Here is a 72,089-nt window from a genome sequence, read left to right as displayed (position 1 = left end):
CTGTCACTAACGAGAGCTTTTTAGACGGACATATCGGTGTGTTTATATATATATATATATATATATATATGTATATATTTATGTACAAGGGAGACCTATCGGTGTATATATATATGTACAAGGAGACTCCTTCTGTGTATTGATATATGTACAAAGGAGAGACCTATCGGTGTATTGATATATGTACAAAGGAGAGAACTATCGTGTATTATTTATGTATTTATTTACATACGGTATACACCATTTTACATTTGATATAGGTATTATGAAAATACAAGAGGCTTGATAAAAACAACTTACATAAATAGTTTACATGCATACATGCTAAAGCAAACAAAAGCAAAAACAAGCAAAACAAGTGCCAAATAACATCAACATCGTGAATAAAAAGAAAAATTACAACAGCAAGTGCAATATAAAACAAGTGCAACATGCAGGTGGATCCGTACAAAAACTTAATTAAAGTAGCGTATAAATTATAGAGTTACTTACTATACTACTAAGAAATACATATACATATGAGCAAATACAATACGAAAGAAAAAATAAAGTTTAGCGTAGCCTATTTTCATTGATATATAAAACATCTCAAGAAACCTTTTCAATTTAGCAAAATATAAAACATGCTACAATACATGCAAATTTAGATGCCATTATAATATATGAACAGAAGTGTTAAGAAAATAGCAAGCAATATATAACATTCACAAGAAACCATTTCTTTTTAGCGAAATATAAAATATGCGACAATACATGCAGGGTTTGATGCCATTAAATATAAACAAAAGTGTTAAAAAAAAGCAGCAAGCAAAATATAACATTCAGTGTCAGAGTTTCAAATGTGGCCAGAAAGATATTTCGTGACCTCCCTCTTGAATGATGTGTCGGACATGCTGAACAAATCAATATGCGCAGGAAGACCATTTCCCAACCTGTGAATTCTCGGTATTGTACTGTTGAACGCATAGTTCGTAGCGAGGAATTCCCTCTCGAAAAGCTGCACAGATCTTGAAGATGGTCGAGGACAACGAAGATTGATCCTCTCTAGAAGTCTCGGGGAATCAGGAGACGACGGCAAAATCTTCTTCAAGAACATTAGGTCAGCAATTTGGCGTCTGGTGCTCACGGGTAGGAGCCCAAAGTGGCGTTGCAGATCTTCAACAGGAACCCCATCGTAGGCAAATCCAAGTCTCAACCCAATCAGCCTGATGAATCTTATCTGAATTCTTTCAACGAGTTCCACGTGATCAAAAAGGTAGGGAAACCATACCGGCGAACAGTATTCCAATATTGGTCGAACCAACTGGACGTACAGGGCCCGAAGTGTCCATGGTGAAAACCCATCTCGAGAAGTCCTAAATATAAGATCGAGGGCAATAGTGGCCTTCCTAGTAACTGCAGACAGATGCTGTTCAGGGCTCAGTGACGAGGACAAGATAACTCCCAAATCCTTAACTGTGCTTGAGCGATTCAGTATGGTTCCTTCCATCTCGTAGTTGAAGACTATGACCCTAGCTGAGCGATGGATGAGACCACAGAGCACTTTGAGAAATTTATATCCATGTCATCCAACACACCCCAGGAGACGACACTTTCCAAGTCGGATTGCAAAGAGGCGCAGTCCTGAAGTGAGGATACTTCCCTATATACCTTGGCGTCATCCGCGAACATTAACAGGCTAGACGATGTGACGACATTCTGAAGGTCATGAATGAAGATAGAAAAAAGGGCAGGTCCCAGCAGAGAACCCTGAGGCACCCCAGACACTGCCTCAAATGCAAAAGATGTCCCACCGGCATGACGCATGACGAGGAGACGATTCGTCAGGTAACTCTCGAACCACATCAAGAGATATATGTACAAGGAAGAGAGACCTATCGGTGTATTGATATATGTACAAGGAAGAGGCCTATCGGTGTATTGATATATGTACAAAGGAGAGACCTATCGGTGTATTGATATATGTACAAGGGAGAGACCTATCGGTGTATTGATATATGTACAAAGGAGATACCTATTGGTGTATTGATATATGTACAAAGGAGAGACCTGTTGGTGTATTCATATATGTACAAAGGGGAGACATTGCTGTTTGTTGATATTTTTACAAGTTAGATACATAACGGTGTGTTGATATTTCCAACAAGGTAGAGACATAACTGTGTGTTAATATTTGTACAGGGTAGATACATAACTATGTGTTGATATATGTACAAAAGGAGACATACCGGTGTGTTGATATATAAGTACAAAGGGAGATACAGCGGTCTGTTGATATTACAAGAAGAAACTTATGTGTAATGTGATGTTAACTACCAAATATGGAAGTTCAGTGTAGTCCATTCGTGGAAGTAGGATTACTTGGAAGCAGTTATGATGAAAAATTAAATGTAATAAGATTTATATTCGTTCAGACAGATATATGTTTTAAATTAGTGATCTTACTTAACGCTTAGTTCTTATTACCTCTGTTTTAAATCTTCGAAACCTCGTGCAACAACAGTTATAATTATCAAAAGTAAGGATTATTACGCTAATAATTTACAATAGTAACCAAAAGTTAAAGGTTGGAATGTGTAATAGTTTTTAAAAATCTCTTTTTAAACTCAACTATCGTTTTCAAGATTAAAAAACTATATTTTATGTGTTTAACTGATGTACAAATACTTCGATACATTCTACGTGCTCGTAGAATTGTTTTATATTTTATAATTAAATTTACATCTAAAGACCACATTAGTTTATTCCATTCATTTTTACATACTACTAATTCCTACATGATTTAAACCTTACACTTGCCTTATTTGAAAATTATTGAAAACCACTGCGATTACTTATTTTTATCGTAAGCCGCCGGTGTATAAGAATAATAACACAAACTTCAAAACTAAAAGTTCACAATTAAACTCCTGTCTAATGAAAAGCTTTTCATTATAGCTCAACTGCTGTTTAAACATCTGCTCCGACGACTTCATAACTCACTAATCAGCTTATTGTAATTGTACATGAAACTTCAGTGATTACAATTAAAGACTAGCTTAAACTCATTCGAGATAGTTTTTATTGTTGTAAATAAAACAATTGTTACGATTTATTAAAAATAGTCATAATAATTCAATTCGTAAGTTTATGACGTAATAATTAAAAATAATCTATAGTTACTGTAGTAATTCAATTGGCTATTAATTTAAGATGTTATTACTAAATGTGTTCCTTACATGAATACTCTTTGTTAAAACAATCGGATATATGTCGGTTGTTAGCAAAGCTCGACATAATAGTACCGCAGTAGGATCTAGGCTGAATTTAACCTGGCTGGGTGACAAACTCTGAGTTAAGTTGTACAGTAACTTTAAAACCGTGTTGAATAACTTTGTAATTATTCAGGCCCAACAATTCTACTCCTATGTTAGTTTTTTAATCACCTCAGCCGAAATGGTTTTGAAAACCTGTGAGAATGTGAGAGGACATAACAATTTGTGTTAAATTACAATGACTTAGAGATTTGTGTGATTTTTAGTTAGTTTAGTTAGTGCCTAATTTGACAGAGCCCTGACGTTTAAGACAAAAATCGTATTTCACCAGCACCTAAGAAGGTAAATGTACGAGTATCTATATAAATGTGTTCACATAAAACTGGTCGCCGGAAAAGAATATAATAGTTATATCACCATCCTTCAATAAGATAAAAGAGAATGAAAGTGCCATTTCCACCCATGGTTCATATAGTTACATTTTAATATAGTAGATTTCATTTTTATTCAAGTGTTCCACAGTTGTTGGGCCATGGTATAAAAGAACTATCATTTGATAGTTATAACCCATTCGGTAAGTCGTTCATTTCGACCTCTGCATAAATTAAAGTCCTTTAATAATTTAAATTCCTAAGACAAATTTCTGTGTGGATTTTATTAAAAACTAGGATTAATTATAATACTTAGTTAAAAAATACAAATTACTTCTCAGCTCCTTGATTGCGATTGCTTTTCGTGAGTTGGCTCTTTAAAGACATAATATACATTAGAGTAAGCATGTAAGATGATGTGGCGATCGCACATTATCTGGTTTGTAAATCTTAGTCATCACTCATTTTTTTTATGTGCCAACTGGCAATTTTTCGCAATATGTCCATATTAGACACTATTTATTTCACCCAAATTGAAATCTTGTCTGAGATATGGGCTGTTGATATGTAGTTCGCCGAGTCGGACATTGTTAAAAAAGGGTTTCGTACTACAAAAGAATGTAGTTCGTGTTCTTGCACGACGGAACGCGAGACGTTACTGTTGACCTACTCACAAGGAACTAAATATAGGTACTACAATACCATCAATTTACATAATTATCTGAAGTAATATTTTTTTCTAAATTTAATAGTACAAATATTCTTGATGAACAGGGTCCTACACGAGCACAACAGGCAATTTAGACTTGACCCGCGACTGATGCCATATATGTCGGCACAGGCTGCCGGTCTTCCACACAATGTGGGCGCTATATGCTTTTGGAAGCTACTACAGGACCTTAAAATGGTTCAAGAAAAGGAAGGTTTCAAACATTAACTGGAAGAGCATCTGATTTTTGGCTGTTTCTGCTCTAAGGAAGAGTTGTTTGCTAGCTGAACCTAGTATAGCCGCGTTTGTTTGTTGGTTGTGTTTTTAAATATATGTTATAAAATGTTATTGCTTATGTATAAATTGATGATTTTTCTTAGTTAAATTATATTAATTATGTTATTTGATATGTTAAATTTGTATTTCATTTTGTTATTTTATTAAAGTGTTTTTTTATAACTGCAATTGGTTTTAGCATTGTATGTACATTGACAACCGCAATACAAAGTTTATTGTTGTCTACAACTACAAAATAAAATGAAAATAATAATTCATAACGAGATTTAAATAAATAAATTGGTCTGTAGTAGAGTTGATACTGGTACATACGACGCACAGATACACACCAAAACACACAACAACCTGTTCTCATTGCACTACACCAAACACTGTCCTTAGCGTAGAGATATTAATCATTGCCTTATGTAATCGACTATTAAAGGAGATTAAACCTCCTATAAATGCTGTACTTGGCGCAAACTAATCTTAATCGCTGCCTGGAGGACCTATTTGTGAATATCACACACATCCATCCTTCTTGAATTGGTAAGTTTTCACTTTTAGACTGTGTCGTTAACGTATGTAGTTTTGCTTCCTTTTATTCGTTTGGAGTACGAAACTCCTCGGGTGGTGAAACACCTTTCGCTGAGGTAGCATGTAAAGATTGAGATCTATTGCTCATATCATTAAGCTACAAGTGTTATGTTAAAATTTCATACGGTTGTACTCAGTTTGTTTACACCTTTATTTGCTCTACAATTTTCTCGTGATCGTCATGTTTACATATAATGGCAATGTAAAGGTGTTCGCCAACGATCTGCCAAACCCCATGGAGGGACACATGCACTATTATCGAACTCAGTTTTTCTTATATAGACATGAACCTGTATGTACAAATCTATAGGTTAATTCAATGTCAAGATATCGTGGAGAAAGACGGACAGAGAGAGATGAATGATTTATTTTCAGCCTCTCACTAAGGCTCTGCCAATTAATTCAGTATCCAAATGCATAATAGCAACAGTGGTATTAAAATGACATATTAATTGTCTGTAATAATTAAAAAAAGTAAATTAGCTGACCTCTTAAAGTCAGTTCGAGCGAAGTTTTAATAGAAGCGCTGCCGTTAGCTACTGTATATTTAAGGGTAAACCTAAATGAAACTTATGTAAACCTGAAAAAAAACTAAAAGGATAACAATGTTTAGTCTAAAAGGTTAAATGCTATTAAACTGAAGTAATATTAATTGTCTTTAATTCTTCCATTGGCTAGACGAAAAATAGTTTCAACATCTAGTATTAAAAGGGAGAATTCTCCATCTGGAGACGTCGTAGTTTAAATTTACAACGACGGAACAGAATAATAAATAACATAACAAATATCACACACGAATATTTAACACGACACAACATAACGGCCAGCAGAAGATAGCACAAGTGACACTAGGTGACTCCCCTCGTACAGTACCGTTATGCAAATCCGTTCTACATGGAATTTGCACAAATAAACAATTGCATAAATTTTAAATTATATTCGAAATAGAATCTCCGTAGGGGAAATTTTTGTAAAATAATTATTTATACAGGAAACCTTTATTTAAAAACAATTTGGATAACACAAATTTGAAGCTTAACACAATTATCAACAAAGATTATAAGATATTATTACAAATTTAAGCAAGATTTTGTTCAAGTAGAGTTCATTTTAATGTTATATAAAGGTTGTTCGCAAAAGAAACTTAATATTCAACAATCAGAATGAATTAGTACATCAAGATTTCTCAATGTTTGAAGTAAATAATTTGAAAAGAATATAGTATAATTACAGATTTAACTTTGAATACGTGCAAACTGTAACAGGAAGGTGAACACGTGGCACAAAGAGTTTTTCTTCAGTTTTAATTAGTTCTAATTTAGCTTCGCTTATAAGACAGAATCATTTGATTTTATTTGAATTCAATTTACAAGGTTTAATTTTATTTAAATTTAATAGGATAGTAAATCTTAGTTCAATTATTAATTTTCAAGGTCTTCAAGAAGAGTCAAAAAGTGTTTAATTTTATTGAAATGTTTTTTTTTTAAGAACACACGTATTGTTTGGACTTTTTGACGAAGATACGTGTTGATATTAACTTACATGTTATAGAACCTTTATAGAACCTTACATGTTTGTAAATACTTGTAAATATTTTTTCATGTCACTGCCAATAAGTAACATATACAAGAGTAGCTGCTTTACATTGGTTAGTTATACTCAATACTTTATATTGAGTATAAGAGTTTTTGGGTGGGTTTCCAGGTGGTTGGGATCTTTACGTATTTATTTGGACTGTAAGTTTGATGAGGTAAAAAATTTTCCTACTCTATTTACAGAATTTCTACTGTTTGAAATGTTTCATGAAAGTATATGTTTATATTAACTCCCCTTATACTGATGGCGAGAGAAAAGAAGAGACCTGGATTCTGGCCTATCTGAAATTTGCAGGCGTTACTACTAGTATGTTGCCGCGCCCTGTTTAGTAATTCCATTATTGTTTTACTGTTCCATTGCTAGGATAAACAATTCGCAGGGTTGGCTGTGGGGCGAAGCGCCTGAAATTACCGGGCGGCAACACACTAGTACACAGCTGTGCGCCGGCACGGGCCAGGTCTCTTCTTTTCTCTCGCCAACAGTAGTACCATACATATTTGTAAATACATTTGTCTTCACTCCTAGTCTGACCGATGACGTATTTGTAGTCTCTGAAAATTACATGAAACACCGGTGTAACAAGTTTATACAAGTGTAGCTATTCAAAGAAATTCAAATATCAAATATTCAAATCATTCTACGCTAGCTAGCCCTTGTTTTGTACAACCTTTCGGAATCAACTCGTGAGTAGAATTAGGTTATTTAACTTTTTTGTATACTGGAATATAATAATTTGTTATTGGAGCACTCTTACCAAGAATACTCAGCCTATTGGGAATTTTGAAGGTTTATAACTGTATAGACTGAAAGTACGAGTGACGCCAACATTAACTTTTTATGGTGTAAATTAATATAAACTGCGTGCTCGGTTCGTTCATGTCCTGAATGTCCGTCCAATTAAGCACCACGGAGCAGCGCCAGGTGGTTGGGCTCAATTAACGTAAGTTACTTCTACAGTCCTTCAGGCAGTCAATTGTCCAATGCGTGCCGACTAGTGTGGCCAGAGACATGTACAGTTCATACCCTTCGGTTTCCATACTTCCATAAGGTGTTACGTAAAACTATGAAAATGTTTAATTTGATTGCATTTTACATGACGCTTTCCTCATACAATGGTTTTAACATCAAATCAATCGTCATTTACTACCATGAAATAAAACTGTTTTAATTTACAAGACCAGGACTAACAAGCCCTCCTACAACCCGTACAACCTGCACAAACCGATTCAACTCGAAGTAACTTTAAGTCATATGCTGAAATACAAATCAAAACAAACTTTAACATTTCCTTTTTAAATTGGTATAGGTAAATTATATCACACAAAGAATAGGTATTTAAAACTTTTAAAATTAAAAATATAATATTTTAAATTGAACATATACTTGAGAAAAGAAACTAAAAGTAAATATCTAACGCCAGAATGTCATTAGTTATATCGTGTTTGAACTCAACTTTCATAAAATAAAATGCAGATTTAAAAATTATAAATAATATTATCTTGACATAAAAATGATGAAATATACACTTAAATATACTATGCGAGTCATCGGCACAATGATGATCGGCACGGTTATCGGGCTGGGCGTGTAACGGTGTGTGCGTGTTCAAGTCCGAAGGGTTGCCTTGCAATTCTCTGGGTTGATATAGCAAATACACTATATATGGATGATGGTAAACCACAGTAATGATCTTTCCTTCCCAAGTTGTTGATTTTGAGAGAAAATTTCTGAACAAACATCTAAGAACTATGTACTGGATACACCGAATTGAGTGTTCATTGGGTAGACCTCAAATATTGAATATAAATGAATAACAGGACATTTTATTTTTATTTTACATTTCAACGGACATCTCCATTTTTACAGTTTTGAACAATAACCAAGCAATTAAAGTAAACAACCACAGTGACAAATAGAGCAATAACGATTAATAAACTATTTAAGTGACGAAACGGATATAAACTATGAATGACAATAACGTAATTAATTATTAGTGTACCGTGATTTGAACTATGGAAAACAACGAACAATAACAGCAATAAATTAGCACGAAACAATGGGAATAAAACCATGAATAAACAAGAATAGACAAGAATTAACAAGATACAATAAATAAATAACAGCAATGAGAGACGTACAGGTAAAGTGTAAGAACGAGTGTCTTCCCTCAATGTGCAGCTCCTAGGCAGATAACTCCTGCAGACCGGCGATCTTCCTCTTGAGCACTGGTATACTGTCCACAAAAAAGTCAACGATGTCGGCGACGCTATTACCAGAACTCTGAAGTCGGTACATCGTATCGTTTGCTGCGTAGTTGGTGCGATGTTAATAATAACACAGATAATAACAATTATTTAATATTAAAAAAGGAAATATTACGTTTTAAAACCCAGTATATGTCTGCATCCTCAGTTGAAAATATCTAAGGCCAACGAAATGTAGCGATAGACACGCAAAAACCATACTTTGTTTACGTGCAACTGCAGTGACAAATACGAGTTTAGCAAAATTCGGTGGTTTGCTAATTTTCATCCATGTAGTGCAAATAGAATTGATCACTGAGGGATAGAGTTAGCAGTTTTAGAGAAATATTATTTCAGTTTTTTACGCATAACACAAATATTCAAAATCCTGTTGTCTTTTAAGTTTCCGTATGAGGAAATCTTTAAGCACAGCACCCTATTTTTAGTACAATCGTCCTCAACAAACTGTTCTGTTTTATATATATATATATATATATATATATATATATATATATATATATATTATTTTGAGTAAATTACTGTACAAATAAAATGTTTTTTTTAAATTGGCACTATATTTCGGTAAAGATCGTATTCAGGTGAATAAATTGTATACAATATAAAAGAAAACAGTACAAACAAAAGTAAATATATATATATATATATATATATATATATATATATATATATATAAAACCAACCAATTCAATGCAAAGTTAGATGAAATGACAACTATAAACGTTGCAAAATGAAAGAGCAATGTCGATTGTTCCAGAGATAATTCATAACTTCGCTTTGTGAATGCTCAAAGACAGACTAATTTCATTCCAAAAGACTTTCTCCTTTACTAACTGTTGAGAATTTCTTCCAGTTCGGACACAAAACAACACAATCTAAGATGAATGATAACGCATAACTTCCGACATATTCACTTGTCCAAACTTGCACGAAATATCACAGACATTTATTTCTGGGCCTTTGTTTCTTAAATCAAATAGGAGTCCATTTCGTGGCATTTTACAAGATAACAACTTAACTTTCTTGTAACAAATGGTTTTTATTTTTGACTTTTAAGATTACGAAACGTCTAATTTATTTTAAAAATAGAATTTTTAATTTTACGATTACAATTTCACCTAAACACCAAATGTTGTATTTTTACATTAATTAAATTAGATCATTGAAAACAACCACTATCCATAAAATTCGTTCCCTACATAACGAGATAATGATACAAATAACAATTCTACTTCTTTTATAGGTAACCGCATTGTAATAACAAGTAAATACATTGCGTTTTATTTATTTTTTCAAATACACACAAACCATGACAATTTTCATCCATACGCACAACGTGAACAAAAAAGAAGATAGTAATAAAGAACTGTAATATCCTGGCAGAGTCTCACTGTTTCAAAGTGAACAATATTGTGTTCTATGTTCTTTAAACGAGCCTTGAGTAAATACGAGTATGAGTCGCTGGTCGACAAATGGTTCCCTTTGTAAAGCTGAGATCCCCCAGACACAACATCGCCTTCATCTAACAGTTTCCTCCAACTCGGAAACTGAATAGGGATGTAGAAACTCCGCTGTACGAACTGGAGTACAATTTATTGCAAACGTTTCCGAGTTTAATAGTACATTACATTCCTTTGCATCTAATTTTTGCCTAAGTATATACAAAGCTACATAACTATACAAGATTGGATAATAATCACTAGCACAAATATTCCATCTGATTCGATCTGTCAATATTCCAATGAAAATCGTTGCCACTGATTGGGTTATATTTGGCCACAAATTCCCAACTGCAATAGTTCCATCTGATTCGATCTGTCAATATTCCAAATGTCAATCGTTGCCACTGATTGGGTTATTTTTGGCCACAAATTCCCAACTGCAATAGTTCCATCCGATTCGATCTGTCAATATTCCAATGTCAATCATTGCCACTGATTGGGTTATTTTTGGCCACAAATTCCCAACTGCAACAGTTCCATCTGATTCGATCTGTCAATATTCCAATGTCAATCGTTGCCACTGATTGGGTTATATTTGGCCACAAATTCCCAACTGCAATAGTTCCATCTGATTGGTCCTGTCAATATTCCAATGTCAATCGTTGCCACTGATTGGGTTATATTTGGCCACAAATTCCCAACTCCAATAGTTCCATCTGATTGGTCCTGTCAATATTCCAATGTCAATCGTTGCCACTGATTGGGTTATTTTTGGCCACAAATTCCCAACTGCAATAGTTCCATCTGATTCGATCTGTCAATATTCCAATGTCAATCGTTGCCACTGATTGGGTTATTTTTGGCCACAAATTCCCAACTGCAATAGTTCCATCTGATTCGATCTGTCAATATTCCAATGTCAATCGTTGCCACTGATTGGGTTATTTTTGGCCACAAATTCCCAACTGCAATAGTTCCATCTGATTCGATCTGTCAATATTCCAATGTCAATCGTTGCCACTGATTGGGTTATTTTTGGCCACAAATTCCCAACTGCAATAGTTCCATCTGATTCGATCTGTCAATATTCCAATGTCAATCGTTGCCACTGATTGGGTTATTTTTGGCCACAAATTCCCAACTGCAATAGTTCCATCTGATTCGATCTGTCAATATTCCAATGTCAATCGTTGCCACTGATTGGGTTATTTTTGGCCACAAATTCCCAACTGCAATAGTTCCATCTGATTCGATCTGTCAATATTCCAATGTCAATCGTTGCCACTGATTGGGTTATTTTTGGCCACAAATTCCCAACTGCAACAGTTCCATCTGATTGGTCCTGTCAATATTTCATTCTCAAGCGTTTCATTGTTTACGTTATGTTTCGGTCACAATCGGCGAGTAGCATTAGTTCCAATTCATTATATTTGCCAATGTTCCATTTTAAAATGTTAACTATAATGAACGTGTTACAGTGGGAATTTTTAAGGTGGGAAAAACGTGTTGGCTAATATGAAAAATCATTGGAAACCTTAACATTACACTTGGTTTCATATTTCTACTGTATGCTATTTCCAATTATGAGTTATCACTCTCAATGTTACAAAAACTATAATTTACAACAATTGCAGTCTTGTGTAAATACATTGAACTTGCTATTAAATATTACTGACTCGGCAGGTTTGTACAACAGGATTACAAATAATCCTAAACATACCTATAACACACACCGCCCCTAACATTATTTTTAATTGTTGCTATCTGGTATGATATGGCGATTGTTTAACACAGCCCCAGGCGTCTATATTCCACAATAATATCTCTATTGTCAATCACGTGGACCTGAGGGTGTTAAAATAATATTCCTTAGCTATTCAAGTACTGCCAAATAAAAGCCTTAGGACTACTTAGAGCACATTTAAAATTTCTCATTCGATATGTATGTGTGCGGTCCTCAGCGTACACGCCTCCTATCATAAACTGTACACAACTATGTAAATGAATTAGGTGCTAGTGTTATTATGCACACCTAAAATTAGTGCTTACAACATTATAACTGGTGTATAACAGCAGTTGATCCAACTGAGTGTATTTCGTATTACAAAAGCAATTGTCATGGTATTTGACAGCTTTTACGCTTTTCATACCACAAACGACCTCATATAAGATAACTATGAAAACGTACTATTATTACACTAGCCACAAATAGTACTTTACATTAACGAGTATACCAACCAAATCCATTGCATTGTACCAAGTAGCAAACCCGACGCTTCACAATTAACTGAGAATGACAACAGTTTGTGGGATATTTTACAACCTCGCGTTGTGAATGTTCAATGGCAGCCTGTTTACAGTCTGAATAACTGTTGAGAATCTCCTTTGTTAGGAAACAAAACAATCCAATCTAAGATGAATGATAACACATAATTTCCTCCAAGTTCATTTCATTCAAGTTTCGTGATACATTCCAAAAGTTATTTAATGCGTTTTAATTCTTACATTATACTGGAGTAAGAATTAGGTGATTGTAAGTTGTTGTTAAACATTATTATTGCATGACGGCGAATTTTTAGCGCTGGTACTTAATAGTGGAGATTCTAAAAAAACTCGCGTTATACTATTAATATGTCTCATTTTACAGATAAATACTTATTTTTATTTAAGAACTACTTAATAATTATTTTGTTTTAGTTTTCTCAACATGCGATAAATTTGATTTTATTTCAAATTAAACTTATAAGATTAAGTATATTTTAGTTTGAATTCCTATAGCTTGGTAATAATTGCCAATTAAAACGAAACTTTCTGGTGTTTATCATTGCCATATGTTACAAAATATAAGTATGCAAAGCATTCACACACAATGTCTTAACTCCATATGTATAGCCTACTCGGTTTTTACCTTCACGGTTGACTTGAAATTGATTGATACCATTAAGTAACTAACAGTTACGCTTAATTATCTAGTTAGCTTCAGTTGTCTTAATCAGTACTGAATTGCTTTTACGCCCTCATTAAAAGTTCCATTAACGTTAAAGTAGGTCAATAACTACTTCACTGCTCAAAAGTAACTTATTTAGTTATATTAAATACTTCGCTGAAACATTGCATTTAAATGTTGTCTAAAAATGTTGTAAAAGTCACCAACGCAGATGTGTTTAAATTATAAGAGCCAAACTTGATTATTTAATTTTTCACCTATTCCTTAAGAACATTAAATCAACGAATATGATATGAGATTAAGAAAGGTGACCCCGGTAGTCTTATTACTATCTAAGGCCGACCGAAGTTTTAAAATGGCCATCAATTAAAACATACACCATTGAAACTAATAGATCTACAATTTAACTTGTGATCCGAACCACGTAAGTCTTAATCTGATCGATAAAAATAACTCTTATTTTGGATGTGATCCGACGTAGTACCCAATTTACAATGCGCTACTCATGTTGATTGTAGATGGAACCTGTAGATGTAAGCTCGAACACCAAAAACTAGAGTCGAAATAAAACTAATCTTCTAAAATCTCCCGCAGCAGCAAGCAATCTTATTGGCTGAGTAAAGTCTTTTCACTTAGAAGAAAAACAAAATTGCTTTCAGCTTGTCCAAAGATAATAATCTTGAGAACAAATTAATCCAAAGATTAAAATTTTGCATTAAACCATATATGCATAAGATCGAGTTCGATAATGATGCAAGTACGACAGAGGGATTTAGGTGAGCGTTAGTGCAGCTTAACTGTCCACACAATATCTCGAAAACAAATTGTGCTATAGACTGAAGAAGTTGCAGAAACTAGTTTTATCTATAAGAAAGAACAAGATCATGATAGTGCTTGTCGTCATATGGAATTTGGCAGAGCATTAGTGAACCTCCCCCCGAGAACAACCTTGATTACCGCACAACGGCCGCAGAAGGTGGTATGCTTTGTCGTTAAAAGTGATAAAGGTCAAATGGAGAATTGACTTAAGTAATTTTATTAAAAACTGCCAGAGCTTGTGCTTAGTCGAGTTTAAACTCAAAGGATTCCTTGTTCAAAATACTATATCTTGCACGACCACATGATTTCAACAATTAAACTAACGATTTTTAGTAATTCATAATTCATAATCTCTTTATTGCGTGTTTGACAATATGTAACATTGTATTGCAATAGTCAAATGCATCATAAAATATATCCTAACTACACATTCACTCACAGTCATACTTACATCTCAGCATTCTCACGACACAATCACACAGACTTCGGATCCATGATTTTCAATCATCCCAACGGCTCGTCATGAATTCATCAATCGAGTAAAACGCTTTAGACACCAACAGGCGTCTGAGACGAGTTTTAAATTGATTGAGGTTGTTGGAGTTTTTGATATCCTCAGGGAGCTTGTTGATTAGTCTGACACCCACCTGCTGAGGGAGGTGTTGCGATAATGCCAGTCTGCGTTGATGAGTTCGCAAGTTGTCCCTGCCTCTAGTTTCATATTGGTGAACGTCCCTGCCACTTATCAAGGCACATCTCGATCTGCAGTACACGATCGCCTCAAAAACGTAAAGGCAGGGCAATGTCATCAATCCCAGCTCCCCGAAAGATGCCCTGCACGACTCTCTATAATTCAGTTTTAAAATTATCCTGACTGCTTTTTTTTGGAGCCTGAAAACCCGCTCCATTTTGTTTTTGGCACAGAGTCTTAATCCATACACAAGATGTGGATGGATTAGGCCGTAATAGGCCGTTTTTAGAACCTCTAGGGTACAGATCATTGCTAGGTGCCGTAGGGCAAATATGCCTGTGGTAACTCTAGCACAGATGCTATCAACATGATCATTCCAGGTCAGTCCTCTGTCAAGGAACATCCCCAGAAACTTTGTGGAATCTGTATCCTCTAAAAGGGCATCATCCGCAAAGACAGAAGGTCGCATCGCATGATCATGCTGACGAAGACAAAAATTGATGACACTTGATTTTGACTGGTTTGTAATGGTCATTAAGAGTTTGAGACTAGCTTAGTTCACCTTTTTCTTGGCTTATGACTTTCAACCATTTTTATCAATGCCGTGGATGATGAAGCCATATGGGGACTGATGGCAATAGGGTCAGATTGTGAGATAATATAATATTTTTGTATAATAGTTTGGGATATAACTTTGGGATATCTTTTTCGTGATTTATCAGTTCTTGGTTCAAGAAGCTGTCAAATTATGTCTTGGTTCTTGGTGACGGAAAAATTATTTTTTTAAATTTTCCCGGTTCTCAGGAAAATTCCTGGCTTATTCCCGGTTTCCCGGTTTTCCCGATCGGGTGACCACTCTGAACCCAATTGCTACGTATATTTCACATACTTTAAGGCGTAAAAGGTCGTTTAATATCGGAATATGTAAACATTAATAACGATTATAATCATTCGAGGCAGTCGAGGTTTAAAAAAATAAAATACGCAAACAACGCAGCATTGATCATATAGTAGAATACTATCATTGATAAAAAAAACTCTTACATGTTGAATTGTGATAAATATTGAACACATATTTGTTTATTAAGTGACTGAGGTAGATTACAATGGCCTAACTTCCATGCAGTATAACAGTAGAAGCGCTCCTACAAGGCTACATCTGTCCTATGTCTTTGATACTTATATTTGTTCTCTGAGACATCTCTCTGTTATATCATTCTATAGATTACAAAGTTTCTCCATGGCTTAACTTCCATGCAGTATAACAGTAGAAGCGCTCCTACAAGGCTACATCTGTCCTATGTCTTTGAGTTTGGTGTTTGTTCTCCAACATGGCTTCAAACTTAATAACTGTTTACGAGGCGGACTGACACGAAATTATATCCCTTGCTACATTCGTAAACTATTTACACTCGCACCAATCCACGTAATGTACAACAGAATGTGACAACAACATAGATCAGTAATTCAAAAAAGACTGTCGTGATGATGTTCTACGTAATAACGTCCTTTGTCGAAATAAATTTCCTAGAAATAGTCTTATTAAAAGTTCCATCGCTGTTTTCTATTCATTGATATACCTAAAAATGTATCACTTTTGTCAGATATCAATATTTATACATTCACACGTTCAAAAATCTTCTAATTTTACAAAATACGTTGCCTTCGCTGGGCAAATATTATTAAAAGCCTCCAGAAAGAAGTGCAGTCACAATTGTAATGGAAAACATAAATTAAAGACAGAGCAGATCAAAACTACTCTTATTTTTTTATGTGTTTGGACCATTATCAAACATACTAGGTCAAACTAATCACAATTGTTCGTTTCTTGAACATTTAGAATTATTTTCCACCACGAACATCACTAAATTATAAAACAAACATACAAAGATAAATTGTGATTTAGCTTTTTCTATGCTCAGTGGTATCGTATTTTTCCTGAATGAATTTTTGATCATAATGTACTATTTTTTTTACTTCCTAACATAATTCTGTGCTGTGAAAATAGGTTTTTAGGAGTGTTGCAACAATTAATTAGAAATTTCATGGTTTTCTGTGTAAATACTTTATTTGAATGTACCTTATTTTTATAAATCAATATAATTATCTGACGCGCCACGTAATATGTATAAGGGCATATAATTAACGTTAGGCATCGATAACTAAAACTTAATCGGTATCATGCAATTTAAATATTGTATTCACTCGTCAAATAATGATTATATTTTAGATGATAATACATTTTTAAATTCTAAATTTTCTAAACTGTATAATTAGTTTTCTATAATAATATATTTACATAGACTGTTATTACTTGTTATGGTTTAGCGCTTCAACTAGCGTAGCTATTGTGGCTTAAGTTTCCTTTACTTTTGGTTTATAGTCCAAGCGTCATTAATTAAGGTAATACAATATCTTGGATCTGTGCAGTCAAATATTTAAGGTAATTTGATACAGATATAAATGTGATATATTAGATGAGAACTAAATGGTTGTTTCTATTCTTGACTGAAGTAATACAACGATAAACTATCCATTGAAATTAACGTGTAAGTCTACTCGCATATAAAACATTATACCAATGATGGAACAAAATGGAGAATAATCAATACAAACTTACTGTAGATGAATATGATGCATTAGTATAATGCCGTATTACTTACATAGTAATATAAAGGTGATTGTGATTTTGTTTCTTATAATCATAATAAAGTGATCCACTTTATATGTGATGACTTAAGTTTTGCTTTGAACTGTTGTTAATAAAAACTAACTTAGCAGCACGCTGTGCAAATGTGCCATTATAAGACTGATCAGGTAGAAAACCAAATGCACGGCCAGGTCAGTTTTGAAAAATAGAATCGATAGTCCACGGGATGTCCAGCAGAAACCTGAGTCAGCTACCCTAGTCTAAATTAGGCGTGGACTTACAGTCTTAAAATCCAATATAGTACACTTTTACCCACTTATTTTGCGTACGATATATCCTCTTAACACGTAAAATGTGTACATTTGAATTACCAAATTTTAAGGTAAAGAAAACTTGATTCCTTACATCAGCGATCACCTCACTATTTCTTTTACTTTTAATAGACCTTTATCATATAGCCGGTATTTATGTCAAGACAACGGAACAAAGCCAATTGTACAATATTCGATTAAGAAAGCTACAGTAACAATGTTACATCACTTGATGGTACAGCAATGTTAGCGTTGTTGAACTGTCACATGCGGCATTCTACAAACAATGGAGAGCAAACACAACAAACACGAGCTGTTTGTTGTCGGCCAAACGTCGTTGTCAACCAGGTGTCCCACACAGCGTCGCCGTGTGCTGTTGCGGAGTCGTGGCACTAACAAAGCGAAATTTTGAAAACTTAATAGTTGTGACAGTTTCAACGTTTGCAGTCGTTTGCGTGTCTAAAACATTGTAAGCAAAACATACATCTATCGCGTTCGTAATAGTTTTACTTTCCATACTATTAACGGGCAGTAAACCATTATGTTTAGTAAAAAAGAATATTACTTGAAAGACGTAAACATTAGTAACAGCCACAAATTATAAATATTTACTATGATATGATAATAAGTGACAATAGATATTTTTAAGTCAGTAATCTATATTGTCCAAGTGCCATAGACAGTTTAGGCCCTACTACACGTATCACTTGAATTCATCATTGTCCTTGTTGACTAAGTAATGTAAAACGACTCTCTAAGTTACCGCTCCTAACTCGGCTTAACTTTCTTTGCCCAATAGTTTTTAAGCGATTACCAACTTTGTTTCGGGTGTATTTTCCAAAACAGTTATATTTTCTTTCTGTTAAAAACGTGTTTTCATTAAGTAGATATAATCTAGACCTGATTGATATAATACATTAACTATTCTATTGGCAGTACACGTATGCAGTATGGGAGACACATGAACAGGGTTGCTACAGGAGTCCAATAATGAAATTCCCTGACTTTTCCCTGATTTCCAGACCAAATTTTCCATTTTTCCCTGACTTTTTTCGACGCAATCCCCAGGGTTTTTGGCAACTAACGGGTGGAAAAAAAGCGGTGCTGAGGCTAACAGGGTGGCAAATATAAAAAAGCAAAAAATTAAGTGAACACAGTTTAATACGTACAAAGAGATTGACTTAAATTATCTTTTACAACACAGAAGTAAAATTTTCGCCGCGTCGTCTGCAGGCTTGGACTCGGCGCGGCGGCAGTAAGTTTATTTGTGTAAAAGGATTTTATATTTTTCCCTGACCAACGTCGAAATTCCCTGACTTTTCCCTGACTTGAGACCGGATTCCCTGACTTTTCCCTGATTTCCAGTCCTGTTTTTTTTCCCTGACTTTTCCCTGACTTCCCTGATTTCTCTGACCTGTAGCATCCCTGATGAATGACCGTGGGCACAGTCACTATGATTTATCGGAATGAAATACATGCTCTGTAAAGGGGTTAAAAATGTTAAAGTTACTAATTATCGAATTTTATCTTTATCTTATTACAGAAATTGCAAATTTGGCATTAAAAGCTTTATATTCACAGTTTCAAAATATTTAAAAACGTATTGCCCACGGTTACGAAATATAAAAAGCATTTTGATAATATAAATCTGTGGAAAAGTACAGCCGATGGGCTAATTTGTTTTTGTGGATCGTTAAAAAGTAATACAAATTTTATCTTTGATATTCAATTTGTAGCTAAAACTCTTAAAATGTGTTGTCTATGTTTTGGCAAACAGATTTTTAGTACCACACAAAATGGCCTCTGTGGTGCTATTTGTCTTGTAAAGCGTATTATTATTTATATTTATGTAAGTCTGACAGTCCAAATTCATTATTTACAGTTCATAATTTATGATATATTATTGTTTAGGACACGGGGATCATCATAGTTATTAAATAATAATCGTGAAGGGCTATATTATATGATTATACAATGAATTATAATGTAGACTGTACAATAAAAATTCGCTTTGTTTTGTTACGATTAACCTTCTCAGTCATGTAACGACAACAAAATATCCGTATATTGTAATCAAAAGGAAGAAATAATGAGAACCATACTTAAAGACCTTGAGGTTTTCCCCTGAAGAACAATGTTAAACTTTTACTTATACACTTTTACGCCCTAACTTTTTTATCGCACCGTTATGGACGATGTCTCATTTTAAAGGTATAATTATTAGGTGTCAAAACTCTTAATTTTTCTTCTGAAGTGTTTATTTACTCTTTGTGAGGCTACAATCAAATTGAGACGATGGTGTGTTAAAATGTAATCAACACAACTCGATGCGCTACCTTTCAACCTTAACAACTAATAATTAATAAACCCCAGTTTCGAGCACAACGCGATGCTTTACGATCATAAGTCACCATAACTAAACAGCTTGGGATAAGCGTACAGGTATATTGTGTGGCTCTACCGGTGCTATAAAATATGGACGCCAAAGTTTTTTAATCAAATCTCGAGCACTATTCATTATCCCAGGCCATATCGCTGCTATCGCTGTTAACCCTTCGCTCTCTCCTCATTCTTTGTCTCTACGTCCTCATTTTTATTTAGACTCATGAAGATTCTGAATAAAAACCTAGTATTTTCAGCATACGGTGGCGCATCGAGTTGTGGCGTTTTTCGTTTGTAAAAGGATTATTTCGAGAGACGATTGTCAAAAACACCTGTCATTTTGACGTATAATCGTTACAATTAAAAATAATAATTATAGACAATAAAATCGCAGAAAATATTATATATATTTATCAACAGTTTATAATTTTATTCAACTTGTGAACAATTACACATACATTTCATCCGTCAATAATGATAAGTATAACAATAGATATAATTACTATTTAAAATACTGAATTTCAATGATTGATTGATACAACTAGTTAATTAATAATAATAATAATGAGAAGAAACAAAAGAATATTAATTAACAATTATGAAACCACTTTATTCAGAATTATTGACTCTCTTTACCTACTTGTATTCACTGATTAAAACCCCTATATAAAATAAATATTTTAATATAACAAATATATACCACAAGTGTGTAGATTTAGGGAAAGTTCTTTTCATTCTTGACCCCTTCTCACCTGAAAGAAAATATAAAATACTTTAATGTTGCATCACGGTCGAAAACTAATTTAACTATTTCGACTAAAACGAACATACACATTATTCCAACAATTATGACCTGTGGAGATTTACCAAGATTTACTGAATGTATTTATTTATTTCAAACACTTGTTCCTTATTAAAACCAGCCCCTGCCCCCGTGCTGTATCAAAGTAATCCGATTACGTCACGTCGTGGCTCATGATTCTTTGCAACAACCGTGTGTGATGTGTGGTGTGTGCTACAATTGCTGCGAAATTGTGACTGCTAAAATATATTTTGAAGGCACTTCTTATGCAGAATACAAAGTTGTACAAAAAACAATATATATATAATAAATTGTATAAAAGGCAATAGCCTCATTTAATTTCAATAAACATTGAATAACAAAAAGTACTTGCTCCGCCGGGAGTCGAACCCGGATCTCTCACTTGCTGGGTGAATGTGCTACCATTACACCACAGAGCGCTCACTTTTTCCGATTCAATTATTTTTTATTTGGCCGTATCTGTCACATATGCGTTTAAATAAGCAAACTAACATATGATCGGAAGACCAAATACCTGTCAAACGACTTTTATTTACATTAAATTGTATAAATGGCAATAGCCTAATTTAATTTCAATAATTTTGTAGGTATAAAATTAATGTCTAACTACAACTAACTAGCTATTAAAGACTAATTATTGTATGGACCGAACTAAAATTATTTTTAGTTAATGTGTTTTTTTACTGCGATCTACTATTTATACACTGCACTAATCTAATAATAAAATCACTGTACGCTCGATTAAATTGATACTGTGAACAACGTAAATAATTTTAAAATAACTAGGTTTATAATTATTTTGGAATAATTTCCAATGATTTCAATATGTTAAAGCGCCGAATTAAGTGTACCGCCGTTGGCACGATGACGTAATCGGCTTTGTACAGAGAACAAGTTTTAGCCTGCTCACCATTATTTGTGAGTTATACCTGCAAAACTGTGCTAATTATTGTTGCTTATTTACTACACTTTCTAAATACAATCCACACCAAGGATCTTTCATTCATAATTTAACATATCAAAGTTATGACTAGTTTAGAAAGAAACTAATTGTTGATTTATTCATAAGTAAATCTATGTTATTCACACTTTACGAATGAAATTAACCAATAAATGTTCAGGACATTTTGTTGACATTACCTTTTAATTAATTAGATTCTAATTATCAAGCCGACTGGTCCTCTTTAAAGTCGTGACGTTGTCTGTCCATTTGTGCGGCACTCTGGTTAGTATGTTTTTAGAATATTTCTGTGTAAACAGATTCCTTTTTAGTCCATTTCAGAACTATACTGATTTTGCTTTCAAGGAATCCAAATAAACGGTTATATAAAAATTAAAAAACAGAAACAATTTGATATTAGTCTTACTTGTTAACATTATGACAAGGAGGAAAATACAGCGTAAACGAATTCGTAAAAATAATGAGCAAAAAATCATATGACATTTTTTTAAAGTGAGATGGCTACACAAATCATGAAGTTTGTTGGAAAGAGTGGTAATCCTTTTGTAACATTCTGTCGCGTCCCCAGATATTCAAATACATCGGTGTGTTTGTTAATATAACTATTTTATAAACAATATTATTTACTGAAGTAAATAAGAAGGTCAATAATAAATAGGTGACTATAAAGATCTCAATACGAAAACAAAATAAATTACGATAGTAAAACGAGGTACTAAAAAAGCAGAGAATCAAATCATTTTATACTCAACTCGAAAGAGTCCGGGAAAACCAGATCATCCACGTAACTAATCCAATTAGAGAAAACCGTAGCGTACTCAATACTGCTTAGAACCAAAAATCCGAATATTAAATAGGCATCTAATCCATAACGACCTATAAGATATCAGACATTTCACTTACAATGATCTGCTAGTCGTAGACAATGCACGGACAAAACAAGGAATTTGGAAATAGTTTTATTTTCAAGAGAAGTGTGTTTCCGTTAGTTTAGGAAAAGTGCAAAATGGTGTTCATATTCTAGTTAGAATGTTATGTTATTTTGTAATTAAAATTCTAGGAATATTCCCCTAGACTCATGATGGAGGTAAGATAGTTAGTACCAATATAAATAAATTACAATGCAGCGAAAAATAATAAAAATTTACGTTTTCCCATTAAGTATCGGCTACTTTTTGAACAATGTTTATTGTAGCCTCATAAGAAGAATTTTAAATCTCTTAACATTTTACTACTGTAGTATTAGTCACAGTGTAATGCAAGATGCCTCAATACATGCATAAGCAATATCAGCTTTTTAGTATTTTTTTATTGGTTATTAAGAAAGTAATTTTCACATGTACTTTATCGATTAAATGTTCAAGAAGTAATCTTAAATTTTTACAAATTTCTCTTTTTCATTAATCATTATATATGGATTTTTAAAAAAACGCAATATGAAAATTAGGGAAATAAAACACCTTAAAAATTTAATTGACATACACGTGTTTCAACATAAATCAATCTTCAGTGTATACTAAACCTCTAAAGCAAATAATAAGAAATTAAATATACACATTTGGACCATTTAAACAGATTTTAAACTGATCATGATACAGTTGTAATTTTGATTAGTATTCTTTTTTATCAAACATTGGGGTTTCTTTTGTATTTTTAGATTGCTAAATAGAATATTTCGAAAATTTTTACTATAATTTAGAAAAATATGTAATTCTTTTTTGTGTTGTAATTTTTCCCCTTTCCTGTCGTTCTTTTAAATATTTTTGTAGTTATGGTAACAGATGTTCAGACCAATTTGATTTTATTGTAGACATATTATTTGTATTCAAAGCTTGCATATGTACTTTAAACCTATTAAAATTTCTGTATTACAATTTCTGCTAGTTTGCCCAATATAATAGCTGTCACAGTTATTACAGTTAATGTTGTGTACTCCAGGTTGTTTGTTGTATTGTTGTGGTAATTATTTTGGGTCTACTTTATTTCCAACCAGTTTCAATGTTTCAAAAATCTTTTTACTTACCTAATTTTGATAATAATAAAAATATTAGGTATACAATCTCCTCTATATTGAGGAGTTCATCACATAAAAACCCGTATCTACCTGAATACAATAAAATAATAATGTAGTTTTTTTTATTCTTATCAATTAAATTTTAATGCTCTCTGTTAATTGGGAATAAATATTAGTTCACAATTATGGTTAAAAGTGCTGCAGGGTAAAAAGCTGTATTCGGTATGTATTGAATTATCAACATGAAATTTGAATAGAAAAATTTGTCTCACTCAGTAAATTCTGACTCAACACATATATGTGTTTCATATGCGGGTAGTCTCATTTGCATACGACTAGTAAAGTATGTTATATAGGAAAAATAGATTTGAAAATGGTAATAATAGATTGTATACAGGCAGTCTTGTATTGTATATCAGTAGTCGTATATCGATACGTTTAGTCATTGATTTTATATAACACTTTGTGACTCATACACGTATAGTCTATACACGGCATGTAGGCTATAATAATCGTATTATCAACAGTACATGTATTACTGTATTAGAACCGTGACAACCCAGACAAGATAAAACATGCACGCATCTTACTAACCCAACGATGATGTCTGCTATTGACTTCTGTAACCACTATATGTTGTTGACAGGTTAGTCCTAGTTGCAAATGTCACAGAGTCGTGTATGGTTATTACCTTCGGTCATGAAATTGTAATACGACATTATGTACAGTATTGACTGCGTAAGTACTACGTGATCTACTTCTACTCATGCTGTCGATGTGCATAAATCACACAAACATCACACTTGGGCTATCATCGATCATTCCAGCTCTGTGTACGCCAATATTTGTTTCTATGCAGGGTTATCGAGTGTTCAAAAATTAAAATATGAAGTGTTACCAATTTTTACCGTTCCTTTGATAGTCGTGATGTTGTAATAAAAGTACAGAAATGGAAACATTAGCTTGTTGTTGTTCCAGTTGTAAAGTGTAAGACTAACTAATAATGTTGCACAAGTACCCAGTGGTTTGTTTACATATCCAAAGTTGTGTAATGACGCCAGTTGATGAGATAACTGTAGAGATATTGCGGCCAGCGCTCGTGAGCCGAGTTAGTTACCTTCGGGTTTTCATTAAACACACTCCCGTGTCTAACAATAACTCTGTCCCATATACCTGTAAAACGAGTCTTTACTGCCGCTCTCTTTGAAGATAATAATAGTTGTAAAGTTTTTAACTATTTGCCCATTATTATAAAATATAAAAAATATCAACATTAGCACTCTCATCTGCTTATAAACAAAACACAAACAGACACGCGCGCGCACGACCTTAAATTCAATATACTTACTTTTTTTGTTTTTATGGGTGTGTGAAGTGCTGCATATAAGATACTGTACGATATACGTGATTAAAAGCAATATGTGATATTAAAATAATGCTTTTTACAGCTGGAAATACTTTATAATTAATTTTACTGAATAAATAATAGCATACAATCCTTTGAAGCAGGATTAACTAAAATAAATTAGGAACAAATCTAAGCCAAACATTTGTCACAGTGGAATTTCAACTCGCATGTAGTTAACGATGGCATTAACGTTCATGATTTAAGCAGCGTATTTTGTTGATTTGTTGGTTGGTTGTAATTTAGTTTGTGAACACGCTGAACGTAAATTGTACAGATTTCGTTATGGAATGTTGATATTATTTTATATGCCAGTCGTTATTTGGAGAGAATAGAACATTCTGAAATTGCTGTTCCATATATACATTGCAGTTTACTATAGAAATTCTTCCACTTTAATTTCCTGTTGTATTTATTAACAACCCAATCTCTCTTACAGCGCAGACTTTGAAGTAGGTAATTTTAGATACAACTAATTTTAGATAACATTAATAAATATCAAGAACTATAAACAAAACACATTATGACATCAGTATTTTGATATTGGAAAATGTATACTTATGCCAGGCCAATTTTTATATACTTTCAATGTATATATTGTTTCTTTAAATTGAAAGGTAGTAACGTTTTGAGTCCAGCGTTAAATTTTACACGCAGTTTCAATTTTATTTCAGGATTTGTCATTTATATCTTCTTACGGAGGAACAGTTCTGGTAACACGTTAATAATCGTACACAAACAAACTCTTCTAAATCCAAAGTTCTGAATTTTGCACTGCGCCCAGTGGACTCCCAATGTGGGTCAACGGTCATGTTAGCAGATTCTATATTGGAAGAAGTCTACTCCTCAAAATTTCTTGGAATACTCCTCTATCAAGGGTTTACATAGAATAATCATGTACCGATTATATTAAATTGTAATTCTGGGGTAACTGGATTACCGGTGGAAGGAGTAGGCCCAGAAGAATGATAAGGACTGGACAGTACGAAAGAGGCTGCTATCAGCGAGGCGCGCATCACAGATGGCAGTGTTTGATAACGGAATTGAGAGGTGGGGTGAGGTAGACATGCCGTACCTCCCGTCTCAGTTGATCGGAAGTAGCAGTAACGAGTATTAGTCTTTGAAAGTGCTTAGAGTTATTTTATGCTAATCGTCATCGAACCTGCGGGTAAGTGAACTTTTTAACTGGAGTCCAGTCAATATTCATTCTTAATTATTTTAAATAATTTTGGGGAAAGAAATATTGTAAAAATTAAATTTAATGGGAATTTAGGAACTTGTCCCTTTGATCTGTGCAATATAAAACTTGTTGGTGCAGTGAGCACATGTATATAAAATGTTATGTAAAAATACTAAAAGAGTTTTGTGGTTGTTACAGATGCTTTCAGCAATAAAAATTCTACACTGAAAATAAGTAATATTTAAAGTAAAGTAAAGAAATTAATAACGAAAAAAAAATTAAATTTTGAAGATAAATTAAAGTGAAGAATTGCCAGATCAGATGAAAGTTTTGAATTTTTAAAATTGAATAAAAGACACGCTGTAAGAACTTTGTACATTTTGAGTGACGAATATATTACAAGTTTGAATTTAAGAGTCATCAAGAAGTTTTAATTTTAATTTTAAATCCAGTAATTATTTTCAAAAAGAAGTTTTATTTTAGTTTGAACTTTATTTATTTCAGAAGATTTTCTTTTCCTTTTTTGAACCTTCACAAAAATTTAAATTTCAAAGCTAACGCCACATGTGCCAGTAAAACGGTACAATTACACTCACCATGTGTGCACCAAAATATCCTCAGGAATATATATTTTGAGGTCCTTGACCCGATACTGCCCTAGTCAGGTATTGACTGCGGCATATTATGGGCACATTAACACCCGCCTTTCCTATGGAGTGGTGTTGTGGAGGGCCTGTACTAGCATTTATTTCCTGAGGGTGTTCAAATTGCAAAAAAGCGATTCGTATTATTGGAAGGTTGAATTGCAGAGAGTTGTGCTGGACAGCATTCAAAATGTTCAGGGGACGTGACATACACGAGTATGAGACTCGAGGCAGAGATAACTACCGTACTGGAAGACACAAAACGGTGTTTTATGAGCACTTGAATTCGCAGGTAGGTGTTTATTTCATCAACAGATTGCCCGATTTCATGAAATATGTCCAAGGCGTCAAGAACTCGTTTGAAGCGCTTTCTGATGTCAAATGCATTCTACAGCGTTGACGAGTTTATAGCGTTTAACTGGAAGATCGCCCAATTCGATGTCTAACTCCAGCGCTGGAAGTGGGTTGAGATTGGCGAAGGATGAATGAGACTGGAATGTATGAAAATTATAAAAGTTTGGACGTAGTGGCAGTGTGGTGTCAGTGTTTAAAATTTAGAATAAATTATGATGGTTGCGATACGATGTGCAATTGTTACGAGCAATAAAATATTTGTTTTGACGTACAAAGACTTAAGTACATGTTCAAAACAAATTATTTATAACGAATTACAAAGGCGTCATCGCGGTTCAAAAAGTGTTACATCAATTTTGACGTTTCGTTATTTTGAAAATGGAAACAATAACCACATAGGGTATCAGTGACTCCTACAATATGTTTACTATCAACACTATATCTCACCAGTTTATTATCGTTATAGTTTATTGTATTGAGTCTTGCAACCCTTTATTTGAGAAGCTCATAATGTTGACAATAACAGATACGCGTATTATTGGTTACAAGCCACGTGTGTATGTTTATTGCAATCACATATCGTTTATTAGACACGAATCTGCCATTATTATCCAGCTACGACAATTAGAAATACCTTATTTTGTAATAAATTTTCTCAACAAATTCGAGAGAAGGAAACATTTTCACTGATAGAGAAATATAAAAAATTGAATAATAAACAATAAATTATTCTATAACTAATAACTAATTAATAATCGAATTTTTTCTAGGTAACTCGTGTATATTATTTTATTCCGCTTGCATTAAATTATAGGAATAGATGGTTAAATTTTTAGCATATTTGTATTTCAATAATATGGCCGTTGCCGTGGCGACCGCAGCGCTCGGTATTTTATGTACTTGACGTTAGTTCCTGTGTCATACAATATAATGAGCCTCATCGAGTTATATTTTATGAAACATAATAGAGAGTATATATTTTTTTAGTTTAGACCTACTATCAGATGAAGCGCCAAAACGATGCGTCAAATTGATCTTGGAATGTTAAATTTTTAAGTAAGAATACAAAATTTAAAATGTGTATTCAAAAGAGTTCACAGTCAAATATTTGTGTTTCAAGAGGGTTTGAATAGTCACAGGGAATCACACAGGTGTTTGAAAGATAGAAGTCTTCCATCACTTCTAACTTGGATAAAACTTTCGAAGCTCTTTTGAAAGTTCTACACAGTAATTTGATATGTGTCTCCACCATAACCATCATAACCTTCTCACACTCACTGTTAAAGAATAATGTTATCCCGTTTATTACAATCCTTAATATCAAATTATACAACACATTACTTTTTGTTCTAATGTTACTTCTTACATATTAACTAGGTCAGGTGTTATAAATGTAAGGTACTTAACGTAATTTCAATCAAAATATACACTTTTTATTGATATTGCATCCTTAGTATATAATACCTAGTATACCTAGGGATGAAATTGTTAAGAGCTCGAGAGGGCCCTCATAAAATCGTTTTGTTGGCCGTAAATCTGTGCGATAGCCTAACTCTAGATTAAAAGGTTCTACGAACTTTTGGTTCTTGTTGGTTTCTTTGTCTGAAGGTCAAACGGCAGTCCGTCCGTCTCTGCGATAACTGCAGATTGAAAGGTCCTACGAACTTTCAGTTCCTGTTGATTTTGGTGTCTAAAGGTCAAACGACAGTCCATCCGTCTCTGCGATAACTTCAGATTGAAAGGACCTAGTAACGTTCAGTTCCTGTTGGATTTGGTTTCTAAAGGTCAAAGGGCAGTCCGTCTATCTGTGCAATAACTGTATATTGCTCTTAGGCACTTTTAGTTCGTGTTGGTTTTGGTGTCTAAAGGTCAAAGGGCAGTTCGTCTGACCGTACGATAACACTTACTTCCCGTTCTGTTGAGTCCGAAGCAACCGAAGCACGTCGTTGCATTGATTTATTTCAGTACAGGAACTATACTTTATGTATAAAAATATAACTAAATAGGGTAGGTAATCAACATTCTATGTGACAAGTAGCTCGGTATACATATGTTATTCTAGGTGGTTTAATTTATTTTGCTTGTCTTCGGTGAGAAATTACTAAGTTTTACCTGGATTCTAAAATTGTGTATTATATTTCAATAACGTTTATTATATATTTATAAAAATTCATAATTCTAGTAATAATTCCAAGTAAATTTCTCGAGTTTGATAAGCGATTAATAAATATATCTAGTTAGATCTTCGTTATTCAGTGTTTTCACGTTAGTGATGTATTTAGACCTTTCTTCCGTTTTAAACGCAAAAAGGTTCAAAACTGAGCTGTAATGGAATTGGTGTTCCACTTCAAGCTCTCCAGACACTATTGTGCTCAAGACAATTGTCCTCCCATTATTTTTTGTACACCCACTATATTTTGTATTAGTTTTTCATTAGTGCGTAGTACACATTTGAGAATATTTTAATAAAAAGGCATTTCAATTTTTGATTAATGTCGCACCGTTTAGTAAAATACGTTTGTTTAATAATTTCTGATAATTTTCAAACCTAGTTTATAAATTTTATTCTAATCTACAAGTTAGAAAAATATTCAAATAAGGTATTTTTGTACCAGGTTCTTTCATGAAAAGAATGTTCAAAGTCAAAACTAAATATAATAATTCAAGTTATTAATTGAAATAATATTTTTAACTTCATAATTAAATCAACTCATATAATATTCTTCTGCAAATCCAAGAAATTGCACGTTTTGTGAAAGTAAGCATGGATTTCTTAAACATAAATAATAAATATAACTGAATAAAAAGTAATTAATTCTCAAGATGTAATACAATGAAATTGTAATTTTTCTGTAGCAATATCTTTTGTTGGTGTTTTATAAAGTACTTTATGCAGTTATTTCATTGATATTAAACAATAAATAATGTAATACGAGTATTTTGTATTACTTCCATAAGCTTAATAACTTGTAAAGAAGTTACATTTTTTACAGATATTGTATGGAACTACTAAAGTAAAGTTTGCAAATTATGTACAAACATAACAAATTCTGTGTGAAAAACCATTTCAATAAGCATAGACTTGATTTAAAAAGTTTCTTAGTTGTATTTTCCTGCTCGTATTCCATTCGTAAATTGTTTCAAGTTAACGTTCTCTGTAATAATATTATAATACCAACTTCCCATGGCAAATTTCGTACATTTTAAGTTTACTAACATTTATGTCAATAAATATATAATTTTTTTTATATTTTATTTCAAAATAAGTTTTAAATTGTACCTCTTGCTCCATATCTATTGATAAACAATACCTAAATTCATCAAAACATAAATATGTATTAAAATTTTTAAATAATTGGATCGTGAAGTTTTTGTACATCATAGTAAAAATTATTGTAACTTCCTATGAAAGTCAGATCCTAAATTTGAACAAAGTTTTGCTATTTACTTGGTCTGTATAATGTCCCCACCTTATATTCAATCGTTTACCTAAACTTGATCTTGATAATCTCATTAACTATTTATTTAAGGCGATTTTTATTTGCACTATTTTACTGGTGGACTAATAATCAATGAAATCAAATTAGAGTTCATTACACTTAAACAGCCGAATCCCTGTGAATATGTCAACTTATTTGACAGTTTCGAGATATTTTTATAACCCAAAAAGTTCTACTATCTTAAAAATGCTATCTACCATTAGCCGCGGAAGGTATTTAACAAACAACGTTATATAGTTACGTGTAAATCTTAAATTGTTACAATTTTTATAAATGGTTTAAATTTGAGTGATAGGCCCTACGTACTGCATAACATCATTATGTGCTACAAAAATAGAACAAAACGCTTCGAGAACAGAAATCTGTCCTTTTCTTAAGGTGGAAAACACCCTAAGATACAAGGTTCAACATACACATAACATTAAACACTATAATGTTGGGCGATAGTCTATAAACACGCTACAGTCTAAATGTGACAACTGAATGGTGCATGTCAAAAAACCAAGTATATACCTGCAAAGTCAGATTTGTCATAATTAACGGAAACGATGAAATTTCACAGAACCAAGAGCACTACACGTATTAAGGAAGGTTAAAAATTAGGGACAAAATCAATATCGGCACATCCTGTGAGTCACATAAAACCAAAAAGGTGAAAGAAACCTATTTTTTCGTTTCGTACCATAACGACGGAAAATAACGGAAATTATATTATAGTTTTAAATGATTGTCCATTGCCATATTACATTTTTGACAAAGAACTACCGTATCAATAAATAATTAAGAATACAATTAACCAAGTAAATTAGGATGTATTATTTTCAAATATGTTTCTTCTTTCCAAACTGCTATTCCAATGCAATGTGGAAAACAATGTTCAATTAATACATATAAGATATGGAACCAAACTTGCCTTCTTGGGTAGAGAAGAAGCATTTCATCACAGTTTGTTTTTAAGTTTCTTGTGCTTTAAATAGTTCTTTTTTTAGAACGCTCATTCCTAACAAGGTCAGATCCTAGTTTTCTATAATGCAATTAATACTAACACTAGTAATATTTATATATTTTAAATAAAACGTAAAACCACTTTAAACAATATTACCTCTTGAATAGCTTTTGAGGATATAACGAGGAGTGCAATTTATATTATTTTGTAAATTATCAATGAAATTATGAATTTAATAAAACTAATTTGAAGATTTCTCAAAATTAATCTTTTTGTGATTATTGTTTTTTGAGTAAAGCAGTGCAGTGCGTGCGTTTTTGAGTAAATATAAGTATGTGTGCGTTATATTATTAAGGAACAAGTGTAAAACACGATACATTGGGAATCCAAATATAATCCAATAGATTAGTATAAGTGAAGAAATCAGTTACCTATACTTAAATCCAATAGAAAATCCACAGTAACAACCTCATACCAAAATCGCGGGATTCGATAGTTTCATTTAGATGGCTGGTAATAAACATTCATATTAAGTTGGAAATTGGCGACGTATCTTATTAACAGTCAAATTCAGCAAAAAATGCCTTTAGGTAAATGAATAAGACATTAACCCTTTGAGTGCCAAGTATTTTTTGAGTGGGTAACTGAAAAGTGCCAGGTATTTTTCTAGTGGGTGTACCTAAAAGTGCCAGCCCTTTTTCAGGCATTTTGCAAGGTTTTAGTAAAAAATTCACAGTTTGATTATTTAATAAGCTTTCAACATGATTCTTTTTTATTTTTCTCTGAAAACTCTGTTTAATTACCATAAAATAACAAAGTGACCATAACACTAAATTTAGGAATACCAAAAATGGACTTACCTAAAACAAAAATTCAAAAATATTTTTTAATTTCATTTTTCAACCAAATTATTATGACCAAAAAAATTCATATCCTTTTCTTAGTCCATATCACTGGAAAGTGTATGCAATTGTCTGTAAATCTTGAAAAATTTATATTATTATCTTCAATAATGAGTAAGTTATACAACTCTTAAGAAACTATTTCACATTGTTTTCTGGTAGCTATGGCAACCAAAAATGTTTATATGTGAGTTTCATAATTTAAAGTTTGATCGGAAGTGTACTACAACAATTTATTTTGAAAAGAACGATTCTTCACAAACATTTCAATATGATATTATTTAAAAAAATATTAAAGGTTACAATTTTTAGTGACTTTTTCCCGAACGTCCGGTAAAATCGGCACTTTTCGGCCAACTTTAGTCGTCCGGTAAAATTGGACGTTGTCACTCAAAGGGTTAAAATATTTTTACATTAAATTGGAAATAATTTACATTATTAAGTAAAAACTATGTTCTCGTGACTGGGGATATCCAAGGCTCACGACAGAATTCTTTTCGTGTAATGCTTAGGTTATATGTACGATAGATTGTTCAAACCAGGAGTGACGGTATCGACGAAACTTGAGTCAACTTTTAAAAGCATTGAGTCAGAGAGGAATATTTTCACTTTCAAACTGTCTTGCTCTGTTCGAAATATTGTGACAATTCGGCTATTCTTAACCTAACCGGCGAGATCAACCGTGCGATAGCGTTTATTATAATTATTACATAATTTAGGAAGAAGAAAATAAATTCAGAAGGTTCAGCTTTTTAATTCAACATTTTCATTGTATTATTTGTAAAACCTGAATTGTGCTATTACTTTGAATGGTAATTTGTTATAACTAAATTTACCTCGTAATATGAATGTAATAACCAGAACTGCAAGTAAGTGTATTCGGATTCGTGTTTTTGGATCTGAGTGGAGGACTGCCTGCCAAAAACAACTAAAAGCCTATTAAGGCAATGAGAGAGTAAAAGACAATGCACATCACTGTATAAAAACGTACTACTATTCAGGTCCTTTTTTTAAATATGTTAATTATACAAGTGAGGATAAATTTTGTTAAGTTGCTTAATGCACGCTATGATGACTTACTGTTCTAAGTTACCATTGATGATATAGCATTATGGAAGTGATTTGAGACAAACGGCCAAATACCTAATACATACTTTATTAGTTGAAACATACATTGACCACAATGAATGAGCGTAAAAAAACATTTAAAAGAACTTTTACTATTTCAGGAGTTTGAACAGAAACATTAAAACTTAATTCTAGTTGTTTACCATTTTAACAGTAATGGATGTGATTTAAAAAAATTCTAACAGTTTTCAATAATGATAAACTAATAATATATAACGATAATGTGAATAAATCAATAATAAATCTCTTCAGAAGTGGCTGCTATAAATCTATTCAGTTAAAAAACAGTGATGTAATAAAGTTGAAATATGGATTCTTAGCCCGCCCTTCTAGCGGACAGGATTATTTAATCACTCCAGGCATGCGTCAGTATGATAATTCCTGTATACTAGAGTGTTAGTCTGTGGAGTAGCCTGCTTGAATTATGAAGGTTGGCATTAAAATTCCTGATGTAGCAATAAGGATGAATGTAAATGACCTTAACAGATTGCAGGGATGGTTGACAAAATCTCGCCATTCAGGTTTGGTGCTCTGCAACAATTGTCCATCCCATTATTCCACTTAATATTTAATCAAATTCATATCTCATTGAATGGCTTACAATGAAACCTCCAGCCCTAACATTATGAAAATTCTTGGTCAGCAAAATCTATATCCATATATACCCAGAACCTTAAGCAGTCAAAGCCCTCGGTTTTTTATATCCTGTGACACTAGTGGAGGGATGATATTGACTCGGTAGACTTAAAAGTTAAGCAGAAAATTACAGAACGTTAAAAGAATAGCTCAGAAATTGACACGTCACCTTTACTCTAGAGTGCGACATCGATTAGAACATCTACATATTGAAGGAAGTAACTAGCAGTTTAAATGGTGGGTAAGTGTTGTTTACTTTCCACTGTCATGGGTAATGGGTTAAATTTATGACATTTTAGCTGATTTAATATAAAATAGTGCTCAGTTCAATTATTTTAATAAACTCAAGAACGCTGCGTAAAAATTAAATTATTTTCTTAAACTCCCATATTTTCCCTTTTATTTTGTCTAATTACACAACTTTGAACTTGATAGAAACTAATAACATGTAAGAAAATCTGAAATTGTCAAAATAATTTCGTGTTTTCTAACGTGAGGAAAAGTACTTATAGTTATTTAGTTTGTAAGATAAAATTAATTTAATCAAAAGTAATGACAATAAGAAATGTTTTTACATTGAAGCAACATTACAATGCGATTGTTTTAAAACGTCTTTCAGGTTATGTGGATCGCACGGATTAGGATATAATTTGTAGGGGAAGGTGTCAGAAATGGTGATGAACACACAGGGGGAGCTGATAATGAATGGTAGGAAAGGTTTAATCTAGGAAGTTTCCCCTCATTTATAGCAGCCGGGAACTGTATAAATTGCGTAACAATCTTTTGGGGGCGTCTTGTGACAGGTACTGCACGTGTTTAAATTTGACTCAATGTAAAAGTTAAATGTGTGTAAGTCTATGAACATCATGTATACTTGTTTAAAATTGATCTTTAACGTGCAAGAAAAAATCCCCATCCTTCACAGTTTGAAGGAAGTTATTTTAAAGTATCAAACTTAAATTGCATTTTTTAATAAGTACTATTTTTACAATTTAGTCTAAATAGTATCCTAGTCAGTAATATCCTATCAGTAGTGACTTATGTTCAATCTATAATGGCCAGCAATGATAACATCTGATGGTCCAATCAGTATTGAAATCATTAATCTCCTAAAATGACTAATATATCAATATGAATCAAATTTGTATATCAAAGGTCATAGTGAATCAAATATTTTATCTGCAATTATTAAATTTATCAGTATATATAAGAGTATACAATATATATATATATATATAAGTAGATAGTAATATGGGGTTCCTGGCGCACTTTCGGAGCCGACCGAAAAGCAATGTAAAATACTGTTCAATGTACCATAAAGGAAGCTGAGAAATAACACAGCAAATCTCAATGAAAAATTAACCGAATCTACAGTCGTTCGTCTCCAAAAGCGATCGGTACATTACTATCTACTCTGAGGAATGAAAAATTAACCAAATCTACAGCTGTTTGCTTCTACTTTCTTAAGCTGTGCTTTGTAAAATGTTGTCAAATCTGCTACGAATAAAGGAAAAATCTTCGAAATCTTAATAAAATTTAATCAATTTAAAACATTTTTACTAAAAACATACTGTACTTTAATAAAAAACTTTTCTACTAAATAAACAACATGAACTCACCAAAGTCTCTACAATTTCTAGCATTAAAACAGTGCAACAAAGATGAATTCAGTGAATTGCCGGTTTATTCTCAACAACAGTTGATACCGTCTTTAAATGAAACAGAATTAAAAGAACTTGTAGAGTCTTTTGCAGAAAGAACGAAAACTGCACACGTGTACACACAAAAAACTAAAAAAATAAGGGATTATATATTTAATATAATTACGAAAGATATTGAAAAGAAAGTAAAAAATAAACAAACAGAGAGTTTTCATCGTTTTTTTATGACATTTTCCCCATATTATACGTCCTTTCAAGATAATCAAGACTTAATTGATGAATTTCTTAGGAATTTTTGTAAGTATCAAGATTTATCAACACAATTCATTAAAGAGCATTATAGAATTTTTCTTATAGAATATAGCCACATTTTGTGTGAAACAAAAGGTATTACTGTAGATAATATTCCATGTGATTCCTATGAAGAAAGACACCAACTATGGTTATCAAAACAGTACTATGACGTGGGGAGGGACTGCAAGTTTTAGAGTTAAGACTTTATTCTACAAAGTTAATTGTTATAATTTCTTTATCTTTTATAGTCTTCTTTCCAGTAACAACCAAGTGTAATTTTTCATTTTTGTTTAATTCTTTAATCTTTTTTTCATCCAAAACAGTCAAAAATCTGTTCGGTAAGTGTACTTTACAATCTTCCAACTCGGCAATTATTGTAAACCCGAATTTATCCTTCATTTTCTCCAAATTCAAAATTTTGTATTTCTTATTTTCTTCCAATTCATTTAACTTCTTATACTCTTTAAACTTACATTCTCCAATATCATTTAACTCTTTCAAGAACTCCATTTAAATAGAAAAAATTTAAAGACGGAAAAAATGAAATTCGCTAACCTTCACTCGAGAAGTCGGGGAGAATGTGAGTAAAACCGCATTCTTTTCAAGAGGTTCTTCGTTTAATTTCTCCAAATGTACTATAAAATCATCGAGGATTTCTGGTTCAAAATCATAAACAAATTCAACATCCAGATAATGAAAAAATACAGGTAATATCTTTTCATAATAAACGTGTGTATCGATACCTACAAACCTAATGTATTCTTTGAAAAGGAAAATAATTTTGTCAATGGTTCCAAGAGATAAGTAAAAATTTTTATTCTGTTTTCTAAATTCTGTAACAAATTTTGTTTGCTTCTTGTCTCCATATTGCAATTTTGTAAGCAGGTTATTCAAATGTGTTAATTTATTTCGAAATTTCTTAGGTTTAGGTCTTTCTAACAAAATTAAATTACAACCTCTACAAACTAAATATCTTTTATCGATAATTTCTCCTCTATTAGAACACTTGTAACAGTTGGCATTATACTCTTCCATTTAAACAAAAAGATTTTTTTATAAATGGAGATTATGGAACTAAGTCTGCCGAGATATAAATTTTTCAACGCAAATGTTTATGTTTATATTTCAACTACCGAGATAAAAAGAAATGATTTTATTTTATTATTCAACTATTTAGGATATTTTGTCTATGATTACAAAGATTATTCCGGAAGAAATCGAGATTTTTCATCAGCGAAAGAGTATATTTTTGAAGTTTTAGAAGGAATGAAAGAGAATAATATGAACATCATCAATTATTGTAAAAGACAAAATGAATGATTGTGTCTTTGGTGTAGTGTTGTTAGTGTGCGTGTTTGCGCTATGGGGAATCACATCACATTCAACTTCTACGGTGTCTATTGTTTAGAGACTTGGCCCTGCACTGCTACTGTCCAACCAAGTTAATGGCTAGGAGCTGTAATTCGGGTCTTAGACTCTGGAATTTTTTTGTTCCCAAGTCTCATTTTTCTTTGGTAACTACTGTGTAGAAGTTGATGGAGAGATACAATTAGGGAATTTGTGTCGGGTGTTTTGTAAGTGTAATGTTGTATTAATGAATGATGTGAATGATGAATGTAATGAACGAATTAAGGAAGAGAAGGAATGTACGAATTAAGGAAGAGAAGGAATTAAGGAATGAAGTGGAAAGGTGAGGAAGCAAATGGCGCGCCAACCACAGTTGTCATTACTCGGCTTGTTCTATAGTCATTACACTATGGCCACTCGTGTAAAGACTTGTCCCCAACCACTGAACGACAACCATGTCTTCCTCAATAAAAAGCGCGCCTGAAGCTCTGGGATTTGAACCCAGAACCTCAGGCTTTGAAGGCAAGCGTCTTACCAACTGAGCTACGGAGAGTCTCGAAAGATATAAGCTATATCTCTGCTATATAAGTTGTTCTCACTTTTACAATTAGGATTGCTAGTTTACAAGTTTATTAATAATTTTATATTTCAAAAACCACTCAACCGATTTTAATGAAATTTGGTACACATATAGTAAATACTTAACTCTTTCGACTTAACTTATCCATAAGGGTGAAATCATCCCCTATTTCTTAATATTCATAAAAAAATTAAAAAAATTATCAGAAAAATCTGAAACTTCAAAAACAAGCGAGTTCAACTTAAAATTTCATGAAAATAACAAAATTTTCAAAAACTACCCCAATCATCCCTTATCTTAAAACTCTTATATCTCGAGAACTATTGGAGCTTTTTTGCTGAAATTTGGTATATAGGATCAGTAAATATTAAAGTATTTTTTAAAATCATAACTTCCGGTCCAACCCTTAAGATGACCTTGGAATAGTTTTTTGTTAATATCATCCCCATTTTTTAAGATATTCTTTTGAAATTAAAAATGAATACTTATATCAATGTCTTTAACAATTCTGTAAAGTTTTAAAATTATCCGATGAATAATAGTGAAAATAACGTGATTTTTACTGAATTTCTCTAATATCGTTCTTAATCACATCATAGGCTAAAAATTTCTCAGAGACAACAACAACATAACAAATCGCGTTTGTAACAGCTTTTTGAAAATCCATATTGATAATTATATCGTTCTTTGAACCAGAAATATTTGTCAAACTCTTTGTTGTATCAATGACATAAATAGGTCTATTCGCTAAAAATTCTTTAGGATTGTAATACATTTCCTTATTATTACAGTAAACTTTCTTAAAATCTTGATACATCTGATACATGATTCTGAAAAGACCTCCGGAAATGTTTAAATTTTGTAATTCATCTGGATAATAAGAACCGTTCAATTTTACTCTGATATTTTTTACATCCAAACTATCAAACTTTGAAGGATTTCTTTCTTGATTATTCTGTCTATCTGTTTGAAAACCTATAATAACGAACTTGGGATTGAAGATATTTCTATAAATATTTGTAATATCGAACGAATAAGTTGTTCCGGAAATACCTTTTTGTTCAATACATTGCCAATCTAGAAAATTAAACATAATGTTTTGACTTTTTGTAATTTCATCAATCAACCTTATTTTACTCGTGATTTTATAATCAATCATTGGAACTCTAATAAAAAAAACTGTAATTGTTATTTCTCCATCAACAGGCATAACATTTCCAGTTGCAGTCTTCAGAATCACATCATCGTCTTCTGCTCTTATAAAACTTAGATAAAATCCTCCTTTATAGATCGGAATAGTAACATTTTCAAAAAATCCTAATCCAAAATGAGATAAATTTCCAGCTGCTTCAAAAACACCAAATTTAAAATCTGATTCAAAGCCATTAGAAGTTTGAGAAATAACATCACTTTTTGAATACGAAATAGTTCCTTTAATTGTGCTTAATTGGCCACAGTTTTCGACTTCTTCTATCAATTTATTGTGTTTTCTTACTTCAATCTTAGAAAATAAAAACGGTATAAAATTATCGATTAATCTAACATTATCAGTTCCAAGATATGCTTGACCATCTTGTTTTGTTAAAGTTCCAGAAATATAAAACTGGAAGTTAGACGAGCAAAAGTTATCTCCAAAATCAATATTAAACTCAGTTCTTTTATTCGGTTCATTCAAATGTTGTTTACTAATTGGATAGAAATTTTTAAACTCCGCCCTTTCAATATCACTAGCATATTTTCTGTAGTCCGCCATTTAATAAGAGAAAATTTAGAAATTTTAAACATCATGTATCATTTTTTCATCGATCTAATGTACGTTTTTATAAGAAAAGATATAAATTTTAGTAAAATAATTAAAAAGATTAGAGTCATTTTTTAATGATCTACTTCGTCATATTCAGGATTCTCTTCCTTAAATTTTGCGATCTCGGTCACATATTTCAATAAAATTTGCACAGGATGGTAACCGCTATCTATAATATTGTTCCAATCAACTGTATCTTTATTTTCATCCAAAAACTTTATACTCAAGTGTTGATAGAGACAAAGAACAGACATATGATCTTTTAATTGATAATGTATATTTTCTTGAATGAACTCTGGGGACAGAGTTTGATATTTTGCAATGTTATACCAATTCAATTTGTTTACGTATAATCTCATCATATCTTCGGATAATTCATATTTTTGAGAAATGTCATCCCAATGTTCTTTTTTCAAATCTCTTTCGTGTTGCATTATAAAAAGATCGAAAGCACTGTAATGTCCCGCCATCTCTATTTATTAAGAAAAAATTTCAAAATCAAGTTTTTATAAATTGGCTCTTTTTTGAGTTACATTCAGCACATTTTCCAGATATTCTCTTAACTCCGTTAATGTTTGCATAGTATTTTATATCGTTTGTGGCAGTTTTCTCTTTACATCTCAAACAATATATGAGCGCCATTTATATAAGGAAAATTAGTCATCGTAACCACCTACTCCATTAAATCTGTTGTCGATGTTTTCAAAAGTTTTATCGACATCTTCTTTAAATTTATTAAAGTTTTCTTCTAGTTTATTTACTTTATCGAGATATAAATCGTTGTATTCAACGAGTTTATGATCAATATTCTCAAAAGTTTTTGTGGCATCTAAACTAAACTTATCAAAAGACTGCTTATTTTTTATAACTTTTTCATTAATTTCGCCAAAGTTTTCTTCTAGTTTAATTAATTTATCATGAAGTAAAGATTGATTAGTAACTACTCTTTCAAAAACTTCACCATTTTTTCTATCGGTTTCATTAAAACCCTCTTGAAATTTAGCGAAATCTTCCAAAAAGTTTGTTATTTTTCCATAAAGATCGCCTTTATATAGATTGAAATTTTCCTCAAAATTTGTAAATTTTTCATCACAATTTTCTATAGATCTTTTACTTCTTTCTTCAAGTTTTTCATAGACTTCTGTTGTAAAATCTTTAACATGCTGTTTATGATTCTCATAATTTTGTTTTAGTTCATTAAACATTTTAATAGGATCTTCTAATTGAATCATTACAACAACATCAAATGGATTAATTCCTTTACTAACACCGCTAATTCTTTTTCCTTTAAAATCTAAGGCATTTTTAACATTTGGATCATGTAAATCAACAATATCGATGTTTTCTGATAATTTTAGAGGTTTTAAAATTTGTTCTTTAACAACAACATCATGTTTGTCAATACCAGGTCGAACACCGACAATTCTTTTTTTATTAGCCAAACTAACATAATTCTTTTCAACTTTGATCGCTTCAGTAATTTCATCAGCTTTTTCGATATGAGACATTAAATTGGTAAATAATTTTTTTACACCATCATCAACTTCTTTTTCCAATGTTTTTATTTTATCAGCAACTTCATTTGAACTCATGAAATTTGCAAGTTTGTTATCATATTCTGCTTTAAAATCTTCAATCTCGACAGCAAACATATCTGAATCTGGAAGGTTTTGTAATACATTTTCTAACTTGTTATCAAACTCATTTCTCAAACTATCAAAATTCAAACTATTATCTACATTTTGAATAATTTGTGTTCCAAATACGTCAAAAATATTTTGTGAATCCATATTTATTAAGCAATAATTTGTTAACAACTTCTTTAAAATCTTTACCAGTACTCAGTTCATTCAAAACAAAAACACATAAATGACCACAAATTGGGGGATCTTTATAGTCTTGAATCTGAGAATCATTGTAGTAGACGCTTGATTTTTTCAAATATTTAATCAATTCTATAGGTGGTTTGTCCTCAATTCTTCCATACGAATCAAAATAATATGCACTCTTATCATTTTTATAATAACAAATCCAATGTGTTCCACTTCCCATAATCGAGTCTAAATTCACAATTCCACATTCAAATTTCTTAACTTTTTCAGGTAATGTATCTCTCATGAAGATTCCTCTAAAATGTTTAATATTTTTGCAGATTTCTTCCAATTCCCCGAATGTTAAAGGTTTAAATTTTTTTTTCAATGTTTGATTTCACGTAATTCAAAGTTTTTTCATCTAATCCAGATCCTGTAACATCTTCCAACTCTTTATCTAACCAATTTAAAATGTTTCGAACAATAGGAATCACATCTTTTTTAATGATTGGAGCAGCTTTACGAACATAAGGAACAACATTTTTAACAACTGGAATATTTTCTCCAAAATCTAATAAATCTTTCAAAAGTCCACCATTTTTAAGTTCTTTCAACTGATTATAAGAAAATTCTATTCTGGTTCCTTTATTGTTTTTCTTATGTTTTTCGAGTTTATTGTATTGTCTATTTGTTAAAAATATCTTATCTTCGCCATTTTTTAGTTGATCTATTTTAAATTGAATACTAACGGGTATTTTCTTCTTAAAAGCGGATTTTATTTTTTCTTTCTGATTTTTGCTGAAGTTTACGTTCACCTCCATTTATATAGTTAAAATTTCAAGTTCTCTTCGATTCCCATTCCTAGTTTTCTCTTCAAAAACATTGCTCCAGCTGTTGGAAGCGCAACAAATCTTTCACCTAAACTAGCATCTTTTGATAAAAATCTATCCATTGCCTTATCTTGCAAAACTTTATCTGCGATATGTCTGGAATTTGTGTCTCTATGTTTTGCATAAAAAATATCGTGTTCCATAGCAGCTTGATCTAATTTATTTATACCAGGATCTCCTCTTTTTAGTCTTTTTTCGAGTTTTGTGCCAGGCCCCAGATACTGATAAGTTGGTACGTGTAATTCAAAAGGTAAATTGTTGATAAAATCATTCAAAAGTCCACTACCCTCAATCATAGATGAACTTATTGCCGGCAAAACTCGTTTTAAATATTTAATTCCATCAGGTTTTTCAATCATTTCATCAAGTTTGTTCGAAATAAAATCTTTAATCGCTTTCTTTTCGTTCAAAAAATTGTTGTTTCCAGCCTTTTCTTGAGCATAAATATAATTAATAATTCCATCGAGTTTTGTCAAATCGTCGATATATCTGTATTCAATCTTATTATCACTGTATTTTCTTACACCTGATCCTTCGATTCGTTTTTCCCAAATTGGTTTAATCAAATTGAGATATTTTTTACCTTTACTTGACTTTGGTTTCTTAGTTGATGGATCATTACTTTTGTAAATTGAATCAGATTTCCATAAAATTTCAGTATACTTTTTCAAGTCTTCTTCAGAATATAAACCGTCTTTTGGAACATCAGTGCCTGTTAATAATCTCCATAAACCTTGAGTTCCTTCATATGTTTTTTCATTAATAATGATATCATTATGCTCAAAATTCACGGGCAAATTTCCAATCATAAAACTTTTCTTTTTTCTGTCCCAATACAAACCAAATTTATCATCCTTTGCTCTAGGAAGAAATTTTTTACCAATTTCACCAATTATTATATCCGTTGTTCCAGGACTTATTGGTTCAACTATGGTAGAGTCTTCAATGATTCGAGGTCTAAATGGTGTTGAAGATGGTAATTTTGGCAATTCAAACTCAGATTCTGGAATCGAAATATCAGCAAATTGTCGTACAACTGGAACCAAATTCATCAAATTTTGATTATCGCTTAAAACATTTTCAATTTTGCCCTCAACATTTTTTATTGCAGAAGTTACAGGTTGATTGATTTTTTGAATAAATTCTTGTTCTTTTTCATCAATTCGAATCTGTTCTTTAAATTCTTTTATTAATTTCTTTTCGATTTGATCAAGTTTTTTCGCTTCTTCAGAAGTTACGTTCGCCATTTAATTAGAAAAATTTTGAAATGTGAACGTGGAACGTAAAACGTGAACGTGAAACACGAACGTGAAACATGAACGTGAAACGTAAACACGAACGTGAAACATGAACGTGAAACGTAAACACGAACGTGAAACACAAACGTGAAACATGAACGTGAACGTGAAACATGAACGTGAACGTGGAACGTGAACAGATTTACCGTTTTTCTGTTATTTTCATAATGTAAATAAAAATTAAAGATAATATAAAAATAGTTGTAACAAATATTTTATCAAGTAGATTTGTCAGACCACTGAGCAGCATTTATGTTAGAAAATTTATTCAAATATTTTCCATTTTTAGGCTTCAAAGTTAGATTAATAGTTAAAAATCCATAGTCTTCTTTCCAAATTTTATCACACAATTCATTAAAGTGGTTAAAACTCATATCAGATCCCACATAATTGTTGTAAATCTTTCTCGAATAGTGATCGTCTTGCTTAAAAACACACAACATATTCAAATTATTTCTAATAACTTGTTTATCAACCTTTGAAAAGCATTGAGAAAGATAGATACAAGATATGTTTTTGTGACGGGACATTACGAAATATTCCTTAATAACGTCTTGATTTTCTAAAATACAATCATCAAAAACGATTAACGAATTGGGTTTACATTCGCTTAACGGAACTATGTCCTCAGAAGCATTATAAAAATGTGATATTTTTTTGTTTAAGTTTTTCTCAATATTTTCAAATCTTTCTTGTAATTTTTTATAGGCGTCTTGTTCTAAAGATTTACTAAAAACATACAAATTGGAATAAGGAATCAACCTATTGTAGATAAAATTCAATAATAAAGTTGTTTTTCCACATCCACTTGAACCAACAATTAACAATCTGATTGGTTGATCTTTCTTATTTTCTTCAAACGTTTGAAGTTTTATCTGATCTTTTTGCTTTAAAAATTTCTCCATTTAAATAGAAGATTTTCATCTTGAAGCAACGCTTGCGAAAATGAAGCTGTTCAAGTTGACTTCAGAAAGCTCTAAATTAGTTTTAAACTTGGAACATCCTATACACTTAGAGGAAGAATCAAATTATTTTATCGGTTTAAGCGGTTTTTATTCTGACAATTTTGTAATAAATATTAGTGAAAGTTCTCCTTATTGTATAGGATTTAGTGAGAAGAATATAACAAAATATTATGGTTTAAACAAAGGATATTATACTTTCGATCAAATAAAAAATTCCCTTAAAAATTATCTGAAAACATTCAAACAATCAGATAAATCTTTAAACTTTGACGAAAACAAGTTTGAAATGCAAAAAAATTATCTCTCTAATAAAATTCAAATAAAATCACCAGTAAGAATAATGTTTTCAGCAATTATTGTAGATTTGTTAGGGTTTGTTCAAGAAACTATTGGGCCAAATCAGGTATATTTAGGAAATAAAACGCCAAAATTTAGACCGTTTGATGTAATTGAAGTGCACTGCAATCTCGTTGAACCTAGTTTTGAAAATCATACCGAACATCTTCACAAAGAATCTGAAATTTTGTACACTTTTTTCCCAAATGTTGCTTATGGATCAAAAATTAGTGAAAAACCGAATGAAATAGACTATATTCCAATTAGAAAAAATATTAAAAGAATTCAAAAAATCGTTCTAACTATACAAGACTCTGAGGGAAATTTATTAAATAATGAGAGTAAAACAACAATATATTTAAGATTGAAAAAGGAATAAAAATGAGTTGATGATGATGACAAAATTCAATATTTTTACTTAAAAAACAAGGGGCTATTCGAATGGCCCCTTAACAATCTTCATCCTGACACTGTTTTTATCAATGAATCTGGCCTTCATTCTCAAAATAAAAATTACTAGTTAAATTTCTTTTCTATCTAAATGGAGTCAGTTGTAGACCTACTCAATAATCAACTTAGATTTAAAAGCAAACATATCTTTACAATTGTTGACGAAAATAATGAATTTTGGTTTAAGGCTAAAGATGTTGCAGAAATATTGGAATTTAAAAATACGAGACAAGCTATCATAGATCATGTTAAAGAAAAATACAAAAAAAGCTTTGAAAACATAGATTCTGACAAGGGTATCGAATCGCGACTCTTACAAAAATTACATCCAGACACTATTTTCATCAATGAACCAGGCATATATTCTTTAATACTGAAATCTAAAATGAAGATTGCAGAAACGTTTCAAAATTGGGTTTTAGAAGAAGTTTTACCGAGTATTAGAAAATATGGCGAGTACAAACTTGAAAACGAAAATAAGCAGTTAAAAGATGAAATAAAACAGTTACAAATTAAAGATGAAATGAAATCATTGAAAATAGAGAATCAAGAATTGCGAATGGAATTAATGAAGAGAGATATGGTATGTAAAGATTTTGATAAGAAAAAACACCATGTTTTTGTGTTAATTAAGAAGAATCACATGTGGGAATGGCCTTATTACGTTATCAGAGCTCAGAAACGAGAAATACCAAACCGATTAAAACATCTAAAAATAAATTATCCTGAATTAGAGATTTTGTTCATTGATGACGAACCAAATTCTATCAATCTGTATAACCAAATGAAAGAATCTTTGAATATTTTATACAACGGAAATCATTTTACTACAAATATGGTAGAATCACGACTGATTTATAGAATATCTAAATTACATGATGAAAATGTTAAACATTCGAATTATGATAGTTTGTTTGTAAATGTCTTTTAAGACTATAGAAATGTTGAATTTCTCTTCCGCATACGCAAAGAACTGGTCTAGCAAAGATTTGTTTAGCACAATCTTTACAATATGCTTGTTTGTTGTCTTTACTATAATGGAGATTATAAAATTCTGAAATATTCTTAACCTTTTTACACCGTGTGCACTCTTTCTCTTCTAAAGTTAATTTTTCCATTTTATCATATAATTCTTTTCTATATTTCTTATTACAATCCTTACAATAATAGCATAATCCATCTTTTCTAGTCTTATCTTGAAAAAACTTCGACAAATCTTTAAATTCTTGACACTTTATACATTTCTTTTGGGCCTCCATTTATATAGAAAAAATTACAGCTTTGACTTTTTCAATTCATATTCGTAAAAACTTCCGGTTATTTCTCAATTTTCAAAGTTTCCAAGTTTATTTAATTCGTCTAATATATCAGATTTTGCTTCGCCTTTATATCCATACGGTACTGTATCGATCTTATTTTCTAGGACATTTCTCTTATCATCTTTAGCGTTCAGTGCTAACTTGTTTATAGTAACGGTGTACAACTCATGTTTATAGCTTTTGATTACTGTCATCTCCCTAAATTCTTCTTTATCTTCGAACAAACATCTCTTCAAGTTTTCGATATTTATTGTTTTATTTACAACGCTTCTCTTAATTCCTTTACACCTAACTGGATTTTTGTCTAGATATTTGTACGAGTACATCTTAGACCTTAAACCACAAAATTCTTCTAAAACTTCGCTATTTAACTCATCTTTGAATTTCCCTATTACCTTCTTATTTTTAGTAGTGAAATATTCGTGATCTTTTGGATAATCACTTGTATCAAAGTCATCTATATTTTCTTTAATAATTTTAAAAGGATCTCGTTTCAATTCTAGGAAATAACTGTCTGTATCCATGTAACACAGATTCAAATCTGGATCAAACTTCTTTAATTTGTTGTAATAAAACTCGTACATTAGCAATTTTGAGAGGTCGAGAACTGAAAATCCTATGTAAATCGGTTTGTTAAATTTAACCTTTTGTTTGTACATGTGACTCGCTATACAGTTGTCGTCAAAGATAGTGAAGCATTTGAAATTTGTCTTCTTGGCATGTTTCATTGAAAATTCTTCATTACCGAGTTTGATATCACATCTATTTCGCACATTTTCCATACTTTTTCCAAAAACAGAGTTGTTCATTAACTTGTAAAAGTCCTTCTCAAAATCACTTGTAGCTTTGGTCCTCATATTAGTATTAAAATCAATGTACTCTTTCATAAAAGGCTTCTGATCGAATGCAATAACTCTATTCACATGTTTCAAAATCATACCTTGTTCCAAATAGAACTTCAAATTTCTCGAATGAACAACGTATTCAGTTTTATCCAGTAGAGTTGTGCAAAGTTTGTTTTTAAAATGTTCTGGAGCAAGAGGTAAATCCTTGTGATGTTCGTGTAAATTTGTTGGATATCCAAGATCGACTTCGAGAATATAGCCATAATCTTCGTCGCCAGTGAGTTCTAAAATTGTTTCTTGCCACTCTTCTTTTGTATACGTTTTAGGATCCATCCACTTGATATCGCCGTATGGTAAACTTTGCATGAGGCCATACCCATAAAGGTTATTAGCATCGAGATAGAGTAAATAGTTTTCGGGCTTTGTCTTATCAAAATCTTTTAAATATTTGTTATTTGCTTTCACATATCGTTTAATACACTGAGAAATGCCTCCGCGAATACCTTTTTCGATCATCAAATACATATTATAATCACTAATTAATTGTAATTCTATCTTCGTTAATTTTAACATAGCATCCCATGCAAGACTGGGAGCTGTTAGATAGTGTGCTGGATCAAGCTTATAGCAATTCAAACAAATATTCCTAAAATTTTCAAAGATATCAGCGAGCAATAGAACATCTTGAATGTTATAGAGATCAGAGTAATTTCCTAGATTTTTCTCTTTTAATTTGTTCCAAACATTTAAGTAGTGTTGAAAATCTTTCTCAGATATGCTCTCGTCTGTCAAAAGTGAATAGAAATCTTGAATTCTCAATTCTTCTGTGTAATCAAGTTTTTCAATACTGTCGATAAATTCATAGGGAAATATTCCTTTTCCAGATAGAATTTTAAAAATCTCGTCGTCGTCATTTGGTTGTCTATCTATTATCTCATTCAGTCCATCCTGTATAAAATGATTTGTATGTTTGAAGTCTTCTCTCTTTAGATTTTTAGCTAACTTTTCTATAGACGAGGCCATGAATCTGAACGTGTCTACAAACGAAAACTTGATGAATTTTCTTGGCTTATCACCTTCGAATTCATAGCCATATCCAGAATTTACAGAATAATTTATATATTTTTCATCGGTGTTTGCAATCAAATCAACATTTCCATATTGTTTAGCCAATTCTTTTATGTACAAATGAGTATCGTAATTTGACATATTGTGGCAGAAAACGGGAATATTCTGAGGAAATTTCAAATTTAGATTGCAACATGCATGAGCTGCGCCTCGAAACTTGCCGGTTAAATGACAATGATCTCTCACTTTATTATAACTCTTATCTTTCCAACTATCAGGAGTAAAACCATACTGAATTGACCCAACATCATAAGCAGACCATTCACAGATATGACAAACGTTTGAATTTTGATACGAAATTTCTTCTTCTTCTGTCAATTTCATAGGTTTCATGTTCTTAGAATTATATTTTTTTGCTATGTATTTCGATAATTTATTGAGTTCTTCAAACAATTTTGTCGGGACGTTTTTCAAATCTTCTTCATTTTTGGCACGATAACATATCGGTTTGTACATGCGATTGGTCACATTCGACACTAAATATAGAGTAAAACCATAAGGAATGTGCCTCTGAATCTTGGTTGTAGTCGATCTTTGTGGATTGTTCTTGCATGTCGGAATTTTTTCTAATATGCTCTCAAAGTCCATATAAATTACGTACGGATGGTTAAATTTCTTTTGATAATTAGTAAATTTAGTTGTTTGACCTGGAAATGGCATAATTGGCTTACAAACTTCATGATTTTTACAAATTTCTAAGTGATCTGTTAAATCTCCAGATTTGTAAAAATGGCTTAAACATCTTCTACACAAAAATTTTCTTTCTTTATGTTTAGACAACTGCGAAGAAACAAGCTTATTTAAATCGGTTATCAAAACATAATGAGATTTATCATCTTGTTTAACATACAATAAATCAATGTTTGTTTCAGCGTCATATTTTTCAGAAATTTGTAACGGAACAATGTTAATATTTTCATCAAAACTGTAGACATTGATAGACATTGTTGGATACTTATACTTGGAATTGTAGCTTCGTTTTTCAAATATTTGTATATCTTTCAGAGACATTGGATACTCAAAACCTGAAAATATTTCGTCATTCACAAATTTTTCGTATTGCTTTACACGTTCACAGTCTCTTTCTGGTTTTTCAATAGCACATCTTATTGAGTAAATAAAGCAAAAATCATCTCTATTTTTTATATTTATACAAGCTTTTTTATCTTTGATATTCTTTGGTAAATCGATGTATGATCCTGCATTCATCATTTCGTGTTTGTTAAGGCTCAAAACTAGTTGTTTACAACTTTTAAATGTCCATCCGGAACCTTTATTTGGATTATTCGTTTGTTCTCGATGTGTTAATTTATTAAATTGCTTAGTAATAAAGTCGTTTACGTCAAAGATTTCGTCTGCTTTGATAGTAAAATACATTAGACATGTTTGCGGTTCACCATTCACTAAAGTTCGTTCGTATTCACATTCCAAAGAGAGATAGCCCTTCATATTTTTAACATTTTCTTGAAATTTCTCGATTAAACTTTTAATTTCTGACCGCATAATTGAAAGATATTTGTAAATTGACATGGAATTGTCGTTCAAGTTTGTTAAAATGTATTGCTTGAAAAGACCGTGTATTGAGGATAAAACTTCTACATCAATGATATTTTCGGATTTTACTTTAAGAGTTTTATCAATTTCTTCGATCATTTCAGACTTGGTTTTATCGTTAGTACCGATAGCCAACTTTTCAGCTATTGAATGAAGTTTTTCATCATTAAATAGGTCGAGATTTTTCTTTTCAACTTTGAAATTTCTCTTTAATTCACGTAATTTCTCAATATTAAACATGTTTTCGTGATCGGCAATTTTATTTTCTCTAGCCCACTGTCTTAAATAATTTAGTTCATTATTGTAAATTTGCTTGTTTTTTTCATGACTTTTAGAATTATAATGGCGATCATAGTTTTTTCTTAAAATTTCTATTTTGCAGAACGGACATGATATTTTATCGCGCTCCATTTAGATAGAAAAATTTATTTGAGAGAAAGAGACAGAGGGAGGAGAAAAGGTCGACCGAGAAATGGTTTTGCACTTTTTGACTTTAAATTTTTTCTATTTAAATGGAGTTCTTGAAAGAGTTAAATGATATTGGAGAATGTAAGTTTAAAGAGTATAAGAAGTTAAATGAATTGGAAGAAAATAAGAAATACAAAATTTTGAATTTGGAGAAAATGAAGGATAAATTCGGGTTTACAATAATTGCCGAGTTGGAAGATTGTAAAGTACACTTACCGAACAGATTTTTGACTGTTTTGGATGAAAAAAAGATTAAAGAATTAAACAAAAATGAAAAATTACACTTGGTTGTTACTGGAAAGAAGACTATAAAAGATAAAGAAATTATAACAATTAACTTTGTAGAATAAAGTCTTAACTCTAAAACTTGCAGTCCCTCCCCACGTCATAGTACTGTTTTGATAACCATAGTTGGTGTCTTTCTTCATAGGAATCACATGGAATATTATCTACAGTAATACCTTTTGTTTCACACAAAATGTGGCTATATTCTATAAGAAAAATTCTATAATGCTCTTTAATGAATTGTGTTGATAAATCTTGATACTTACAAAAATTCCTAAGAAATTCATCAATTAAGTCTTGATTATCTTGAAAGGACGTATAATATGGGGAAAATGTCATAAAAAAACGATGAAAACTCTCTGTTTGTTTATTTTTTACTTTCTTTTCAATATCTTTCGTAATTATATTAAATATATAATCCCTTATTTTTTTAGTTTTTTGTGTGTACACGTGTGCAGTTTTCGTTCTTTCTGCAAAAGACTCTACAAGTTCTTTTAATTCTGTTTCATTTAAAGACGGTATCAACTGTTGTTGAGAATAAACCGGCAATTCACTGAATTCATCTTTGTTGCACTGTTTTAATGCTAGAAATTGTAGAGACTTTGGTGAGTTCATGTTGTTTATTTAGTAGAAAAGTTTTTTATTAAAGTACAGTATGTTTTTAGTAAAAATGTTTTAAATTGATTAAATTTTATTAAGATTTCGAAGATTTTTCCTTTATTCGTAGCAGATTTGACAACATTTTACAAAGCACAGCTTAAGAAAGTAGAAGCAAACAGCTGTAGATTTGGTTAATTTTTCATTCCTCAGAGTAGATAGTAATGTACCGATCGCTTTTGGAGACGAACGACTGTAGATTCGGTTAATTTTTCATTGAGATTTGCTGTGTTATTTCTCAGCTTCCTTTATGGTACATTGAACAGTATTTTACATTGCTTTTCGGTCGGCTCCGAAAGTGCGCCAGGAACCCCATATTACTATCTACTTATATATATATATATATATATATATATATATATATATATATATATATATATATATATATATATATATATATATATGAATTTAACAATAATTATTATAATGTTATAGTACTATTCAAGAATGTTTTTAAAATACAAGAAATCGTTTGAACTACCTTTCTTGAACAGGATCTTTTACGGCTTTTAATTTGAAGTGGGAAAACTCAAGACAGGATTGAGAATCAAAGTTTAATTGAGTGAACTCGGAACTGACGTTTACTCTACTCATCAGCTGTCGGTTTGCTTTACTTTATAGATTTTATATAGAAGTTTATTTTTCAGCTTATTATCTTAGTTGGCTGACATATAAACTGTAGTATTTGTTTTGTTATCTGAGTCGCAATTTAGTCTTCACTGATTACTTTTCAAAGTATATAAAGGTAAATAATCACAATTTTATTAGTGTTTAAATTACTCTTACTTATAAATATTTGACATCATAAACGTAAATCTTGCAATCGTGGACTCTTAATTGAAATAATTGCATAGATTATATAAACCGTATATAAGAATTAGAATGAGACCTTCCAAAGGTCAAGAACTACGAACGGCGAGGACCTTCCAAAGGACTGAACATGCCAGAATCTGGGAGGTTCTAAAGGCTGAGAGCTCTCGGAGTTTGAGTAGCTCCAAAAGTAGCGACCTGACAGACAGCAAAGGGAGCTTAATACTGAGTTTCCAAATTATTTTAATGCACATTTTTGAAACTTTTACTGAACCTTGTAGTTTTGATACTTCTATGTACCATTATTTTGAACAGCAACGGATATCTACCTAAACGCTGTGACGAATTAGCCAAAAGACCTTGTTTCAGATATACAGGGTGAGTCAGAAATGTGGTAAAATATTTTAAGACGTGATTGTAGAGCTACAAATGAGAAAAAAATGTTATATAAAGGTAGGTCCGGAAACGCTCGATTACTGAGTATCAGCTGGCGAAAGATTTTGCTTTGTTTTCAGTTCACCTGGTGAAATTAAGTGATTCTGAAAGGTTTTGTTCTTACTTTTTAACTCAAATAAGATGGATATATAAGGAAAATCACCTAAAAAATCAAATAAAACCACTCTAGAGGTTGTAGTGTGATCAGTTTTTGAGAAAAAGTATGAAATTTTCCAAAAATCTAATAACGAAAATACCGTCTTAAATGTTTGAAGTCGAATAACATTGTTAAATGACCAATAAACAAATTGTTTTTCCTAATATAGATTGTAGAGAATTTAATTCTGAAAACAACAGTAATAAACAAAGTTAACGAAATGTGTAAAAATGTTATGAAATTGACTCCTCACGTATTAAACTACACAGCAATACGTTTTTTTCTTATTTGTAGGTCTACAATCACGTCTTAAAATATTTTACCATATTTCTGACTCACCCTGTATAAATTGTAACTGTCATATGTTAAGAAATAATTAATGTTGTATTTTTATAAGCTAATTGATATGTATTTTTAAATTATAAATAAATATATTACAATTAATACACTTTTAATGTATATATTTAATTCAGATACGATGTAGGATAAAACATTTATCAATAACGTTTTTAAAGAAAGGAATTAAACTTTGAACCCTGATAAAAATTCAAGGCTTCCATCGTAGTTAATGTGTGCTACTTTTCAGTTAACACTCACCCCATACCTGAACTATTGACGTGACAACGTCTTAAATTAGGTTGCGGCTCGGAGTCACTCATGAAAAAGTGTAACGCCCGGTAACGTTACGATGCCCGTCCAGTGGGTCCGCCGCACGGGATCCGCACGGGATAAAGCAGATAACTGTGGGTCCGCCGCACGGGATAAAGCAGATAACTATGTTTATTCGTGAAAATGTGGAGTGGTTAGATTCGTCATTTACAACAACTACAACAATAAAGGTAAATAATTGTACACTGATATTTCATTATTGTAAACTATGATTGATTGATTAATTGTTAGATTGACACAAAAGTTGAGAAACTGAGTTTATAGGTTATGTCATACTATTGACAAATGTTGATAGTGTTAAGTAAATTATTAGTTTAAATCACTCTGCAATCAATCGTAATTCAGTCGATTGAGAAGAAACAGCGCGTATTGCTAGTCAAACATTTAAAATAACAAATTATAACCTCTAACCTGTCATAACAGTGCGACCAAACAAACGAACTAAACCGACCAATCACCACGCGCGGAGTTAGAATTTAACTGTGTTTAGCAAGAATTTCAAATTCCAATTTTAGTAAATTTTTTATTCAACTTTACCATTTACAATAACAAATTTTAATTAATTTCAAATTATGTACAATGTTTTAGTAAACAAAATATATTTCTATAGTTAAAATTTGTGCAATTCTTATTTTCATTCAATTCCTTGTTCCTATTGTGCAATTTAATAATATTCATATCAATAAATATTCTACCGAGAAAAAGACGTTGTCACGTAAAATCTTCGCCCGTAAAACCGACTTCACAGGCAACCATAATTTTTTTTTATGCTTTAAGTTTCTTTTAACAGTTTAGGTAAGTTCTCTAAACACTTTTAGCAAGTTTCCTTATACTGCATTACCAATAACCCAATACTAAAGTGAAATTTTAATAAAATAATACATAAACAGTTGACAGTAAAAGGATTTTCAAATTCAATCAAGTAAATATATCAGACTCATTAAAATTACTACATGTTTCATAATGGACAAGCTACACTAAACACAATTGTATCCAAATAAACATCCCTGTAATATTTAATAGATTTTAAAACTGCGATCTATAGCCATAACTAGACAACTTTATTAAGATTCAAAACTAGCAGGTACACGGAACATGCAAATTTGACAATTCTTTTGATATTGTTTTAGAAATTAGGTTTTAGATTTTATTTATGAAGCAATAAAAATTATAATTTTGCATTGTCCGTTACTATTATTTAAGTGGTTTTTAGTATTTGATCTGTCTTTGATAAAACAAGCCGACAGGGTAAAATGTCCAACTTGAACTTAAGTTTTACAAGTTTATTTAGTTTTCCACATAAAAACCAATGACTACAAGCAAAAGTAATTGTTTTTAAATATTTGTTTTATATCAGACATTAATAAGTCCCTAATACGTCTCTCAATCAATAATAACAAAATAGTCAGTCATCAAAGTTCTGGAATTTCATTTAAATGTAACATTTATGTTTTTTAACTATGTAGTGATGGAGGGGAAGAAATTAAAATAATGTTTCTTCTCGTTTTAGGAAAATATATCAATGATGGAGTGTAAACTCTAATCTGCTAAGAAATTTTGTAGAAGAGGGATTTCTAGAACATCTTTTATATTTAAGAAGACACGGTATTGTGAAATGTTCATAGGTTGTGAGATAAACGGGAAGGTTTACAACTCTTGCAGCGCCACGCAAGAAAGCCCTTATCTACGCTAACGTACGGTTAGTTGTGTTATAATAGTTTATCCTAGGTACGAACTTTCCAAGCGGTGTAGCGCTACTACATATTCTGACGTAAGTTAAGCATGTAGTGTGTTATGTAACAATAATCAAGGAATTAATTTGGACTTAAAGCAATGATTATTGTATTATATAGACTAGTTATTCACTTTTACAAAGAGAATCTGATTTACAATATGATTGTTTTGATTTTTTATGAAAGCTATTTTTATATTTTATGTATTAATAGCAGATGAATGAACAGTGAAGTAGCCTGCTTAGCCATAGCTGGTTGTAAATTGCCATATAAGCTTACCAATCCCGGGTCAACTACACTTAATATCCGTATCGGGTCAGAATATTGATATAGTTCGCTTAGATCGTGTGTATAGTTAGAGATGTTATAATTGTTTTTTATTTATTACTATACATTCTCAGTCTCAGTTGTAAATATTACAATGCGAATTATATTTTTTAATTGATAGACGATAGTAAACATGGTCTTTGATTAACAAGTAGCATTAATATTTATTACTGTAGTAGACAATGTGTCAGGTAAAATGTGAGGTTGTGTTTATTTAAATAAAAACATTAAAGGTGTTTGAGTTTTTTTGAACAAAGCAAACATGTTTACAACTTGGGCCGAAGAATAACCAATCAAAGCATTTAAAAAAATTAGTTGGTTATGTGAGACAAAGATGCAATTTCTTTTTTTCTGTTCATCCTTACTCCAAATCACGGCGTTATTTTCTTTGGTGATCTCCGGAGATAACAAGTTAAGCTATCATGATACGTACCGATGATCGTGAGGCGTACCGTAAGAGAATTTCCTTTCCAGTTTCAACTTGCTGGGGTGCGTATTAGTGTAGTGAAAGATATTTTTTGTTTACGCTTCTCTGATTTTGATGCTTTGACTTTGTATTATGTTTAAGCATAATCATATTTTTATTAAAAATTTGTTGAATGCTTAACTTGATGTTAGATTTGGCACCTGAAGAAAATAGCTTGACTAGTTCTCAATACGTCGTGCTCTGGTGTTAATTTTTATACAGATTAAACATTTAAGATTCTTAAATTTAATTTATATAACAAATGACTCGTGTTATAAAAATTTAAGAAAACAAATATTTATAAAATATGTTTAAGGGCACGTCAAGAGGAATGGCGTTGAGACGAAGGGAGGTGTAATTTGACTGATCAGGGGCCCCGCTAATGGCGGTACCAGGTGTACGGTTCACTGAATTATCACGCTCAGCTGTTCCAATCAGTCATGCCACATCAACAGATCCCACATAAATTTTCCTTCCTCGTTGATTTCGTGAATTGTTTACGACTAGGCAGGTCATTGTAAGTATGGACTCGCAGGTAATTCATAAACATTGTTTTCTTTATCCTTGAAGTACATCAGAGAGAGCCTAGTTGATACGTAGTATTTCCTTTTGGATTTGACGATGTAGGAGTGATCGAATTGTTTCAAAAGTTTGCCAATGGCGCTGTGTAGCGGGTACAACGGTTATCGCAAGATAAACGGATTAAGCAACGTCGAGCGTGACTGATGCTTGGATGGGTGACCGCTGAGCGATCCTGTCCTTGCAAGGAGCCCGCCTCCCCGGCCATTGGTGGTGGTTCGGAAGTCACCTTTAAGCCGTTGGTCCCCAGGTTAAGTGTTAGAGAGAGCTTCTTAGCCCTAACTTCGCCTGGTAAAATAAAACATCTTTAGTTTACTTCTTTAAAGACGTTGTGTTCTATAAAATCTATTGTTAAAATTTTTAATTATATACGGTAAATATATACATAAACATTGTATGAACGGGTTTACAAGTAAAATATCATTATTAATATCACCCAAATCATCATTCTTTAGTCATCATGAAATTAAAGGGTTAAGGTTTTAGAGGAAGCAAGACTAGGAGGGACGTGGGTATTGTTATATGGATCGTCGGATTTGTAACAACATTATATTCGGATATTTGGTTCTAAGCCATCTTGCGTAAGCTACGATTTCTCTAATTGGGTCAGCTTCATGGATGATCTGGGTTTCCCGGACTTTTTCGAGTGGAATATAAAATGAGTTGACTCTATGCTTATTTAGTAGCTCGTTTTACTGATTATTATCAATTAAATATTGAGTGATTATCCAATAAAAAGACAACGGATTATGAAAATTGTCAATAACGACAGCTTTTTAGGTAAGCATAGCGATGTGTTGATTTATGTACAAGGGAATACATAACGGTGTTGATATATGTACAACGGTAGACATAACCGTGTGTAGATATGTACAAGCGGAGATATGGCATTGCATTAATATATGTACAAGGAGAGAATTATGTGTAATGTTATGCTTGGTAATGAATATAAAAACTCAGTTTAGTTCTTTCGTGGAAGTAGATTCACGTTAAAGCAGTTATAAGGAACATCGATGTAAATCGTGCCTTAGCTCAAATAAGATTCATATTAGTTACAAAAAATATATTCATTAAAATTTAAAAAAATCGTACTCAACGCAATTACTTGTTATGTGCTGTTAAACAATATCAAATTTTCATTAATTAAAACTACGAAGGAAGTAATAGTTTTAAGAACAGATAAACTCTTTCTACCTATGAAGGAGGAGGAGCTCTTCTTATTGGAATATAAATTTTCTATTATTTCACACAAGAAAACTCACAATTATCCACTAATTATTGGATAATTGTGAGTTTTCTTGTGTGAAATAATAGAAAAAAAATCTTTCTACCTATGTTTTATTTCTTCAAAATATCATGCAACAACATTTATACTCATCAAAAGTAAGGATTATTAAGCTGAATAAATATTTTAAGGCGTTGGAATTCGTAATTATTTTCCCAAACTCCGTTTAAGCTATCGTTTTAAAATTAAAAGTTTTATGTTATGCATTTAAATTGCTATGCATTAATATCTAAATATATATGTGAAAACGACAGATAAAAAGCTTGTACATTTCGAGGGAATGTATAAACACGTCTTGAGGCAGCATAAAATAAGAATATAAAAAAAACAATCAACACAACAAAAAAAGAAATAACCACAAAATGGCAATAGGCAATTAAAATATTTAAATAAACAGCTGTTATATCAATAGTTGCACACAAGGAAATTTGGAAAAGTGTTTTTTATTTTAAATTCAAACCAATTGGGTATTTGGATTTTATAATTAACTGATGGGCTTATTAAGGATTCTGTTATTTTAGCCTATTTAAATGTTCTTCAGGACAAGGGACCTTATTAATCCTCGTAAGATCATAACACTCTACAATTTTATTTTTTAGTTCTCAGCAGCATGTTCTGCCAATATCTTGTCCTTGTCATCATGAAAAATATCAAATCTGTGCCCTGTTACTCTGACTATAAAGTGATTAATTAGACGTTTGCCCAATTTATTCTTTGTTACAAAATTTAGTTAATTTGATAAATTACACTCTTAGAGTCACAGTCACTCTATAAAAATATGTTCTGTGTCAACTTATGTGATGAGCATAACACTTTTAAGACTGGGTTTAACAAACTTTTAAACAACTTGTAGAATTTTTTATATTTTATCTTTAATTTCCATCTAACGACTACATTATTACATTAAATTAATTGTTTCATATTATTTAACTTATAATCATCTAATCATTACATTTACATTGTTTGAAAATTATTGAAAACCCCTCCGGTCATTTATCTTTATCGAAGGTCGCTGGCGTATAAGAACAATAACACAAACTTCGAAATTAAAAGTTCACAATTAAAACTCCTGTCAAATGAAAAGCTTTTCATTAGAGCTCAACTGCTATTTTAACACCTGCTCCGGCGACTTGATCACACACTAATCAGCTTATTGTACATAAAACGTCAGTCGACAATTAAAGATCAGCTTAACCCCATTTGTGATTGAACTTATTGTTGAGAATTGTTTTTAAATCGTCACTTGTAGCATGATTTATTTAAAATACTCACAATTATTCAATAAGCGTGATTATGATGTAATAGTTACAAATTAACTATAGATTTTTATAATTGAATTGAATATTATTTTAAGATGTTATTAAAAAGTGTTGGTAATATATAATCCAATAATCTCTGTTAAAACAATCGGATAAATGTCGGTTGTTAGCAGAGCTCAACACAATGGAACCGCAGTAGGATCCTAGCTGGATTTAACCTGGCTGGGTGACAAAGACACGATAAAGTTATAGAGTACGGTTAAAACAGTGGTGGGAAATTTTTAATCATTCAGACCAAACTCCACTCCCATGTAAGTTTTCTAATCATCTCAGCCGGGATAGTTTCGAATACCTGTGAAAATCTGAAAGGGCGTAAAAATGTTAAATTCCATGTGTTTTAGGATTTGCGTATTTTTAAAATGTTAAGCCTAATTTGGCAGAGCCCTGACGCTTAAGAGAAAAGTCGTATTTCACTATCGGAAGAAGATACGTGTATGTATATAAATGTACTCACATTGAACTAGTTGCTAAAAGAAAAATGTAGTTATATCACCGTCACACAACAAGATAAAGAGAATGAAAATGCCATATCAAACATGGTCTTCATAAGGTTACTTGACGGTGATTTAATTTCCATTCGCCTGTTTCATAGTTGATGTGCCAAGCTAGGACAAGAAATATAATCTGATAGTTGTAACCCTTTCATAACTCCTCCATTTCAACATATTCAAAAACAAACGTCTATTTATCAATTTCATTCTTAAGGCAACTTTCTGCTGATTTTACTCTAAAGAAGGGTTTTTGCCGGCTGAACTGCATATGAACAAGTATGTTATTTTTATCAAATATATGTTAATAAATGCTATTCTTAGTTTTTTTTTATTGCTAATATTTTTTTATATATACTTATTCTTCTATTGCTATGTTAAGTTTCTTATTTCACTTTATTTTTTAATTAAATGTTTGCACCATTGTGATTAGTTTTAGAATTTTATGTACATTGACAATAGCAATACAACGTGTTTTATTGTCTACAGCAATCAAATAAAATTAAAATTAGAAATACTGAAACAATGTAAATAAAACAAAATGGGCATGTAGTAGCATTGATACATGTACACACAGCGAACGCCAAAACACACTACAACTTGTCCTATATTATACTACACCAAACACTGTCCTTAGCGTAGAGATATTAATCCTTGCCTTATGTAATCGACTATTAAAGGAGATTAAATTAAACCGCCTATAAATGCTGTACTTGGCGTACACCAAGCCGTAATAATGATAATAATAATTTTATTGCTTTAGAAAATGTACATGTTATAGCAATTGTCAAGGAAGAAAATAGGCTAAAATTTTGGATTCATACATGACATGACTGGAGGACATAATCGCTGCCTGGAGGACCCACTTGTAAATGTCACACACAAAACCACCCCCACTTGAAAAATTTCCACTTTTAAGTTGTGTCGTTAGCGCATTTAAGTTTTCTTCCATTTATTATTCACTTTAAGAAATTAACAAATATGGAGTACTCAACACCTCGAGTGACGAAACAGCTTTCGCTGAGGTTGCATATGAAGTTTCAGGTCTCGTGCTCATCTCATTAGACTAAATGTGATATATTAAAATTGCATACAGTTGCACTCAATTTGTTTCCAAAATTTAATTGCTCCAAATATTTGCTCCTAGAGTGAGATATATTACTTTAATGTTGTGTGCAGTAGAAATTCAATATTCGACAGTCAGAATAAATTATTACATAAAGACTGCAAGGATTAAAGTAAAATTATTTTAGAAGGAATATGGTATAATTACAGATTAAACTTTGAATCTGTGTCAACTGTAACAGGACGGTGAACAAGTGGCAAGAAGTTCTAATTTAATTTTAATTTAGCTTCGCTTAGAATAAGTTGATTTGTTTAAAATTAAATGTATAAAGCTTTTATTTTATTTGCATTTTATAAATAGTTAAATTTATTTATACTATTAAATTTTCCACGAAGGTACAAGAAGTTTTGAATTTCATATTAATTTATTTGAAGATCTTTCTTGAGCAAGATTTTAAAATTTTAGTGATTTTGTAACCAATCGGTTAGATTAGGCTAATCTAAATATTAGGTATATTGTATCAACATTATTTTATTGAATGCCAATATTGAATTTTAAATAAACTGTAGTTAAAAAATTATTGTAAAAATAATTTAAAAAGTATTCTTCTATCCATCTTTACCAATAGTCAATATTAAATCATTTTAAACCTAGAAACAAAACAGCAGATAAACTAATCGAAAAATTTTGTATAAATGAGGGTATTGGTTAGATTACTGCTTTGCATTAGTTATACTTCATAAGTAGTATCAAGATTTTCAACTATTTATTATGTTTATTTTATGTACATTAAAATTATCTGATTGTAAGTTTACCGACATAAAAAATTATTATCCTACTCTATCTACAAATAGCTACCGCTACTGTTTGAACTCTTTAATGAATATATGTGTTAATATTATCTCCCTTTATAGTTTATAGGGAGTTTATAGTTATGTTTGAAAATACACATAAGTCATCACTCCTAATCTGACTAACGACTTATTTTTAATCTCTGAAAAGTACAATACAAACCTGGTTGAACATGCCTATACAAGAGTAGCTATTCAATTCAAATCGTTCTACGCTAGCTCTTGTTTTGTACAACCTTTCGAGATAAACTCGTTACTAAAATTGGACTAAATACAGAAAGTCAACTAACTTTTTCTACAGTGGAATACAGTAATATTTTACTGGAGCACTCTTAGTCAAGAATACTCAGTCTATTGATTGTGAAGGTTTAAAACTGTATAGACTGTGTGTACCAGGAATACCATTATTAGTTTTTAACGATGCAAACTAATATTTACTGGGTGACCGATTCCTACTTGAGTGAATGTCTCTATCCGTTCAATTAAGCTCAACGGGGCAGTGCCGGGTGGTTGGGCTCAAATGGGAGTTATTTCTACAGTCCTTCAGGCAGTCATTAGTCCAATGCGGGCCGACTAGTATTACCGCCGGCGAGTACTGTTCGTACAATTCGGTTTAAATACTCTCAGGTAACTTTGTACCGTAAATTAGTTAATTAAATTTCATACAATGTAAATTTCGCAACCTAATCAGCCAGTATAATATAATATTATTTTACATCCAATGTTCCGGAACTAAATTATTGGGCGGAGTAACTACCTAATTGGCACGCGTATGAATTTTTTCTTCTAACCCTTTGTAGCAGCCCAACTACGTAACCGATCAGACCTCGCGCGCTTTGTCCGTAAGTAAAATTTATCTTTTCGTATTATTAAATTAGCCCTTTGATGCCAAACGTATAAAATGAATGTAACGTAAAGTAAAGATGTGAATAGTAAAGTAACTTACCCTTGAAGATCTTTTATTTGCTTGATGGAGATAGATAAAGGTTGTGGCGTCGTCCTTATGGCGACGAGCACGTTGTTATAAATAGTAATTTGTATCATTAAATGGCTAATACCGTCGCGAATTTGTTTTAGGCGAGTTTACGTAGCTGATGTATCTCACGTGTTGTGTGAATAGATGGCTACCACTTCCCAACTTCTACTCCTCTTCTAGAAATAACCGTTCTTAGACTACAGCTTCAATGTCTCGTGCCAAGACGCCGACACCCGGGTTGTGAGTCTACCTATTGCGAAGGGAAGTGAAATATTATTGTTTTGTAAAGTAAAAAGTCGTACGCATAATTCAAGAGAACATTGGATATTTTAGGCCCACCTAGAAGATACACTTTTTAGTTATTATATTCTAATTGGCAGCAACGTGGCATTACATAACTTTTCCTTTACCATCTAAAAGTGGTGCTTTTAAGTTTTCGTAATTAAACTGAACTTATAAGTAAACTTTGTATTTCTAGTATTTATTACTACGACCTCAGAAGTCACCACCCCCCATGTGTTATCGTCATACGGTACAACTTTTGTGTTCGATACTTGCCTAAAATGCAGAACTTCACCCACAATAACAAACTGTATAAACACAAACCCATTATCTATGCTCCATCATATAAAGTTGGCATAAATCCTCAACTGATCTGTATTACTCTTCACATTATATCATACTCTATGCGGCTACAACGAAAGATACATTATATACGGATTTGAGGTATATGAGGAACAACGATACATAAAACAATTCTTTTTATGGATAACGGGGAACGACAGTAATGATGGTCCCCTCTCATTGTTTGTAACTTATTTCGAGCTCTAAGAGAGAATTGTCGAACAAATGACAAGAACTAAGTACTGGATACAAAGAAATGAGCTTTATTTGGGTAGACATCAATATCAGTTATAGACGGTTTGAAAGAATAGCAGTAATCTGGTCAATTACAATCCCGTAAGTGCAGAGTCTGGAATCTGACGCTGTCACAGCTTGACTCATGGAATCTGGAGTCATATTCGTTTAAAGAGATAAAAAAGTTGGCAAAGAAGAAGCTCAAAATCTTTGCGAAGAAAACTCTACACTACAGAAGTCAACTTAACATTCACAACATACACGACGAGCTATATGTGACCTCCTTCCTCAGTTTAATATGTAAGACCAATAAAATGTGATAATGGACACGAGAAAACAATAATTTTCGACTTGTAAATGCCCTGATAACATATACGATTTTACCACATATAGTTGATTAGTTAATTTTTGAGCATGTTTAAGTAAATGGATTTGACAACTAAAGACGAGATCAGTAACACATAACACAAATCTCCGAAAACCTGCTATCTTTTAAGTTTCAGTTTGAGAAATTATTTAAATGCAGCTCTCAATTTTTTAGTACAAGCACCTTGCAGTATTATCAGTTAGATGAAATATCAACTATAGACGTTGCAAAATGAAAGAGCAATGTCGATTGTTCCAGAGATAATTCATAACTTCGCTTTGTGAATGCTCAAAGACAGACTAATTTCATTCCAAAAGACTTTCTCCTTTACTGACTGTTGAGAATTTCCTCCAGTTCGGACACAAAACAACACAATTTAAGATGAATGATAACGCATAACTTCCGACATATTCACTTGCCAAAACTTTCTCGTATCACAGACATTTATTTCTGGGCCTTTGTTTCTTAAATCAAATAAGAGTCCATAGAGGCATTATACAAGAAAACAACTTTATTTTCTTGTTACAAATGTTTTTATAGTTGGATTTTAAGGTTATAAAGTCTCTCATTTAAATTTTTACGATTACAATTGTACCTAAAATGAAACGTTGTATTATTACATTAATTAAATTAGTTCATTAAAAACAACCGCCATAAAATGTGTTCCCTGCAAAACGAGATAATGATACAAATAACAAATCTACTTCTTTTATAGGTAACCGCAAAGTAATAACAAATAAATACATTACGTTTAATTTTTTTCTAATATACAAAAACATTGAAAATTGCCATCCACACGTAAAACTTGAAAAAACAAGAAGATAGTAATAAAGAACTGTAATATCCCGGCAGAGTCTCACTGTTTTCAAAGTGAACAATATTGTGTTCTGATCTTTAAACGGGCCTTGAGTAAATATGAGTCGCTGGGCGATAAATTGTTCCCTTTGTAAAGCTGAGATCTCTCAGACTCAATATCGTCTTGATTTAACAGTTTCCTCCGACTCGGAAACTGAATAGGGATGTAGAAACTTTGCCGTACGAACTGGAGTACAACTTATTACAAACGTTTAAGAGTTTCATCTTCTACTATTTAATGGTATGTTACATTCTTCTTCACCTTAAATTCTCCCAGACAGCATAAAAAGCTACTGAGTTGAAACACATTCCATTAAGCCTACTGTATTTTCATACAACAGGACACTTTGTTCCGGTAAAAAGATTAAAAAATTTATCACTGTCCGTACCTTAGAAGGAGGGTTGTATAGGGGGAATTAAAAGAGCTTTTGCTGAGCGCTCACTCAAGAAAAATGTAAATTTAATACATTACAAAATTAAATTTTATTTATTTACGGACCATATTTTATGGACTGACAACCAATCAAAAGTATTTAAAACAATGTATCTCACATTAAACCTTATATAACTGTTAAATTTGTAGTTTTTATTCTTTCTTTAACGTAAGAAATGGTTCCGTGAAGGAACTCTACCTGAGTATTCACTAGAAGTCACACACTGTAACAAGAAGTGACAGGCCGTCAGCAAACAAGCAAATATTGTTAGAGACGTCAACACGTACAACCCTTGTGTTCTCAAAACATACTAAATCGGTAAACATGAAACTCGCTCATCTGTAAGCCTTGATAATAATGTTATTGGTCTAGTAATAACACTTTAAAAAATCAGTAAAATCAGATACTGCAATCATAATAGCATGTTTTTTAAGCTTGTTTCTTATTTTTATTTGTCTTCCGTACTTAACTTCCCATTACCAACAACGAGAACTTAAAATCCTTAAAAATAAATTATGGAGACAGCTTAAGTCTCGTTATGTCGCTGTCAGGCCGACAAAAGAACAGGTACGTGTTAATAGCTAACAACAGGTGTTAACAAGTAAATATTCTCAACGCTTTGCACTGCATCATAGTGTACACTAACCGACGGGTGTTAGCCAACTTGTCTTTAAATGGCTGGAAGAAGAATGGTACAAATAAAAATTCAACAAAAAGTTTATTTTGATGAATTAATAGACTAATGTCGCAGTGTGGTATATTTCAGAGGGGAAACGGACGTATTTCGTGGTGATATAAATATCAATCATCTGAAACATAAAAAGATTGATAGAAAGCTCACGTCGCAACTATTTGCTGCAAAATATTCAGTATTTAATTGCAACTGAGAGTTTTTTGTTTCTTTTGTTTAAGTATTAAATTGAATAAGGTGACCCCTGTAGTCCTTTTACTATGTAAGCTCGATTGATGTTTGGAAAGGGCCATTATCTTACATCAAAACACAATTTAAACTAATAAATCTACAGTTTAACATGGAACCTGAACCACGTAGGTATTGGTTTGATAGACAAAGTCAAATCTCATTTTGGCCGTGATCCGATCTAGTACCCAATTTACAGCATATCACTAATGTTAATTGGATACGGCACTTGGAGATGTAAACTCAAACAAAATGAAAGTCGTACATAAAGTTTACGTCCTCAAATCTCCAAACCGCCAGGTCTCCAAGTTAGTGGATTATACAGCACCAAACCAGTTTATTGGCTGAGCGTTAGCGAACTTGGTAGGACAGTAAAATTGTTTTCAGCTCCTCCAGGAAATATCTCAAGAACAAATTAAACCGAGGCTTAAAATTTTGCTATAGATAGCAGAAGTTGTAGAAACTTAATTTATACATAAGAAACATGAAGTTCATGATAGTGCTTGCCCACATATGGGGTTTGACAGAACATTAGTGAAGCCTCTCTCCGAAAAGGTTATCCCATAGCTATAGCATTTAAAATGCTGCATGAAAATTTATCTCCACATAGGAAGCAGAAGTTGTAGAAACTTAATTTATACATAAGAAGAAAGAAGTTCATGATAGTGCTTGTCCACATATGGGGTTTGACAGAACATTAGTGAAGCCTCTTTCTGAAAAGGTTATCCCATAGCTACAACATTTAAAATGCTGCATGAAAATTTATCTCCACATAAGAAACATCTAAATCGATGATGGTGCATGTCCCTTTGGGGAATATAAATCATTCTATCCTTAATGGATTCTACTATAACACACTTGTTTTAGGGCACTTCTACCTTGTATTACATGGAGAGTACTATAGATGAACAAACATTTTTCCTTTTGCAGTCATTTCATTCAAAAATGATTTCCATACCTTATTTTATCATAAACCCATAAAACATTATACTTAACGAAGATTACCGGTATACTCTAGGTGCATAGCTTTAAACAACTATATTATATAAGTGAAAAGAAGGTTCAGAATTAAGGTCGTTTAACATTTAAAAACGTACAATTTTATCGTTTTATACTCGATGTGTAACATAAATAAATTATTTCAAAACATTATATTCACTGGACATTCGGATTATTAAAGGAATAGATGAAAAGTTAAATAATCGAACTTGACTCATATATCAAAGAATATTCTGCGTTGGTGACTTTTTAAACTTTTTTAGAGAGTGGATTTAAATGTTTCAGTGAGGTTTTAATGTAAGTAAATAAGTTAGTTTAGTGAGCAATAAAGTAGTTAGTGCACCACTTTGACGTAAATGGAACTTTTAATGACAGCGTAAAAGCAATTAAGCACTGATTAAGACAATTGAAGCTAACTAGTCATTTTGTCGTAACTGTTAGTTACTTAATGGCATCAATCAACTTCAAAGATATTTCAGAGTTGAAGGTACAAAAACTGAGCAGACTATATGTATGGATAAGCGTCATTGTGTAAAGAGGCTATACTGACTATATTTTGTAATATATGGTAGTAATAATATTCAGATAGTTACACTTTAACTGGCCAATGTTACCAAGTAATGTCAAAATCAATTATTAAGTGTGTAAAAATAAGCATTCCTCAGTGAAATGACACATATTTATAGTATAGTATGAGTTTTTTTTTTAATCTCCACAACTAAGTATCAGCGCTAAAATTTCGCCGTCATGCAATAATAATGTTTAACAATAACTTAATTCGAGTATAATGTAAGAAATTAAACGCAAAAATCACTTTTGAACATATGTCACGAAACTTGAGACAAATGAACTTGGAGGAAGTTGTGTGTTATCATTCATCTTAGAATCTACTGTTTTGTTTCTAAACAAAAGGAAATTCCCAACATCATACTGTAAACAGCCTGCCATTGAACATTCACAACGCGAGGTTGTAAAATAGCCCACAAACTGTTGTCATTCTCCTTTAATTGTATAGTGTCGGGTTTGATACTAGGTACAGTGCATGGGAGTGGGTTGCTCTACTCATTAATGTAAAGTAATACGTGTGGCTAGTATTATATCGGTACGTTTTGTTTTAGTTATCTTAGATCAGTTCGTTTGTGATTTTAAAAGCGTAAAAGCTTTAATATCATTTAATCGATGACAGTTGCTTTTGTAATGCGAAATACATTAAACTGGATTGACTGCTGTTATACACTGTAATAATATTGTATCTACCTATTTCGGGTATGAAAAACAAGACAAGTACCTACACCTTTTACAAAGTTATATTAGAGTTTTTGATAGGAGGTGTGTAAGCTCAGGACCAAACCAAGTAGTCATTCGCCTTTTATACAGCAATACCTGACTAGCTAAAGAATACTATGTGAATACTCTCAGGCCCACGTGAAGATTGATAATAAAGATATATACACTTATTATAGAGTTACGTAGACTCCTGGGACTGTGTTAAACAATCCTAAAATGTTGGTTTCATACTAAATAGAAACAATTTTAAGGATAATGTGTGTTATAGGTATGTTTAGAATTACAAATTCTGTTGTATAAACCTGCCAGTCAGTAAGACTTAATGACAAGGTTAATGTATATACAAGAGTACAATTGTTAGAAATTACAGTTCTAGCATTGAGAATGATTACTCATAATTGGAAATAACTTACAGTGGAAATTTAAAGTCAAGTGTAATGTTAAGGGTTCTAATGATTTTTAATATTAGCCAATACGTACCTAAAACATTTCCATCGTAACACTATAATTTTAGTTAACATTTGAGGATGGGAAATTTGCACACCTAATGAAATGGAACTAATGGTGCTAGGCGGTTGTGGTCATAAATAACCCAAACATAAAACGCTTGAGAATGAAATATTGACAGATTCAATCCAATAGACTATTTGTGCCGAGTGATTTCGACCGAACATTACCAAATCAGTGTAATCACATGAGCATGAATTATTGACAGATTCAATCAGATGGGACTGTGGGATCTGGGAGATTGTGGATGTTAATTTGGATCTTAATGTCCACCCTTCAAGCGGTAGTTAGGTTTAATGTTCACCAACTAGCAACAGTTTTATCTCCTTTAAACCAATCTTGTATATTTGTATTAGGACGATGACAAACATGTTTTGGGTTGATAAAATAGTCTCAGAAATACAATTTTTGTAAATTTAAATAAAAAAAGTGTTCCTTTTACTAAATTTTTGATTTTAGTTTAGTAAATACAGTGAATTTCCTACTTTGATAATATTTCAACTTATATGTCACCAATTTAAGTTTAATGCCTGCTGTAGGCTATATACGTTGTAATTTTTACTTTTACTGTTTCGAAAAAATGCATAGTAATAATGTGGCAGGTCGCTGAATCATATAGTTGTGGCTCGTTCTGTATGGTGGAACGTGTAATTTTATGAGATAGAAAATCGATTATATGATGAAATGAATCATATAAATGGAGAAAGAATTGTAATGTCTACATTTTAAAGATAGTTTTTGTTGACGGTTAGCAAAGCCTGCCACTCGTGACTGGGGAGAGTGTCATTTCTGTTTGGCCGCAAGATATTTCTAAAACGGTCTTACCTGTAGACTTGAAATTTGCCCAAACCATTATTTTCTTTTGTCCGCGACATAATGAGGCTTAAGCTACTACAGCACAACATGCTGCCTTTTGTGACGTATGTTATCGAGTTTGTATCCAATAGAATCTTTAATTTTCCGATACGTACGTGAGGCCGTCACGTGACAAAAATGACGTATAATGGGAAAAACCAAAAACAAAATATAATAAAATGTTAAAAACAAAGCTATATTTTAAAATGTTTGTAATTTAAATATACAGATTATACAAGTAATTCCTAGTTACACCATTTCACTGATTTAAGATGCAGAATGCCTTTCTCGACGGCATGGTCGGCCAATACCTCCTTGATAACGTCCTGACCACAAGAGCGACTTGATACAGACCAAAGTTCCACTTTCCCAATATCGAAGTACACTTAGTAGTGTTAGAGTTGCATACCAAATTTTGACACTCTGGATTAACTCACGAAGATTATCGTGCATGTAGACACATACAGACAGAAGTCGGATTTCATCACTGTCATCGCGAAAGACACTAAGCTCTTAGTGAATCCAATTATTTTTAATATTACCCGGGTAGTCATTTCTAATATAATTGTTGAAATGTTTATGAACTAATCGGTACCGTTGCAAACCACCAAGGAGATAGAATACAATGAACCATTAAATACAAGACGATAATTGTAATTAATCCCTCCAGTGTATTCACTTGTCTGAAAACATTTTACATTTATAATAAGTAGGTTGCGTTGAATGTTCAATTTCACTTATAATTAAAGCATAGCATAATTCATTGCGTTAATTTTTCCTCAATTTAAATAAAATTAAATAGGTAAAACATTGTCTAATATCTTATTGTAAAGTTTTTTCAGTTTAATCATTGTTGTCTTGATCACTTCAATATATGATACAGATGTATACAGACTTAGAACTCTGTAGCACGATTACTAACCAGATAATGTCCAGATAACGTAATATGGTGACTCTGATCGCCTGTGTAAATTTGAAGGACAGCAACAAAGTTAACAAAACGTGTTATGAAGCAAACCGGCAGTAAAGGCACGTTTTCAAGGGGTACGTTTATTGTTAGACACGGGATTCTGTTTAATGAAAGCCCGAAGGTAACTAACTCAGCTCACCGCGCTGGCCGCAATATCTCTACAGTTATCTCATCAACTGGCGTCATTACACAACTTTGGATATTTAAACCACTGGGTACTTGTACAACATGAATAGTTAGCTTTATACTTCAGCAACGATTTTAGGTGTACCCTCTATATATTTTATATACCATCCACCACATTTTTATGTCGTATGTTTTTTTTTTTGTCGAATATTGTGCAAAAGAGGTTACGGTTTGTGCAAAAGAGCTTAATTATAACGTTT

The sequence above is a fragment of the Homalodisca vitripennis genome, chromosome 6, assembly GCF_021130785.1.
Source record: "Homalodisca vitripennis isolate AUS2020 chromosome 6, UT_GWSS_2.1, whole genome shotgun sequence".
NCBI classification, from domain to species: domain Eukaryota; kingdom Metazoa; phylum Arthropoda; class Insecta; order Hemiptera; family Cicadellidae; genus Homalodisca; species Homalodisca vitripennis.
Note: the sequence above shows the minus strand (reverse complement) of the source record.